Source organism: Pleurodeles waltl, chromosome 4_2, assembly GCF_031143425.1.
Source record: "Pleurodeles waltl isolate 20211129_DDA chromosome 4_2, aPleWal1.hap1.20221129, whole genome shotgun sequence".
In the NCBI taxonomy this organism is placed as follows: Eukaryota; Metazoa; Chordata; class Amphibia; order Caudata; family Salamandridae; genus Pleurodeles; species Pleurodeles waltl.
Window position 1 is genome coordinate 136,753,599 of NC_090443.1, and position 72,089 is coordinate 136,825,687.

Here is a 72,089-nt window from a genome sequence, read left to right on the forward strand (position 1 = left end):
AATTCATATAAAATCAAACACATCATCCTATGTATTCAGTATGGACACTGCAGTGCTTAAGAAACAAGCCACATTAGCGATCACAAATTCACCTGTCAGCATTTGCAAATATAAAAAGGCTGGTCAGGCTTGTTCAAAAAGTAAATAAGGGAACTTTAAAACGAAGCCTTGGAGCCCAACATAATTTACAAAACATCATAAAATGCCGAGGAGAATTATTATCAAAAACACCCAGGCCCAAAGATTGGAAATCATTGCATTTTCATGGTGAGGCTATGATCAGAACTTCTTACTGATGAATTTTATAAAAGATATCCAATTGTGAAGCACTTTTCGAAATCACATCACAGAAACAAACTCCTACAGTTGTTACACCTTGTTCGTTTTAAACCCTCACAACACACGCATGTATATTGGGATGTCTGTCATTGGCAATGTTGGGTGGTTTTGGAAAAGCATTTAGTAGTTTTTCACAGGTGGACAATGAGAGAAATTATTTTGCATTATGTTTCAGGTTAGAAGCTGATGGGTAATGGTCTACTACGTACAATGTACTTCTGATTTGCTGCCTGTGATGTAAAGACTTCTGATATAAAGCTGCCTATGTGAAATACTCCAATATGGTGCCTGTGGTGTGAAAAAATCCCGATGTGGAGCTTGGAACTTAAAGGTAGCACATCCATAGTAGGCTGATTCACAAAGCTTTAAAATGTTGGAAATCATCTGCAATAGTTGTCCTTCTGTTTTTGGGCATGATTTCTCAGCTACCCAAAGGAGTACACCTGGTAATTTTCAATTTTTTTTATTTTTCGGGAGTATTAGCTAATAAGAACTCCAGCTGATTCTCCAGGAAAATTTGGATGAATAAATCAGGTCAAAATGTGCATTTTCAAATGTAACAGTTTTTTCTCAAAATATTATTCCCTTTGAAGATACTTCTTTCATTAAAATTCCATGGAATTTTGGGGGGTTCTCTAATCACCACCATGGAAACATAATTATTCAAACTTTTTTTACAAGTAACTTTTCAAACGCTTTCAGGGGGGAATGCCCATTAAGAAGATCTTATGACTATCCACAAACGTCAAGGTGTGGGTACTTTCGAAGAATTATTTCTGGACTCTGGCTGTGGAATTAAAGGACCTATAATGCAATGAACACAAGACAACCTCCTCCTCGTTTTGACATTTTGGCAGACCCAGTATATCTTCATGTCCAGGAAGCCTGTATAACAATTCTCCATACGTTTTCATTTTGACATGTTTGCTATGTTGGTGCTCCTGTTGCATGGTGGCTTGGTAGAGAACTGTCCTCCTACGGGTGGTGGCATCTAATTCTAATAGTGACGTCGAGGACTTTTACCGAGACCTCAGTGGGGAGGCTGCCTACTAGCTTTCTATGATAAGTCATAATGGGAGCTCTTTCTCCAAGCCCCTCTCCCTGCCCCTCTGAGTACATGCTGTGTGTGCATGTGAGTGATTGTGATAGCTCATGTGTATGGAACCCTCAAAAGTTTTAGTAAGCTCCTTAGGGTTAGTGCTAATCAGAGGTAGGTGTCTACCTTTCAAGCATGCTAGGCTGTGCTGCCCCATTGGGTTCTCCTGTCCCTAATTAATTAATCGCAAGACCAGGTGTGCTATTTGACTTCCAGTACCGATTTAATGCAAAGACCTTTTGTGCTCTGATTGAAACGACAAACCAGTTCCAGGAGGTAAATGTGTGACCTGATGGTAACCAACACTTGGACAAAGTCTTTGGTCTGGTCATCTGACCATTGGGAAATCTCTTCATAGAAAAGACTGGGCTGCTTGCCCTACCTGATATCATGTGCTTTGTGGGAAGGATGGTCCACATGGGATACAGATTGGCTGAATTACAGTTGCCCCCTTAACTTGTTGCCGTGAAGCTCCAGACACTGTAAGGAAAATGGACTCTGTTGTAATTCATTCTCCACAAAAAATCAGGAGAAACTTTGAATTTAATTGAAGACTTGGGAATGGCAGCTGTTCCCGAGACAGGATATATGCTGGCCACACTAGCCTATGTGGAGTTTACGTTTCACACCCGCAGATCTGCACAGTCGTGCAAAGAAGACCCAACTTGAGAAAGGGGTGTGGTTCCCTTCCTTTTTGTGCACTGCTGGCACCTTGAGGCTCGTTAGCCTGCACTCTGTATCAGAGCACCCCTACTCCCAAGTGACACTGATAACGTAAAGAGGTACAATGCATTAGTGCTACCACTTTTCTTCCTGTGAAATGAGAACTCAATCAGATGTGTCTACGATTTGAACCATGACTCCATGACCATGTTTTTTGTTTCTAAGCAATCTGATGAGTTGAGCGTGATCACGTGACTGTGACTTGCAGCACTTCTGCAACGTTTTCTTCAACCAAAGTAGCAGTCTCTCACAGAGGAGTACAGACCCCAATCCTAGCTTTATTGAAGGGGTGTGGCAGTAATTCATGGTCTGAAATCAGGTACGGAACTGTGTGATCAGAATCTCTCCACAGAGGAAATTGTGTTTTGGGCATCAGAAGGGGACTTATCACGAAATGTACCCAGTGTGATTGGACATAAAGCAAATATGGTGTAGTACACGGTTGTCAAGATGGCATTTCAGAAAAATGGTAAATGGCATTACAAGTTGTTAAAATTACTGTGCCTATTTTCATAACAATAATTAAATGTCATATCTTTTTCAATAATAATATGTCTGCTTGCACGTTACATTAACTGTGATTGATAAATGTTCTGCATTACAAATGCTTCCCATACCAATCTTAAAAAGTAAGCGTTGAGTGTTCCACTTCAATACCTATGAACGAAAACATCTAATGAGCATTGGTAAATCCAATAGCTCTCAGTTATGTGAGAGCTAATGGCTTTGCCAATGTCTTTTAGACATGTTGTACATCAGTGTGGTTCTGTTCACCATAACTAAACGTTAGTAGCATGGCTTAGAGTAGAGTTGTGTAGAGGAGAGTGGAGTGGCATAGTGGCATAGAGTGGATTGACATACAGTAGAGTGACGTACAGTACAGTGGCACACAGTACAGTAGTATAGAGTGGCACAGAGTAGAGTGGCATACAGTATAGTTGCAAAGAACAGAGTAGAGTGGCGTATAGTAGAGCGGCATACAATACAATGGCGTAGAGGGTCATACAGTAGACTAATGTAAAGTAAAATGGCAAAGTGCAGAGTAGATTGATGTTGAGTACCATAGACTGGGGTAGCGTACAGTAGAGTGGCATAGAGTGGAGCCATGTGGAGTGATGTAGAGTAGTGCGGCACAGAGAGGCATAAAGAAGAGTGGCATAGTTTAGAGTGGCATAGAGTGATATAGAGTGGAATGAAGTGTTGTAGAGTAACATGGTGTACAATGGAGAGGGATAGAGTGGAAATGGGTACATTGCCATAGAGCAGAGTGGCATAGAGAAGAGTAGAGCAGAGTGACATAGAGTGGAAGGGGGTAGAATGGCATAGACTGGCATGCTGCAGAGTGGAGTTGAATAGAATGGGGTAGCATAGAGTGACATAGCCTGGAGTTACTGAAGTAGATTGGCATGGAGTAGAGTGGCATAGAGTGGAGTAGCGCAAAGTGGTGTAGAATAGATTGGCATAGATTAGACTGGTATAGTGTGGAGTGGCGAGTAGTGGAGTAGAGTGGCATGGACTAGAGTGGCATGGGGTGGAGTGAAGTGTCATGGATTAGAGTGCCATTGAGTAGAGTGGAGTGGTGTAGAGTGGCACAGAGTAGAGTGGAGTAGAATGGCGTAATATAGAGTGACATAGCTTAGAGTGCCGTAGAGTGAAATTGTGTGGACTGGAACAGAGTAGAGTGGTATAGAGTAGAGTGGAATAGAGTGGCATATATTGGAGTGAAGTGGCATAAAAGGTTATGGAGTAGTATAGAGTAGAGCAGTGTGGAGTTCACTGGCATAGAGTACAGTGGCTTGGGTGGAGTGGTGTAGAGTGGTATTGTGTGGAGTGGCATAGAGTAGAGGGGAGTAGAGTACAGCTTTGAGGCATAGAGTGGTGTGGCATAGAGTGGAATGGCATAGAGTGGAGTGATGAAGAGTGGCATTGCGTGGGGTAGAGTGGTGTTCAGCAGAGTGGTGTAGAGTGGAGTAGAGTAGCGTAAAGTAGAGTGGCATGGAGTAGAATGGCATGGAGTGGAGTGTAGAGTGGTGTTGAATAGAGTGATGTAGAGTAGAGTGGTGTGAAGTGTCATAAAGTAGAGTGGAGTGGCGTAGAGCAGAGTAGTGTAGAGTGGAGTGGCGTAGAATGGAGTGGCATAAAGTAGCATGAACAAGAGGGGTGTGGAGTAGAGTGGCGTGGCGCAGATAAGAGTAGCATAAAGTAGGGTGGTGCACAGTGGCCTTCTTTGGAGTGGCATAGAATAGGGTGGACTGGTGTAGAGTAGCAAATAGTGAAGTGGTGTGGTGTAGAGTGGAGCGGCATACAGTAGAGCGGTTTGGCGGAGAGTAGAGTCTCTTAGAGTGGAGTAGCTTAGAGTTGAATAGAGAGGGTGGTGTAGAGAGGAGTGATATAGAGTAAAGTGGAGTAGAGTGGTGTAGAGTGGCTTAGAGTGGCGTAGAGGATAATGGTATAGGATGGAGAGGCCTAGAGTGGCGTTGAGTAGCGTAAAGTGGAGTAGCATAGTGCCGTGTAGAGTAGTACAGTTGTGTGTGTAAGTAATTAAAGGGTCAAAAGAGAAAGCAGATAGGATGAAAGCAACATAAATAAGAAGCCATATCATATGCCTGTGTTAAAAGTAGGAAATCACAATGCACGTACACGAATAATAGTGAAAGGCTTATAACATTTTTAAAAACCAATGAGTTGCAAGAAGAAACACAAGGAAGACAATGCATACTTGGTCCGTGCTCCAGGGTGGAGCTAACACAAGAAATTAAGGGAAGCCTCCAGCAGGAGCTAAGCAATTGAAGGATTGCAAATGAGAGTGACAATGAATGGTATGCTGTTTGCAGTTGTAAGCTGACTGAATTGTAAATAATACATCTCACAACACAGCGCATGTGCTGAGTAGGCGAGGCCTAAAAAGGAGGTCCTTGACATTTCAGAGAGCCCTCAGCAGTTACACGGCCAGTAGATTGCTGTCCTTCACAATGGCACTACCAGGATATTAAAAAGAACTACTGTACCGATATACTGATCATGTTGGGGCATGTCTAGCTTAAGCAGAAAATGTGGTCGGAACATGCCATATAGGTACAGCTTATATGATCTTTGTCATTTGTTTGTATTGTTCTTTATTTTCGCAATATAATAAAAAAGAGAGCGCTCGTTGTGCTTTGTGTCTGTGTTTCCAGGGACAGCAGCATTATGTTCCTCTCCCAGATAATAGTAATGGTATTGTACTTCTCCTTCCTGCCCCTAACTCTAAACATACATCAGTGGAAAATTCAGCATGAAACTGGATTTTCCACCTTTGAAACAGCACCTTCTGATTAAAAAAATCCACTTTTCCTATCTCAGTGAACAAGGACGTGGTATTTTCGAATTGAAAATGCTTGTGATTGAGCAACTGAGTTAGAAATCCTGAAAAACTATTGTAAATACGGCTCTTTGCGATTATTTATGTATTCACTAACAATAGCTGTAGTTGAAAATATGTTTATGAGATCAAAAGTAATTCTTGTTCTATCGAAGGATTCACAATACAACATTTTTATTATAAGTTGACCCCACCAATGGAAATTAAAATATGTCTTGTGGTTTGACTGTGTCGACAACATTGTTCTCGACCTATTCATGTGCTCTTGGGTTGACAACACTATGGGCCAGATGTAGGAAAAATAAAAATTGTGAGTCGCATTTTGCGAGTCAATGCGACTCGCAAAATGCGACTCGCAATTTGGTATGCCAGGAAATAAACCGGTCCGATTTAGCGACTCGCAGCCGGACTCGCAACGCAGTGTGCGAGTCCGCAGATTGCGAGGTCGCTGTTTGCAAGTGTGCAAAAAACGAACTCGCAATTAGCGAGTGGGTGTCGCAAATTGCGAGTACCCTCAAAATTGCTTGCAGGTGCAGCAGAACACCCCAGAAAGCACACCAAAACACTCTGGAAACACTTCCTGGCACATGATGACATCACAGCCAGGAAGTTAACAAATACACCTGGGAGGAGGCTGGACCACACCCTTTTACAACTGCCAGTCTTCACACTGAGCAAGCTGCAGCAGCCATGGAGGGAACCCCCCGAAAAAGGAAAATGAAATTCTCTGAGAGGGAGCTTGAGGTGCTGACCGAAAAATGTTGTCAGCACCATGATGAGTTCTATGGGAGAGCAGCCCTCACTGTTCCTGAGGCCACAAAAAAGAAAATCTGGCAGGAAATGCAAGAGAAAATTAATTCACTGGGGGTGAGCCACAGGACAATTGAGGACATAAGGAAGAGGTGGTATGACCTCCGCTCCCGGACCAAGGAGAGGGTGGCAGAAAGGCTCCGGGAGATGAGAGGCACTAGAGGGGGACCATCATCTGTGCCACCACCCACACCCCTTGAAGACATGATTGAGGAAACCTTTGAGCCGGAGGCAGTGTGTGGATTTGGGGACCTGGACACCTCAGAGCCCAGCACATCAACCGGTGAGTACCATGTGATAAGCCTGTACCCCTATCAATGTCATACCCCACCCACCATGTACACAGGTGCATGCACAACCAAATTAGCTCCATTTCAGGGTAGAAAAAGCCAGAATGATGCATTATGGGAAATGTAGTCCAATAGGCAGTGCATAGGCAAATGTTTATTAGGAATTGTGCAATAGATACTAGACACTGACAGTGTGTTCCCCATGTCCCACAGGTCTCCAGCAAGACATCCCCTACACCCCAAGCACCCAGGCCCAGGAGGACACCCCAGGACCCTCCAGCACCCCCACATGCACAGTCAGCAGCATTCCTGCAGTGGTAACGCCTGCTGCAACAACAACGGCAGGAGCTGCCCCAGCAACAGCCAGGGAGGATACAGGTGCGAGGACAGGGCAGCCACCACTGCGCAGGCGTCGCAGGGCAAGAGCGTCTGGATCCCGGATTCATCCTCCAACCAGCAGTGAGGCACATCTGCTGCGGGGTCAGCGCCTGCAGAACACAATATTGGGCAGGATTAGTGGGGTGCTGCACCACATTGAAAGACACAACCATGCAAGCATGCGGCACCTCAACAGGCGGATGGACCTGATGTGCCAGAATACTGGGGACATTGCCTCTGCCATCAGGGAACTGGCGGCCGGACTGCTGGGCCAGGCAGAGGCTGGGCGGCGCAGCGATCGCCAGATTATGTTAAGACTGGACAGGATGGCCACATCAATCGGCAGGCTAGCCATCAACACAACAGGCCTGTCGAGGAGGACAGTTGGCCTGCAAATTGAGATGGGCCATTTTGCTGGGGATGTTGCCAGGGGCCTGGGACATCTCACACATATTATAGAACTAATGGAGACACGTGAGATGTCGAGGGCCACTGGGGAAACACCCCAAGATAGTGAAGAGGGCTCCACAGTGAGCAGTGTATCTGCCACTGACAGTAGGGTGCTAAGGAGTGGGAGGCAGAGCACCATAGACGTGGCAGGGACCAGCCAGGCTGGTAGGAGGGGCAGGAGAAGTTAGTCAACAGCCCGGAAAAACAAATGTGGCACATGGCGTTAATGTGCCACATGAGTGGTTGGCAATTCCCTGCCCATGGACAATTTCATCTTGTATATAGTTCATTCATTACATTATTAAAACAGTTTTTTTTCTTCCACTTAACAAAATGAGTGTTTGGTTAATGGGTGAGTATGGTGGGAGTTTACACGTACCGTCCAAAATATTGCGTTGCAATGTGTTCCCGTCTCAGTCTGCCTTGATTAGCTAGACTCCTATCCCCATGATGGCGGTGTGGTTGTTCATGCTCTTCTTCATCAGGATCTGGGTCTGCAGGGGTGAGAGGTAGCCCACGTCGGGTGGCTATGTTGTGGAGGATGGCGCATGCGACCACAATTTTGAAGGCGGTAATGGGGGTGTATTGGAGGGCGCCTCCGCTGCGGTGGAGGCATCGGAATCTTGCCTTCAGGAGTCCAAAGGTGCGCTCTATGAGGTTCCTGGTCCTCTTATGCGCACTGTTGTATTGCCTCTCTGATTCATTACTTGGGGTTAAAAACGGAGTCATGATCCAAGGCCTTAGAGCATATGCACTGTCACCTGTTGGGCACAAAAGTACACTGTTAGTAAGTCCAGATAGTCGTGCACAGTGACCTGTGTGTATGTCTGTAAGTGTCTGTGGCTCTACCTAGGAGGTATCCGTCTCCAAATTCCCCACGTTCCAGGCGTTGATGTATCCCACTATGTCTAAAAATGTATGAGTCATGGGTACTGCCTGGAAACTTAGCTACGATGTCCGTGATGACGTAATGGGCATCACAAACAACCTGTATGTTGAGTGAGTGGGTACACTTTCTGTTGCGGAAAATATGTTCCAGATTAGCGGGGGGCATATTTGAATGTGTGTCCCATCTACACATCCAATGACATGGGGGAAGTGGGCAATCCGGTAAAAGTCCAGCTTGGTGCTGTTAATTTCTGCCTCATTCCTTGGTAAGTATATGAACTGATACCTGTGCGCTACTAAGGCATCTAGGAATGCCCTGAGGAACCTTGACACTGCACTTTGGGATACCCCACCTGCCACGGCAATGACCCCCTGATAGCTACCTGAGGCCAAGAGGTGCAGTGCGCATAGTACTTGCACATGCGTAGGGATGGCGCAGCCACGCAGAGTCTTGTGTTCTAGATGTGGTTTTAGTAATTCTATCAATTCTAGAATGGCAGCGCTGCTAAGGCGGTATTTATCATAGATCTCCTCTTCAGTCTGCCTTGTTCTATATATCTTCTCCTGTCTGTGGCCCCTCCTCCTCCTCTGCTGGGCTGCGTAGACTCTCCTCCTCACTGCTATCAGGTATATGTCCGCCATCTTGAGTAACCCAGATGCCTTCTGGGTCTCCTTTTATACTTTGGTAATGGTTACCACCTGCTCTGAGTTAGTGGTAAATGCGACTTGCAAACTGTTTTTTTTGCGACTAGTCGCAATTTGCGAGTTGCAATTGCATATGGGTTGCGACTCGCAAATTGCGACTTGCAAATTGCGGGTCGCAAAAGGGGGTCGCAACGGATGCGACTCGCAAACGGGTCCCATCGCTTTTTGCGAGTCGGAAATAGGCTTTTTGCATCCCATTTCCGATTTTGCACTGTCGCAAATTGCGAATTGGCCCGTTTGCGAGTCGCAAACGTTTGCTACATCTGGCCCTATGTGAAGTATATAAAGTATTGTAGCAGTATACCACCCCAGCCCGCACCAATGGCTACCCCGAGAACCCAGACCCGGCTCAAATGCTCCCTACTTACCTTACAAAGCAGTTCTTGCTAGAAAGGGCTGAATCTGCTGCAACTTACACTTAGTATACATAGAATGCACCCTCCACCTACAAACTGTCAAATTCAGGCAAGAACAAACCCTTTAAGAGTCACTCACTCTGTGTGGAAATTAATTATTCAATGACCCACCTGCAACTTTCTACCTTTCAGACTAGCATTAGCAAAGCCAATAGGTCTTGCCTATGTGATTCTGCTTTAGCCATGTTGTACACCAGTGTGGCTGCTGTACAGCATGGCTAAAAGTTAGTGGGGTGGGTGGGGTAGATTGGAGTGGGATAGACGTATAGAGGTGAATTGGGTAGATTGGGGGAAGAATGGAGTGGGGTAGATTGGTGTAGAATGGAGTGGGGGCAGAGGGGGGTAGGATGGAGTCAGGTGGATTGGGGTAATTTGGAGTTGAGGAGCTGAGTAGATTAGCATTGTTGATTGGAGTATGGCAGATTGAATTGGGGTAGATTGGGTGGGTGTGGTAGTCTGGGGTGGAGTGAAGTAGATTGGAGTGGAATAGGGTGGATTGCATTGAGATTGGAGTGGAGGGGGTAGACTGGAGTGCAGTGGATTGGGATATATTGAAGTGGGGTAAATTAGAGTGGGATAGATTAGAGTGGAGTGAGGTAGATTAGAGCGAAGTGGGGTAGATTGGAGTGGAGTGCAGTAGACTGGAGTGGACTGGGGTAGATACAGTGGAGTGGGGTAGACTGGAGTGACATAGATAGGAGTCGGGTGGATTGCAATTTATATGCAGTGGAGATTTATGTGCAGTGGAGTGGATGAGTGGAGTAAGTTGGAGTGGAGTTGGATAGAGTGCTGTGGGGTAGATTGGGATGGGGTTGGGTAGATTGGAGTTGGGTAGAATGGAATGGGATAGAATGGGTTAGGGGTGGGGAAATTGGAGTGGAGTGAAGTAGACTGGAGTGGAGTAGATTGGGGTAGAGTTGATTTGATGGGGTAGATTGGAGTAGGGTAGTTTGGGGTGTAGTCTGGTAAAGTAGATTAGAGTGGAGTGGGATGGATTTCGGTGAAGTGGGTTAGATTGGACGAGATTGGGATAGATTTGAGTCGCATGTGATAGTATGGAGTGAAGTCAGTGGGGTAGATTGAGTAGAGTAGAATGGAGTGTGGTAGATTGGGGTAGGGTAGAGATGGTAGAATGGAGTGGGGTGAAGTGGAGTTAGATTGGAGAGGAGTCGAGATTTGGATGGAGTGAGATAGATTGGGGAACAGTGTAGTGTAGTGGGGAAGCTCAGGCAGGCGTAGGGTAGATTGGGTGGATTAGAATAGTTTACATTCGAATGGAGTGGGGTAAATTGGAGCTGGAAGTTTGAAGAGGGATGGTTGGTGTGAGGTAGTTTGAAAGAGGGGTAGATTGGGATAGGGTAGATTGTAGTAGGGTGGATTGGATGGGTTACATTGGAGTTGGGTAGTTTGGGGTGCAGTGGTTTAGGGTAGATTGGTGTGGGGTGGAGTGGATTAGATTGGAGTGGAGTGGGGTAGATTTGAGTAGCATGTGGTAGATTAGAGTGACATGGAGTGGTGTAGATTTGGTAGCGTGGAAAGAAGTGTGATAGATTGGGGTAGAGTGGAGTGGGGCAGATTGGGTGGACTTGAATGGGTAGATTGGGGTGGAGTGAAGCCGGACAGATTGGAGCTAAGTGGGGTCGAGTGAGATAGTTTGGGGAAGAGTGGAGTAGACTGGAGTGGAGTGTATTGGGGTAGATTAGGTTGTGTACAGTGGGGTAGTTTAGGTGGATTAGAATAGGATAAATTGGCTTGGAGTAGGGTAGATTGGAGTGGGATAGATTGAAGGGGGATGATTGGAGTTAGGTAGTTTTGAGTGGGGTTGATTGGGGTGAAGTAGATAGGAGTAGATTGGGGTGGGGTTGATTGGGGAGGGGTATACTGGAGTAGGGTAGAATGAGGTAGAGTGAGTAGGGTTATCGGAGTGGGGTAGATTGGGATGAAGTGGGTTACATTGGAGTGGAGTGCGGTTTACTGAAGTAAATTGGAGTGGGGTAGATTTGGGTAGAGTGAAGTGTGGTAGAATAGAGTAAATTATAGTAGATTTCTGTGTGGTAAATTAAAGTAGAGTGAGGTAGCATAGAGTAGGGAAGAGTTGGATAGATTGCAGCAGAGTATAGAGTGGAGTGGGGTAAATTGAAATGGAGTGAGGTAAATTGGAGTGGGGCAGATTGGAATGGTTTAGATTGAAGTGGATTCGGGCAGATTGGAGTTGAGTGGGTTGGATTGAGGTACATTGCAGTGGGGTGGATTGGAGTAGATTGAAGTGAAGTACATTGGGGTGGGTTCGATTCTGGAGGGGTAACTGGGGTAGATAGGAGCAGAGTAGGGTAGATTTGAGTGCAGTGCAGTAGATTGAGGTGGAGCGTGTTAGACTGTAGTGTAGTGGGGTTGACTGGGTTAGATTGAGTGGACTAGCGTAGTGTAGATTAACCATGGTGTGGTAGCGCACTGCCATTACGGAAACATATTTCAATTGAAAAGACCACTTCATTTTCACCGAAATACAATTTTATTGCACATATACAATAATGTTCGTAAATGTCTTCACCTAGAGCATTGATGTGTTTTGTTCGTATTCAAATATTTGTTTCCACCACAAAGAAATGTGCTTTGTTTGTACTAATTCTGATATATTTTGAAACATCAGCACAGTTAGTTTTTTAGAAAAAAATAATTGTCCTTCTTGTCATAAATTCTCTCACTTTGAAGTCAGAGAAAGAAAAATAAACACCAAGCTCCCTGGAAGAGAGAGCCTGACATTTGACCTCTGTCTTTGCGTGCACAGCAAATGTGACAAGATAAGAACAAGATTTAAAAGTCTGTTTACAGAAAGTGAGTTCATGGAAGAATACAGTAAACATGGTTTAGGCAATGGGAGGGAAGAACTGAACCTAGAGAGCCAAAGGCAAATAAAGCCAGCAAATAAAGTGTGAGTTACAAACCACAAAGCCAATGGTAATCAATAAGCAGAATGCATTCCCAGGTCAACTTTCTGAAAGTCCCTGAGATGTCTTAAGCAAACCAGACAGCTGTGCTGTCTGGTAGGCTGCGACCTAAAAAGTGATGAGCATGGTGTCCCTCAAAAAGGCAACCCCTCCTTTCATTTAATTGCATACTGCGCCTCTCCCCTAAATTCTCCCACTGCCCACACGCTACCCTCCCTAAAGCACCCTAACGTCGTCCAAAAGCCAGTGTTGTATGACCTTTCTCCATCCCAATATATGTAGAACCTTTGACCCCACATGAAATGTCACTACTCATCATACCATGTTTCAGTTGTATTTTTTTATTCCTACTGTAATTGGGTAAGGAGACTTTTACTGAGAAAAAAACATAATTCAGAGCAACAGAAAAAATAATTGCTTTCAATAAACTATTATTTTTGAAGCAAATAATGCCATAATGGCCTATCCCAAAATTGCCTGCATCCAGTGTGTACCCATGTGTGCTTTGCCTCTTGCTACTGGTTGATCATACAGAGCATTGCAGCTGTCTGTAATGACTTAAGTTACTCCTCTCGCTATTTTGTTGCTCCTGAGTGGACTGTATAAAGTGCTTATACTAGCTCCTGGTAAACACTACATATCATTGGACTACTGATAACTGCATGGTACACCTTTGGGCTGCCCCTCTGCCACTTCAAGTTGGACCTCTAGATGTGTCTACTTATAACCAGTGTAGGCATTTGGATAGATCTAGTATGTGCCCTTAAACAGGCCCTATGAAGACAACTTAAGCAGGAAGCCAGTAACCAGCGGTCACTCTAGGGCGGTCTTCTGTCACCCCTGCATGGACACTAATGGACAGGTGTCCCAGCTGCCTTTTACAAGGGCTCATTCTCACTGCCAATTGGATGCCAGCGAACAAATTCTACACGGTTGCTGCAAATGGACTCTAGCAAGCAACATCTATAAACTGCTTGCCACTACAAAATGTTCATTAGGAATGGACGAATATCACACAAGCCTGGCACCAGGCTGGTACTCAGATTTGAGCCCAGCTCCATTTGTCTGTCAGGGGGCTTTAATTGTGACCTTCAGTGTCAGATTATGACCTTGAGATCCTGGATGCATGTTAGGAGTATATGCCTGTGGATTCCCCATTCAGTCCTGGGTATTCGTCATAGGATATCAACTGTGGCTACTTTCTTTTGGAGACGTTTTGTTTGCACCATGATCTGACTGACTCTTTAGATCTCCAATGGCTGGCTGCACCCATTGTATGCTGTGGACCTGCCTTCTTCCACCTCTGGGTGGACCATATAGGGCTTGTATGCAGCTTGTCTCCAGGAAGAAGCCCTGAGTACCTCTTTATTCAAACTCCTATGGATCACTCTATCCATCCTGGGGAGTCCCTACAGATATCTTACAATGATTGCATCTTCTCTACCTGATGGGCTTAGTCCCCACATCTTCTGGAAGGACTTGTGAGATTATCTGTCATGGTTGGCACTACACAGTCCACCCCATAGGTTCAGTACACGCAATGGATGTTCTCCTGCTACTGGCTGAAATCAGTGCATGCAGCAGATGTCCTCACTTGACTGGCTGCATCCAGGGCATGCAGCAGATATTCTCCTGTGACTGACGCCATTCAGTGCGTGCAGTGGAAGTTCACCCATTGCTGGCTGCATTCAGTGCATGCAGAGGTTATCCTCCTTTGACTGGCTGCATCCAGTGTATGCAGCAGATGTTCTTCCTAGACTGGCTGCATTCAGTGCATGCATCGGATGTTCTTCCTAGACTGGCTGCGTTCAGTGCATGCAGCAGATGTTCTCCTGTGACTGACCGCATTCAGTGCATGAAGCAGATGTTCTCCTGTGACTGACCACATTCAGTGCATGAACCGGATGTTCTATCGTGATTGGCCGCATTCAGTGCCTGCAGCAGATATCCTCACTTGACTAGCTGCATCCAGTGCATGCAGCGGGTGTTCTCCTGTGACTGACCGCATTCAGTGCATGCAGCGGATGTTCTACCGTGATTGGCCGCATTCAGTGCACGCAGTGGATTACACCTTTGTTGCTTATGTGTGAGTGGTACAGAGAATCAAGCAGAGCAACGCGATCTGCCTCTCACAACTTTATCTGATATTACAAGCCTAGGAACACATACCTAAGACAAGATAACAGCAGCACTTTGATTAGTAATGCACAACACCAAAACTCTTTCCACACACGGGGCCCACTGCAGTTCAAAACTATCACAACTAAGCACCCACCCTTGGTATACCTTGCTAACCCCCCCGCTAATGGCCTTTAGTGCCTCGTAGTAATACGAAGCACTAATTAATTTTAATGCAACAACAATATAGTAATGCAAAAAAGAAAAATGCTAAATAGTATTTTCACTGCTGAAGTACCAAAGCAGAGGAGGTGAGGAAATGTTGCTAAACTCACAAAAACACCTACAAATTTGTCGAAGAGAAAAATAATTAAAGTATTTTTTGGGGAAAGAAAACACTAAATATATGGAAGATAAAATCAAAGAAAGAATGGAGAGGTGGGGTCTCTTCAATTTTACAAAAGGCAGCACAACTTCCTGACCTTCATACCCTCAATCTGGTGAGGAATTTTCATGGCACACGGTGTCTGGTCTGCCCAGCACGTCGTCTGCAGGACTGGCCTGATTTGAGATAAAACAATGATAATATAATAGTGATGCCTTCCATCAAATACAAATCTTCCACCTGTATCTTTTTACATCTTAGAACTATGTTCACTCCTCTGTATAAAACAAACTGTGCAACGGCAGGCGAATCCATTATTCCCGGTTTTTACGTAGCCATTGACATTTTGGGGGGGATGTAGATAAGAAAGTTTGCCGCCAGAACCCTCAACATGGGTACACTATTGGTAAAAGCCATCAATGTATTGCCATCAATGTATTGATTCAAAAAAATACACTTGTTCAATGTGAAGGTCCTTACTCTTTATTAAACAAATAGAAATAAATAAAAAAAAATCCAAAAAACATAATGCACCAATTACAGAAAGGATAATTGAAATGGCTGTGATTTTGGTTTCTTTTAAACATATTTTGAACAATCCATTTTTTACATCCAAGCTCAGTGACCACTGAGGGTCCTATCCCTCTGTTACGCGCTAGACATAATAGACTAGTATATTTAAAAAATAACACAGTGCTTTATGGTTAAAGCCAGAAAAAGATAAACTTGATTTTTAGAGAATGTACCTTGTCTGCTTGGGACTCCAGCATTCTGGACCAACAACGCACTGGGTTAAATATGTAGCTAACAGCCTCCGCTAGAGTGGAGAGCCTGCGATACATTGTCAAAAAATACCTACGAACTTAGGGCCCAATTTAAATATGGGTGCGCAGGCTGTTTTTCCCGCAGGGGGACGGAGTAGCTTACTCTGTCCCCCTGATGGTGGAGCACCTGCCACATTTATAAATGACTGCCAATCTGATGGACATTTATGATGCACTGACAAAACCACTGTCACTGCTTTTCTTGCCAACGCAAGACACTGTCAGCGGGACAGAGACCTTCACCAAACCGTCTTATCTTTTTATTTTCTAAAAGAAAAACCTGAAATAATATTTTCTTTTTGAAAATAAAAAGAAGATGCCTCCCTCTCAATATGGGGGCATTGTTTCTATTTTACTGTTCCTTACCACAAGGGTTTGCCTCACGGTGACAGACAGTAAAAAAATGGCTATATGTTCCTTCGTTATAATTTGTTGGGCAGACATATGGACATCATTCCGACGGCCTTTACTCTGCCAGATTGTCAGAGAAATTTGACCATGGTGGTGACTGTTAGTCACCGCTGTAGCCAAACCTATGGTCCATTCGCCTCAAAATCTGGTAAATGGACCATTATCTCGGTGGAATAGATAGATACTCGGAGCTGTAGCAATAAAGTACTTATATCACCAAGCTATAAATAGGGCCTTTAATCCCTTCCCATCCTGGTTGATTGTTCAATGTTTATTCAACCTTGTCAGGGGGAAGCATAGCACAATTGCTTTTTACCTGGTCACCACAAGGGAAACACGGAAAAGGATGGACTTTGAAAGGATCGCTGGGCCTATGGCCTTCATTGCAAGTTGCCTTTTATATAGGACGTGGCTGCTGTATGGAGTATGTACTGTGCCGCTTTCTTAATCAAATGAAGATGGCTAGAGCTGTAGAGAAGGTAACGGAAAGGAGGTCAAGGCCAGTTATCGATATAGCCCAGAATGCCAGAGCTATTAGTGCTACCAAGAACAGGCACAAGCAGAAGAAATGTAATCAAACATGATTATATGCTCCCTGAATCTGGCTCTCATCCACTGGGTAAGTACCTATCTAGTAATGACATAGGAGAAAATTGGCCTCATGTGCCGTTTTGATAACTGTTGCCAACTGAACCAAAAGCAGTAATTGGCTTAAACGACTTAAAGAGGTTGTGTTGTTTATCGTACTTTTAAAGTTCTGCCAATTTCCATTTTTTAATTCTGCGAATTCTTGTTTGTAACCTGTTTGTAATCTTCTACCTACTTCATCTGTCCTTGGTTTCAACTTCAACTGATGAACCAGGGCATGACTCTAAGGAGGATAGGCTGTAATGTGCTTTGATCTCTTAGAGCAGCAGATATGAACAGCGAAAGTGGTAAATGCATCTTCTAATTAGAAAATGCTACTTTCTTACTTTGCACCATGGTTTCTGTACTGGATCTACAACCAAAACTTCATATCCTTCACTCAATGACCATTACTGTCTGATAGGCTGAAGCAAAGCAATGTCTATGTTCTAGATTTACCTAAAACAACTTTTCATTTATTCTTTTTTTTATTATCCATTTCTGATTGCATGGTGATAGACACCAAGAGTAGTTGTTGGCAATAGATGCCCTTAGGTGGGAAATAATCAGTGAGAAAATGTAAGGACCACCAGTGTCCCAGTTCTGAATTTCCTTACTTTGTAGTAAGGTTGGATGTCTCACCTTCTATAGATTTACAAGCTGTTTTTTTTATTGCTGAGTTCCAAATATTTCTTTGGATTGAAAAAAGAGTGAGTTTTAAAGGCTTCCTGAGCTCTGCATCAATTGCATGTTCACCAATCATGAAAGGTGTTTGGCTTGACAACTTCTAAAACAGTCCATCAAAAGACACTCTCAAAAAAGTGCAAATGAATAAGTCATTTCTAACTTTTAACATTAATATCATCAAAACAGTCAGGAAAATGAAAAAGCATATGTTTTGCACAATCTATTGATTGAAAAGATGACTTTGCATAGAAAATGGATACATTAGAACAAGACCAATGCAGATTCACGGTTAAGTTTGAATTTATGTTCCTAGAAAGATAGATGGACCCTCCAGGGTTCTTCATTATCCATTTTTGGTAAAATAATATTCCGATCATGATATATGAATGTAATGAAATTCCAACAAAGTCTTTTTATCATAAGTTTTCTAGACAGTACAGATCTTTCTATGAGGCGGAGGAGGTCCACTTAACTTATCATCATAACTTAAACACATAAATAGATTACAGACATCTTGTAATAGATTAAATAAAATTCTAAAATGGGACAACATCCTTTCTTTTAGATACAGGACACCGTGCTTGGAGTCCCTCTTCAGATATTTAATATTCTTCCCAAAATGGGTATCTCTTGGGGCACATGCTGAAATTTTTTCGTAAATTTGACCTGTGACCATTTTGCTAAATTGTTTCTGATGCCTTGCATTCAGCATTGATAATGCAAGGGCCATTGTGGACGCAAGAGCAAATCAAACCAGTGACATCTGCGCAGATCATCACACTAATGACATTCTGAATTCATCAGTAACAATTTGCCTTTACACTCTTCTCCTTCTGTCCCAAGTGATTTGGAGGGTAGAGATCCTAGCACAGACACAAAGGACAAGTTGCTTCGATGCAGGGAACACAGAACCAAGAAAATGTGAATGTATTTTCCCTTCTTTGTCCAATTTTTGCTACAGAAAGCGGATTAATAAAAGGTTCCTCAATAGGAAGAGCCACCTTTTTCGGATCAGTCCGTTCATCCAGTCTTTGGATTGGAAGGAGAAGCAGACTATTGTCTTAAATTTCCAACAAGTTTCCTTGCTCTGGGCTCCTGGAGGCCTTGTCTTCACTTAGGGACAAACTGTCCTGAAGGCCATTAGGGGGTGAGGCATTAGTGGGTGCCCCATCAACCCCCTCTACACCCTTGCCTGCCATGTCTGCCTCAGTGTGTGTCTTCTGGTGTTTACTGAGGTGGTCGCTGCGAGTAAACCGCTTGCTGCATAACAGGCAGGTGAACTTCTTCTCCCGGGTGTGCGTCCGGACATGTCTCTCCAGTTCGTCGGACCGGGTAAACCTCTTGCCACAAAACAGCCAGTTGCAGACAAAGGGCCTCTCACCGGTATGCCACCGCAGGTGAGCCTTTAAGTGGGAGGCTTTGCCGTATACCTTACCACAACCGGGGATGTGACAGCTATGAATGGGCTTCTTCCTGAGGCTGGCTGCTGAGGCACCTAATCGTTCCAACTCCTGGCAGTTTGGACAATCACACGTTGACCTACCATTTGCTGCACCGTAGGAGCCCCCCCGAGGAGGTTTTATCCCAATGGATCCCTCCATCAGAGAGTTGTTGGACACAGGCTTGGGTTTATACATGTCCTGAGACAGCATGTGCTGACTAGAAGTAATGCCAACTCCTGGATAGGAAGCAGGGCTCAAGGTTGTGAACTCTGGACTGTAGCTGGAAAGTTGTGAGTTGATGGGCATCTGTGATGGTACTGAAGATTGCAGGCTGTCTGACTGGGACTGGGCATTCAACCAGTTGGAGTTGGAATGCATGTCCCACCATGATGCAGTTGCATTACTTGAGCTGGTAGATATGCCTGGGTGAATGCCTGTTTTGTACCACGATCCATAGGAGTGTGCCAAGTCCAAAGATGTGTAGACGCTGGGAAGGCAATCTGTGGCTGTGTGGCTCTTGGAGGCCAGGATGGAGGATTCTTGGTTTACAGATGATGAGGCGAAGGAGTGTGAAAAAGGACTATAGTCTGTACTGTAGGCGGTAGAAGCCTGGGGGCTGGAGGAGGGTGACAAAAGGCCATTGCCATTGGGATATACAGCAGCATAAGATTCTCCCATCCCGTCAGAGACTCGGTTCCTTAGGGTACAAAAGTCAGAGCTGAAGTTGTAAGGCTTTTTGGATGTATCAGACACTGTTTTACTGAAAGTGGTTGTATCCTGAATTGGACTAGAACCTCCAAACTTGTTGCAAGCAGCAGTCAGCATAGCAAGCGGGCTGGAACCATACCTAACTTCTTCCTGGAAGAGGTAAAGAAAGCAGTATTAGCAAACAAAATCTTGGGGCATAGCATTTTCACATAAGCATCATTTAAATTATACCTCTCTTCTATACAGTAACAAAAGCAATCTTTAGAGAGGGGGCTGATAACAGTTGGCTTAGGAACCACAAAACAAAAAACAACAAATTAAATTAAACATGTTGTGTTCCAAGATGGACGTTTCTGTTTAGTTTTATGTTCTTTTAATATCCACAGCTTCCCAAGAGGTGTTGCTGAAAATGTAAAAAAAAAAAAAAACACCTTTCTGATTACCCACGGCCTTAGTTCAATACTGCTACGTTATTCTCTTATAGAGCCAATTGCTTGAAAGAGAAGCTTATAAGATTGCAGACTAGTTCTAAGCTCTGCTTCACTATCCCTTGAAACTTGTATCTGCAAATATGTATAGTAGGAAACAAATTTGTTACCATAAACTGCTTCTCCTCTATATAGATGGGTAAATATCTGGTCAACTGAGAACTTCCTTGAACTAGCGAGAATACAAAAACAAAGGCTGTGGAGTGAGAACTGGGCAATTAAAATTATATGGGGTATATGTATCAGCCATTTTTGTGGTCGCAAACGGCCCGATCGGTATGTATGGTATGTATGAATTCCAATTTGCGACTCAGTAGTTTGTTACCGAATTGCAATTTGGGATTGCCCATTCATACCAATTCGGCATTGAGAAGGGGAGTGATCAGGGCGTCCTTACCCAATCCCAAATCGCAGCAGTATGTAGGAATATTTTGCGACTGAACTGCAGTTGCAAAACATTTGTATTTTACCACCTAGTTTAGGGAAAACGTTTGGACCACTGTCTACTCCTAAAAAATGAAAAAAAAACTTTTAATTTTTCCTTTTTAAACGCATCCCGTTTCCCTTTTAGGAAGACAGGCTGCACTTACAAAAATAGATTGCTTTATTTAAAAGCAGTCACAGACATGGTGGTATGCTGAGCACAACAGGCCACCATCCCTGTGATTTTAGCGTTTCCTAATGGGTCGCAAATTGCAACCTGCCTCTTAAATATTAATGAGGTAGGTCAATTTGGGACCCATTAGGAAACGCTAAATGAAACTCATGGAGTTTCATATATTCAAATAGCGATTACCTAAATGCAATTCTAAGAGAATCGCAATCAGGTAATCACTATTTCAAATAATGATACATCTGGCCCTAAGTCGTTTGGACGTGGATAAGAAAACTATATTGTCAAAAAAATGTACTACCAGGAAAATAATACTCAATTTCAAGATGTAGAGTTAACAATCGTATAGGTATCAGGCCAGGGGCACAAGTGGCTCCTGCTCTTGTCAGTACCATCAGGGACTCAAAACAAAAGAGTTGAGGAGGGTTCTTAGACGTGCTTAAGTATGGGGCACGCTAGCAGTGAAAAGTGTATCCTTGGACTGAGACAGGTACTGTACTAAATTCACAATACTTGTTCTTGCAGAGTATCGACATGCGACACAACTTGTAGCCAATTTGGGATCTGAAAACCCAAGCTTTGCAAAAATTTAATCTTTAACATACCAACGTACAGAGCTGAGCTTCTTTTTAACGGACAACTCATAAGAAAAGGGCATTGCCCCTAAAAACTGATACTACGTTGAAGGCTTAAAATATTATTAGCCGCAGGCTTTGGCGCAGAAGGCGATGCAGAAGGACTCGCATTTAGTCAGGCACTTCCTGCAAAACCAGTTAGATTTTCTAGATTTTGTCCCTACCTTGCATCCCATTGATTATGTTTTTTGGCAGATAACGCATCATTAAAAAAAGGTAACAATCCAATGTGGTTTAACGAAGGATAAAGGCCCTAATTCTAACCTTGGCGGACGGCGGAGGCCGTCCGCCAAGGTACCGCCGTCAGAACACCGCACCGCGGTCGAAAGACCGCTGCGGTGATTCTGACATTTGCCCTGGGCTGGCGGGCGGCCGCCAAAAGGCCGCCCGCCAGCCCAGGGCAAATCAACCTTCCCACTAGGATGCCGGCTCAGAATTGAGCCGGCGGAGTGGGAAGGTGCGACGGGTGCAGTTGCACCCGTCGCGTATTTCAGTGTCTGCTAGGCAGACACTGAAATACTTTGTGGGGCCCTCTTACGGGGGCCCCTGCCGTGCCCATGCCATTGGCATGGGCACGGCAGGGGCCCCCAGGGGCCCCGCGGCACCCCCTACCGCCATCCTGTTCCTGGCGGGCGAACCGCCAGGAACAGGATGGCGGTAGGGGGTGTCAGAATCCCCCATGGCGGCGCAGCAAGCTGCGCCGCCATGGGGGATTCTAAGGGCAGCGGTAAACCGGCGGGAGACCGCCGGTTTACCCTTTCTGGCCGCGGCTGAACCGCCGCGGTCAGAATGCCCTGCGGGGCACCGCCGGCCTGTCGGCGGTGCTCCCGCCGACCCTGGCCCCGGCGGTCTTGTACCGCCGGGGTCAGAATCACCCCCAAAGTGTTTTAAAATGAAATAACTCACTTTCTAGCTGCTGTGTACATTGTAATGATTTTAAGTAATCCTCACTACATTCTTCAGTTGTTTAGTTAGTCTATGCTGTCCTATGTGTGGCCCAGCTATACCGGATATTGTCAAATGATGGCTGGTAGGGGTGTCCAAAGGAAGCTAAACAAGGTACAAAGTTGAGTATGTATAGAAAGATGGCTGTGCATGTGGCATTCATGCCATCGGGCAATATAAGGCCTCTAACAGAAAAGCTTGTTCTTTGAAAGCAACAAAATTGGCGTATTCTGAGCAAGATGGGCCAAGAGATTGACTTTCCCATTTGAAGCCTGCCTGGCGCCCTTATTTTTAACAATGCTCCACTTGTTCTTCCTCATCTGAACAAGAAAAGAGAGGGAACTCTGAGCTAACCTTTTCCATTGGTCTTTTTTCTGAGAGACATGAGCTTCAACACCATAAGAAAAAAAGCACACCTGCTGTGTTGCGAATTCCTGGTAAAAGAGGGTGAATTTAAAACTCAAGATAATTTTTCTGACAAAGGAAGCCTTCCCTAGTTCAGTACTGGCTCGAGTATTCTCTCTGGGAAGAGTGACAGTCAAGAAAACAAAATGAAAACCTTGAATTGGAAAAACATCTGTGAAAACTTCAAGCTTGAAAAATAAGTAAACAAATAAAAATTATATAAAGTAGGGAATATTCAAAAATATGAATAAAAAATGGTGAACGGTGGAAGAAAAACTAAATTGCATACACAGCTGTGACACAGTGAGCAATGCATATTTAAGGTGGATTGTTCACGCACAGGGAACCTGGGGAACATAACTGAAAAGATGTTCCTATTACAGCTCCCAGGCAATAAGCAATATACACCAACCCCCCTTCTTCCTCAATTAGGCCTTCGTCTCGATGAACCATGGTTTATAACCTCAGGAGAGAGAGTGCTGCGTGAAGAGCTGTCCATGGCACAATATATGCAGCGCGGACCACACAAGAGGGGCTCACCCAATGCTAGAACCACATACCCAATGTGGAACACTATGATACCACATTAGGAATGATTGCAAAGATAGATCATTAATATATCTACCTTAGGAATTGTTATGCTCATGGAACATGTCCATCTGTGCATTACCAGAAATTGAGGTATCCACAAAGTGATAGAGGGGCTTAGATACTGCTGTTGTAGAGGGTGGTAACCACATAGGGGATATTCTTTTTTCATTAGAAGAGTGTAGAACAGAAGCATATTGACAACGAGCGCCCTTCCTATAAACTGTAGTCCTACATGGGATCAATCCTGCTGTGAAACCACCTCTGTAGCCTGCAGCCTAGCAGGGAAATTCCAGTGTGTGGGAATGGCCAATCCAGCTCTGCTTCACAGTTAGTGTCTAACAGAACGCCTCTTCTCTTTTCAGGGAGGATGTTGAGATTGCCTTGTCTTAGGAAAGTTTACCTAGAGAATTTAGAGGAAAATGCAAGAATGGATGGAAGAGGAGTGGAGATCTCCTGAGAATATTCCCAATTTCGCAATTATTTCTCCTCAGACTCCCCCTAAATGTACCATTCTTCCCCGTATGGGAAGGCATAAAGTTTGAAAAAGCTTGCCACCCAACCCTTTACTCTAAGGATTCTTTGGTGGCTGAGGCCTGTCAGATTAATGCTGGAAGATCCAAGGCTAATAACCATGGACACAGGTTATCAGGCAGAAATGTTTCATGGGGATGACTCAGAGGGACGTTTGAGCTGCAGTGCCCTCATTCCAAGGCTAGAAGAGATACATAAACACAACTGACCACCAGTGCAAGAGTGCTTTAAAAATGCCACGCATTTGTTACGGAGCTTTCCCTGAAATTATGACGCTCTAATAAAAATTGATTCACTGGTGACAAAGAGGTATCAGTCTTGGTCTGAGATCCAAGACTGCTGCAGATTCTGTTTGTGCCTGAGAGTTTGAGAAAAAAATCTTGTAAACATGGGTCAAGGAGCAAATGTACTGTAAGCAGGGTAAGATGGAATTAGATCCTCAAAAGAGACAGAAAGTATGAGATTTGAGCTCTCAGTCGCTCATGTGACCCTTTGCGGCATCTGTGCTCTGGATAAAAAGCATGGTCTAGATCAAAAGAATTGTTTTTACAACGTACTGGTTGCTCTTTTATTGATAAGGTTGGCCTTTGATTGCCAAGAAAAGGAATTATCTGATCACAGCGTAGGACAACAGTTTATCTTAGAGACGCCAAAACATAGATCTGGTCTAAACTTAATTTTGATCTACTTTGGGATGAACGTATTTTACTTTTGGCAGTGCCTGCACAAAGGCCCTTTTCTTTGGAAGATGCTTGATGCATTTCTGAGAAGTTCTTTACCACAACAAATTCTTCTGACTATTCGCTTGAATGGCAGCATATGCTCCTTAAAGCCTTTTAAGAACCAAAATGTCCTGTACAATTTATTCCCTACTTTTCCTTCAGGGACCTCAAATGCCATTTCAATGAGCGATTTAGATACTCGAAGCAGAGACATGTTGTTCCACTGCGATTTGTTTGAGGAGCTTGGTGTGGTAACTGCAAACACCAATCCATGTGCTGATTTTTACTTAGTGTGCAGCTTTCTAAATGTAGCAATGGTAGGCGGACGGATGAAAAAGGTGGTACTCCAGAGAACGTCCAAGTATATCCCTCATTTCACAATTATTTTTAATACGTGATCTGCTCTTGTGAGGACTGCCCTCTCCCGTCACAGCCTCAGTCCAGATTCTAAAGTTTCAATGTTCCAATCCAACTAAAGTTTTCATTTATTTTTGCCTAATTGCTTACAGTGGTTAAAGTATATGTTGCACTCTCCGAAAATCTAGGGAACGTGGGAAAGTAGTGCGATTATGTTTTTTATTGTTGTGCGAAATTGCATACTTTTTTCCTAGTGAAATTTGAAGAAAATGTTGTGAAACTGCACTTTCGTAACAACAATTTGCTTGATAGTATCTTGTGTGATGTTTGTTAAGTGAAGGAGCTCGTGTGAAAATGTTTCAAGGAATACAAGGCTATGGGGGTCATTCCGACCCTGGCGGTCGTGGACCGCCAGGGCCGGGGCCGGAGGAAGCACCGCCAACAGGCTGGCGGTGCTTCAGGGGCAATTCCACGGTCAGAAAAGGGAAACCGGCGGTTTCCCGCCGGTTTTCCCCTGCCCCAGGGAATCCTCCATGGCGGCGCTGCAAGCAGCGCCGCCATGTGGATTCCGACCGTCTTCCCGCCATCCCGTTTCTGGCGGTTTTCACCGCCAAAAACAGGATGGCGGGAACGGGTGTCGTGGGGCCCCTGGGGGCCCCTGCAGTGCCCATGCCACTGGCATGGGCACTGCAGGGGCCCCCTAACAGGGCCCCATTAAGATTTTCAGTGTCTGCAAAGCAGACACTGAAAATCGCGACGGGTGCAACTGCACCCGTCGCACACCAGCAACTCCGCCGGCTCCATTCGGAGCCGGCTTCATCGTTGCTGGTGCTTTCCCGCTGGGCAGGCGGGCGGCCTTTTGGCGGTCGCCCGCCAGCCCAGCGGGAAAGTCAAAATGACCGCTGCGGTCATTTGACCGCGGTACGGTCTTCTGGCGGTTCCCGCCAGGCGGGCGGCTTCTGCCGCCCCCGCTGGGGTCAGAATGACCCCCTATGTCTGGTTTGAGCGGAAATGTCTCTAGGACACAGATTTTCTATACAAAATAGTCTCCAGCTTGTATTTTATGAGACTTTTCCATGTGAGTTGCTCTCTCACGTAAAAAAATACATGCAATCAAGTAATGGGAATTTCGCTAATGTCACTGGCATGAATAAAATTTCACCCTGGCCTAACTTTATAGGGGCTGAAGTATGGTGGAGTGGGCGGGGCACGGGGTGGAGAACAGCAGCACCACCCTGATGGGGAGTTTGACTGCTGTGAAGGTGCGAGTCTCATGTTGTCCGGAACATCATCTGGATCCTAGCTGAAGAGAGCTTCCCCTTCTTAGTTGGCCCGGCCATGTATCTGAGACACGGTCTTAGCAGCTGTCCTACAGCTTCCCAGAAGATTTTTGGCCACTTTTGTCCGAGATTGAGTAAAGAACTGACCCCCAGCCAGAGCACAAGGCCAGCGGTGTCAGGCACGGGCAGGTGACGTGCTGTCATGATTCAGTTTCGAAGCGCCAGGATGCGCTGATTTGACAAACCGGGCCCTAGTAGCGTCGCTTCGGCGTGTAAGCCGCCTGCTGCATGCTCACTGCAGACAGGGAAGCACAGGGCCCGGGTCTCAGACTGTCCACCTTCTACATCTTTATCTGGGCGGCGCAGGCCTCGCCGAAGACCGAGCCAGAGCTCAGGGGCCGATGGCCGGAGCAGATAGACCTGGGACTGGAGCCGGAGAGGAGACGCGCCCCCGGGCGCCCCAGGGAGCTGTGGCAACACGTTCAGGTGAGCGAGACATGGAAGAACAGGTTATGGCACAGAGACCGAGGAACAAGGAAGGCAAAAAGTTCAATGACATCGGAGAGAAGGTGGAACGAAAAAACAGAATGCGGGGAAGTTCAGGAGAAAATACAAGAACGCGGAGGCAGAAAGAATGGGCAAACAAGAAGGATCAATCAGCAAAAATGAAAAAGAAATTTAAGAGGAAATAATATATGATAAATAAATACATTGGAGATAAATGCACAATCGAGGGATGAAAAGAGAGCGCACATGGAATCTGGATAGGAAATAGAAGTCAATGGCAGTAAAAATGAATGAGACAAAAGACAAAGGGTAAGAAAGGAAACAAAGAGAGAAAGAAAATGTATAAAAATGGAGAGAAAAGGCAAGGTGAAAAACAGGAAAGATGGGCAAATAAGAAAAATGAGTGAGAAGAATGATGTGAAGCAAGACTACAGATCGAGGCCTATATGGGAAGAGAGAAAAAATGAGACAACGAAAAAGGAAAATTAAAAGGAACTAAAGATAAATAGCATAGGGATGAAGGTAGGCAAATGACAACAATTAAACGTAAAAACAGGTGGTAACTAGAGAGAAAACTATCTGTCTACAAAAAGAGTCCAATACAAAAACCTACACGCGCTGAATGACACTTATAAAGGGAAGAAGACGAGAGTGGGAGAAAGAAGCAAACCAGGACGAGAATATGATGAAATGTTCGCTTGAGAGTGGGAAAAGGATAGAAAGAAAAGGAAATTAAATAATAGAAAGGAAAAAGAATAATAATAAAAGACAGGAAGAATGGCAAAGGGGGGAAAGACAGTTTAGGTGATTAGTTCTACATCACAGCTAGATGGGATCAGGAATATTAGAAGGCAGGATGCATTAAATGCTTCATTATTAACAGCACATTGTACTGATTATACAGCCTTGCCGTGTTGCTGACAGCAGAGATCACCCACAAACAGCTACTACCCCTCAATATTTTTAAACGCCAGGGTAGCTTGGCAGCCCAGCGTTTCCTCGTCAGCGCTTTTTGTTGAGGATCACTCCAAATTAAACTCCCTCAAGTTTTAAGGTCATTTGTTAACTTAGGAGTCGACAGCCTAGGTGGGCTGGGGAAAACCAAAAATAAAATGTACACGTGTATAAAAAAAGGAGGCAGCATATTTTGGGAAAGCTGCATGTGTGGCCGTTCACCACAGGTCGGTGAGCGTGGCAGGCTGCAGCTGCACTCCACGGAGCCCTGTGGGCAGTGTGCCCTGCCCTTCTGAGGGACACGTATGTCCACAGGTAACAAAACAGGGCAAACTCGTCCCAGCTGACACAGCAGATCACTAAAACCACGGCTCAAGAGTGAATAACAACCCTTTCTTCCCTGGGGACTTTTTTCCACAAAGTAGCCTTTTTCAGTCTTGCATAATGTTGCCTGGTACGCCTGTTTCATAGCCCAAAGGTCCCAACACATTTTCAGATACGAAGTCTTTGCATCAGTGGTTGGCTTTGCGACTTGCTCCATTTTTCAGTCGAACTGAATTTGGGTTTCAGCAACAAAATAAGACCCCATCCACTGACGCAGATAGGCGAGCTGGATGTCGCGGGGCACACCCACAGTTCTTTGCACCATTGTTCCAGGAGGTGTTGTCATGTATATTGATTTTTCAATACAAGGGCATCACTCACTTATGAGCAAGACTAAAAACAGGCAGGTGGCACAGGGATCCGATGCTGTAAATTATTTTGTAACGTATGCTAAAATTACTAGTATTGCACACAAAGTCCTTAATGCCCAATGGTGTAGTTTTGATGAAGCATTAGAAAATAATTGGTTAGTCTTTCACCACTGCTGACTCAAGGGGAGAGAAGTTGGTAGGAGTTTCCTCAAGTGAGATACCTTGAAGTCTAAGGGTTGCCAGGAGTTCCTTCAAGTGAAGATGACATGAAGTCTAAGGGCTGGGATGAGTTCCCTCAAGTGAAGATACCTTGAAGTCTATGGGCTGCCAGGAGTTCCTTCAAGTGAAGATGACATGAAGTCTAAGGGCTGGGATGAGTTCCCTCAAGTGAAGATACCTTGAAGTCTATGGGCTGCCAGGAGTTCCTTCAAGTGAAGATGACATGAAGTCTAAGGGCTGGGATGAGTTCCCTCAAGTGAAGATACCTTGAAGTCTATGGGCTGCCAGGAGTTCCTTCAAGTGAAGATGACATGAAGTCTAAGGGCTGGGATGAGTTCCCTCAAGTGAAGATACCTTGAAGTCTATGGGTTGCCAGGAGTTCCTTCAAGTGAAGATGACATGAAGTCTAAGGGCTGGGATGAGTTCCCTCAAGTGAAGATACCTTGAAGTCTATGGGTTGCCAGGAGTTCCTTCAAGTGAAGATGACATGAAGTCTAAGGGCTGGGATGAGTTCCCTCAAGTGAAGATACCTTGAAGTCTATGGGCTGCCAGGAGTTCCTTCAAGTGAAGATGACATGAAGTCTAAGGGCTGGGATGAGTTCCCTCAAGTGAAGATACCTTGAAGTCTATGGGCTGCCAGGAGTTCCTTCAAGTGAAGATGACATGAAGTCTAAGGGCTGGGATGAGTTCCCTCAAGAGAAGATACCTTGAAGTCTAAGGTTAGCTGATGGTACCTTCAAGATCCGTGATTCTAAGGCACAGTAGTAAACCAGGAAGAACACCTCTTTTAATGCCTCATTTTTATGGATCTTCTGAAAGATTTCACCTAACTGGTGATGATTTTCTGCTTTCACCCTTAAACCAGTTGGGCTTCTGATTTGTGCCTAATTCGGTGGCTGAGGGGTCCCTGGATTCTTCTCTGGACTGTAGAAAACATTGCAATATTCAGCTCCTCTTAATCCTACCATTGAATAATGGCGTGTTCTATAACCATTTCCAGTCATTGTTTTCGCGCCTATAATCACTGGACATATAAATTAGGATTTAAGGATGTTTTCCCTGCAATGAAAACTTCTTGTTAAAACAATTACAGTTTTACAGCTATCGCTGTCCCTTATATTAGCGAGGCGTGCATCAGGAGATTAATGCAGATTTTCTCACATTACGCATGCACAGTGCTGGATTTCTCATGATAAAAATGCTCAGAGCTTCAGCTTGTGACACATGCATTGTTCATGAGAGGCCCAAAATGGAAAACCTATGCTATCAAGTTGCTCAATTTTGAATGAGTAAATGCATAGAATTCAGACAAGGAGCTGGAAAGCGAGCTGTTTCCCGATGGGTGCAAGAGGACCCATCAGCCTGAGATAGCTAATCCTCACAGTCGCCCAATACCCCATGATCCCCTCTTCTGGAGAACTGAAGTGCTGTGGAGCGCGCAGGGGATAAATACACATTAGTAGCACAGCCGATGTTCGGTGTACCAAATTTTCAACTTCAGTCCTTGCACTTCTGGGGTTTTGGTAGGGCTGGCTTGCAGGGACATTGAGTGGGTAATCCCTCCATGCGCTGGCGGCTCAGGGCCTCCTTTTGGGGCTTGAGGGACGTAGCCCCCATCTTGCAGAAAATGCCTACTAGCAAAGAGTCCCAGACTCAACCAGGAGATCATTTTTATGGCACTGATGCCTTAAATATCGGCCAGAGTGGAGACCAGCATGGCAACAGTACGTTACATATTGGGGAGGTGATGAAGAGACTGGCAGTGCGTTAAACATGGGGGACATGTGGAAACTGGCATGACAATCGTGCATTTCATAGGCGACAGACATGTTTCACTGTTCAGAACAATCTACAACACCAATAGGTGTTAGGCACCGTTTGAAATAATTGTACAGTCAATCTTAAATCCATAGTTCGGTGCCATTTTTGTCCAAACCTCCCTTCAGGTAGGAGCGGGGTTGGGCGCCATCACTATGCTTGCTCAGTCCAACATGGGGCCGATATTTGTTGTTATTTATTTTTTGTCAGTGTTGCTTTTATTTGCTGATGATAATAACTCAGCACACGCTTTCGTGCCTATTACCCCTGGCCATGTTTTGCGTCCGTCCACTCGCTACCCACTGAATCTGTCACTCCCCTCGGCCTTTATTTCCAGTCCTTAGCCCCTGAAGCTCTCATCTTACCCAGCCGGCGTCTCTGAGTTCACTGTCTTCTTCGTCCTCTCCCTCCCTTCTTTCCTGCACTTCTTCCTCCCGCATTGTTTGCTGCTACGTCGCTCCATCTCTATTTACGTCTCCTCCCACGTCTCCCTGCTTAATTTCTGTTTATGTCAATTAATTTTTTGTTGCACAACACGTGGCGCTTGGAGGATATCAAAACCATGAATGAACACAGCCGTTAATCGATGATTACACTTAACACAGCAGAATATGGTGAAATAATGCAATGGCGTCCCTCTCGCCCCCTCTCTGCTTGCCCCCCCACCCGTTTCCCTGTGCTGTCTGGGTCTTTTCTTTTTATCGATTTTTTTACATTCCAGTCTTTTCTTTCGCGCCCCCATTTCCAACTCCCTTCTCTCTTTTTCCTACTTTTCTCTACAACGGAGGTATTTTAAGGCATGGGCAAATTGGGCATTTGCCCAGGGCTCCCACCTCCCAAGGGGACCCCTGGAAAAATAACATTTCCCTCTGACTAATTTCTGTATTTTTAACCTTTAACCGATCATTTACTATTGTTAGGAAACACAGGGATTGAAGCAGCAAAAAATAAAAATAAAATGTAAGTTGTTTCAAGCAGGGCCCCCCGGAATTTTCTTGCACGGGCCCCCTAAATCTTTAAGATATCACTGCTCTTACACTTCGACGATTATTACCCCACCCCCCTTAAATAAAACAAGGTAAAATCAACAGACGAATCCCCTGTTGAACAAACCAAGAAGACAGGAGTGAATTAAAACCGAGGCCGCCGATGCGCAGCCTTGAAGAATAAACAGGGCAGAACAATCCGGTCATTCTACCCACACCACCCCGAGAGGGCGAGAATATACAGGGCGAGGAAGGAATGTTCAGAGGGGAGGCAGCTCTGTCCTTGTGCCGGTTCTCGCGCGTGCTGTGATGTCAGCTGGAAAGAGAAAGCGTGGAGCCCCACGCGCGCTCAAGGTCAGCTGCAGCGGTAAACCACAGCGCCTAGGTGGGCTGGCGTTCTGTGCAACAATAAATATACATTAATGCCTCAGCAGAGACCAGGCGCTCCTGACGCAGCGGAGACCAAAGGCCCACAACTGGATATGGGGCTGTGCTTAGAAAGTAGTGTTCTGGTAATTCCTGCACCTAGTTCTCTGCTCTTTGAGTAAGCGTGCCATGCACAGGCCAAGCAGTTGGTGACCGCTGCTCTTTATAAATACTCAGGGCCACATGCGACTAGAAAAATGCTCTTTGGGCTGCTCAAAGCCCAAATTGCGAATCACATTTGGGTTTTGCCATTTGGTATTATGAAGAAGAGTGTTGATGGTGTCCCTTCCTAATACAGAATGGGAAAGGTATGTACGAATGTTTTGCGACTGGAATGCGGTCTCAAACATTTGCAGTTTACCACCAATACAAAGTTAGTGGCAACCCATTCGCAAATGAGAAGGGGTCCCTGGGGGATCCCTTCCTTTTTGAGAAAGGTGGAAAACATATTTTTTACGAGCAGCCAGTGGTCCCATGGTCCACTGCCTACTCTTAAAAAATGAAAGTCTAACATTTCATTTTTTTCTGTTTAAACGCAGCACGATTTCCTTTAAGGAAAACGGGCTGCGTTTAAAAAGAAAAAAGATTGCCTTATTTAAAAGTAGTCACAGATATGGTGGTCTGCTGACCCCAGTAGGCCAACACCCGTGTGATTGAAGCCATTCACAGCGGGTCGCAAATTGCAAACTGCATCGTGAATATTGACGAGGCAGATCTATTTGCGATCTATTGCGAATCACTAGCAGTGTTAAACTCACTGTTGTACATCACATTTTGTGATTTCCTAATAGTGAATCGTTAAAATTTGCTGTCAGGAAAACGTAAACCTGCGATTTTATACATCTGGCCCATAGTAGCACAACGTCCAGTCCATGGGCAAAAACAGTTCACAACTTGTACCTTGCCATTTCCCCCTGATCCGCAGCTCAAACCTGCCACAATTTATCAAGGCGGGAGATGCTTGTTAAAAATGGCAAAACATGAGGAATTTAGGCCCTCATTACAACCCTGGCGCTGGGTGTTAAAGCGGCGGTAATACTGCCAAAAAGCCGGCAGTAAAAAAAAATGGGATTTGGACCCTGGCGGTTACTGCCAACCAAGACCGCCACTTTAACACACCGACCGCCAGGGTGGTAACGGCCGCTGGGCTGGAGAATTCAGTCTCCAGCCCAGCGGCCATCACAATCCCACCCTCGGGATTACCACCTGGCATACCGCCATGGTTTTCGTCCCAAATTTACCGCCACTACAGTGTTGTAATGAGGCTCTTAGTGTGTTAAAAACAGATTCAGCAATTTGTGCCTCATTTTCAGTTTAGGAACACAAAGTATGAGGCATTTACCACAACAGTAAATACCTCACCCCGTAGTAATGGTAGTTCCCAGATGTGGGAAATACTTCACCCTTTCCTGAATAATTTGTAATGAGGGCCTACATGTTTTAAGAGGAAGACTCTGCATCCTGTCCTTTCTACCGTAATACAGTTGGTCTAATCTCTCACAATTCTCTTCCTTGCTCTGAAAGTAAGCACATTGCATAGTGTATGTTTGCCCACATGTATATATATTTATATAGTGGAAATCGTTCCGAAAGGCAGCGGGCTCTGTACTGAGTTAAAGGCAGTGACGGCGACAGCGACTCTGCTATGGCAGAGGAGCGCCGCCTCTCCACCAGCAGTGTCAGGATTGGCCGCAGGGCAGGCTGGGAGCCTGTGATGCCTGCTGAGGATACAGAGGATTGGTGCGAAGGTAACTTTTTTTTCTTTATATTTTTATTATTAATACTCCAACACACCCCTCTCCCCACGCACCACCCCATCCCTTGTAACCCCCACAAGCAGTGACTGGACAGAGATAACCTCAACAAACAATTGGAGTGGCAGCTGGGTTCTGAGAGTGGAAGCTGACTGTCTCTTTTGCTCGATGTAGGGTTCTTTAAAGAGGTGTGTCTCAAGCTCTTTCCTAAATTGAAACAAGATATGTCTTTCTCTCTCTCCCTGCATTACGGCTACTGATTGAGGTGGGCTTGAGAGAAGGAAAGCTTCAAAATCTCCAAGCTTCTTTACCTGCCATTTTCTCCTATGATGTCCTCAAAAGGTCCAGTGTTTCTTTTTTAATACCTTTTGGAGTAGATGGAAATGTGGTAGATGTACAGTTAACTACCTTTTGGACCCCAGGTCCCACTCTGAGATCTGCCTTACTTACAAATGCTAAGAAACTGGCTGCAGTGAACGTGATCTTGTAACCAGTCCTTCTTTGGCCTAGTTTACAGCGTGTGCTTTACAATATATCTTCCTCCGTCTTCCCTCCCACTGTGCTCCAAACATTTTACAAGCTATCTATATTCCCAAAGAAATTCACAGTTGATATTTTTAGCTTCCCACATCCTACCTACTACACGATCCTTGCTTGGCACTGCCTGGCACTTCTTGGAGTTGAATCTAATATAAGCAAGGTTGGTGAACATTGTTTGCCACCCTCCTCGAAGGAAAACTTCAACGCCACCACAAAGGGCACATGGCCAACAATCTGGCGCCATTTGAAGGTGGCCCAATAGGCAGGCAAGTTTCTAGTGCTGCATTGCTGTTTGAAGGGGGCTGAATCTTTCTGAAACAAAAAGGGTGTTGCAATGAAGATCTTTCTCTCGTGGTCACTAAGGTTCTACAGATTCACAAATACCTCCTAATTCCAAATGCTGTCCGGATCTCGGAGTCCAAGCGCCCTCTGTCATGAAGACTATTCTAGAAGAAGCGCAAGTGACTTCAGAACAGGGGAAGTGGGCAGACACTAGTGATGGGCCAGGCCTGGTGGTGTATGTATATGGTTGGGAAACGTGAATGGCCCAACGTACACCATCCTGTGAGGCGGAAGAAAGAAAGGCTGTCAGGGAAATGAAGAGTGAAGGAATGAGAGAATGACTAAAGAAGACAGGGAGACAGAGGGTAGAAAGTTTAGAAAGCCAACCAGTCTGGGCTTCTTTAAAGTTTGTAGAGAACTGATAATGGTACATTTCTGGTGGAAATTCGAAATACCGAGTAAAACACTTAGGCCCTCATTATGAACATTGGCGGCTGAGACCGCCATGCCGGTGGCGGCGGTAATGACTGCCACCTGCATGGCGGTCTCAGCCGCAAAATAATGAAGGATGCTGGGACCGCCACAGGCGGCCTTCCACCACCGCCAGGCTACCGCCAACAGGTTTGCCCGACAATGGTGGAAATCATTATATGACAGGGCAGCGCCCTCCGGATAATGATCCCTTTCCCTCCAGCCTTTCCCTGCCCGTAAATAGTGCTGCTGCACACGCCGCACAGCGGCATTGATGGCAGCTCCATGTGGTGCCGCCGGCAATGTCCCGGCCCAGCAGAATGTTGTTTATTAGGCCAGCGGGGTCTCGAGGGGGCTGGCGTTCAGTGAAATGACCGCCAGCATGAACACGGCGGTAAACACTGCCATGTTCATAATGACCCCCTTAGTTGTACTTTCTCCACCTTAGGGATAGTATTGGGAAGGATATTCGAGGGATGACTTGCATTGTATTTTTAGATTTTCCTCTATAATTTGGACGATTTTAAATTCCTGCAAATTGTAAAATAGGACCTGTGTGCTGCTGGTACATTGTCCTGTTCCTATATGTATACATTGATCAGAAAAGGTTTACTCCTTTATAAATACTATACCATGAACAGTCCTCTGACCCTCATTTCTGGGCCTGGTTTGTGATATAAAAACGCATTACCTAATTATTTAATAAATGAACTAATTAAAATACAGCTCTGATGTCTGTGCAATTGGGAGAAATTGGGAGACAGTGAAGGGAGAGTCCCATGCCCATATGAAAAGGGAAGCGACTAGAAATACAGAAAACAGATATTTGTGGACATGAAGGAGAAAGCCCAGTGTCTGTTTGAATAGAAGGAGACAATAAGAGAGATTACGAGAGACAGGAAGGCTAAGTATTCAGTGCTTAATTGGAGCAGGTGGTTGCCAGTGGGGCCCACTGGCACGGATTCTTGGGCACCAACACCTATTTTTTATCATCAAATTTTGACCCAGAGCATGAGAGAGAAAAACACACAAAGAAGAAAGAAAAGAAAAACAAGGGGAAAAGCAGGGATGCTAAGGAACCTGTAAGAGTGAGATAAAGAGATAGGAAGTGTATGGAGCTGGAGGAACAAGGCATATGGTGGACTCGAAACTAGACAGTATTGGTATTCAGCTCCTCTGACATTCAATAGCAATTGCTGAGGTATTTTGAGCAACACGTCAGGGCCCAGCACTTATTCTTTTACAAACTAAGCACTGCAGGGATCTAAACTAGAGAAAATGTTATATGGTGCAGACAGTGTCTGTAACATGAAAGAGAGGAACAAGGGACAGAGTTTGTACATGGCAGACATTTCAGTCCTAGAGCCAGAACCGAAGGCAGTGCTTCACACCTCAGCCTGCCTGACCTTCAGAGATAAAGGGAGTAGCTCTACCACTAGGTAACCATTCCTAGCACCAGAACCTTAGGCAGCCCTGCAAACCTCACAAACTGCGACTGTAAGTCAGTGACAAACTATTCCAAAACCCTGAGTGTGTAATGCAGTGCGTCCAAGTATCGTACAGGCAGGGAGTAACTCTACCACTAACCAATCATTCCTACCACCAGAACCTTAGGGAGGACTGCAAACCTTACAGACTGGGACACACAATGCAGGACGTCTGATTCCTGCAGAGGCAGGGAGCGACTCTACCACTAAACAACCATTCCTAGCACCAGAACCTTAAAGACGGAGACTTTAATTCAGTAGATTTGATTTTAGTTGGTACAGTTTTGTGTCAAAAAACATGGGTGGTAGCTGTGCTTGAAATGGAAAAATTAAAGTGCAGGTACTCTGTACTAGAGTACCTGCTTATTTCCGAAAAGTGCCGGTACTCTCCAATTAAAAGCATTACGTTTTTCTTGAGATGTGCCGGTACTCGCCCTCTCAAAATAAAAAAGTGCCGATACTCAGTACCAGACAGTACCAGCCCATTCAAAGCACTGGGTGGTAGCACATGAATGCCCATGCAAAGGTCGCCCCTTTGCACAAAATGTAGCAGAAAGCAAAGCAGAGCGCTATTTACGTAACTTTAATGGCGACTATCCAGTGCAAAGAAGTTTAGTACCGGAACGAAAATACTTTATTTGCTCAACATCCTCTACTGTAATAATTTCAAAAACATGCACCAACTTTTAGCTAAAGCTTAAAATGAGATTAATATCTTGAGACAGACTGTTTTTAATGTGATTTTGTCAGCCCAGAGCAAAAAGTTATTTGTACATTTATCAGGTTTGCAAAATGCTCCGAACACTTTCAGACCATTGTTATAGTTAATTTCTGATTAGAATCATGCTTGCATATTAATACAGATCTTTTTGTAATTGAAAAACAAAAATGCTGTGATTGGCAGAACTGTTTTCATGGCATATGCCAAACTAGATCTCAACTAGGCCCTGACTCCATCCTTTTTCTTGCAGCATTCCTAATATTATTTGTGTGTTTTTTTCTTATTGACACATCATGCAGCAAAATGTGCACTGATGCTTTATGATGACATGCTGTTCTGGCCTTAACACCTTCCATGGCTCTTCCTGCTAGCTCACAATAGGCAATAACTTCATGAGACTTTCATTGTTTATGTAACCAGATTTGTTCTGACACTTCCAAGGACTTTAGTTGAGAGGGAACTTGTTATTTTTCATTTAGGGGACCAGTGCTAGGTCGGTGGATTTACATGACAATTTATAATACTGTACCGTGATTTGAAAATGGGCTGTTAAATTTGTTCACCCCCATGCTGACTGTGTCATTTCCAATTCTCTCAGTTGTAAAATGTATTAAGAAAAGCCTGCTGCACACTCTGGAGTTAGTCTATGTTCCAGATTTTGCTCACTGCTGCATCTGTTTAAATATTAAGAGCTGTTATGGTAATTGATTTGTGAGCCCTGTGGCTGATTAATTGAGACTATATTTTGCCCTCTGTATTGCACTTTATAATTTTTAATAAACCTTTACAGTGTTTTAATTTACTGCTTTCAGATCCTTTTGAGTCAATCTTATTTATTGACTGTTTTGAATTTCTGTTTTGAATCTTATCGTTAGGGACACATTTCCTCATCTATTCTTGAGGACAACACCATCCCTGACTCCACATTAGTGCTATGTACTACCACGCAGCTTATCTAAGAGATAGCACCAAAACCAGTTCTAAGCACATGTAAGGGCGAGCGAGTTGGGATATTTGGGGAAAATAAATATTAAAAAGGACTCCCAGTTTTAGTTTTTTTTTAATGCATTTTCTTCTGCATTTATCCAAATTTATTTTCTGTTCAGTTTGTCTGCATTTGTCCGTTTTTTGTGCTTAGTGTATACATGAAGTTGCAGTGGGTATATTTCCAAATGTATTTAACTGATGAATATATATGCACATTCGAATGCAAGCAGGTTTTAGCTGTATACTGTGCCACAAAGTCATCTGAAAACATTTGAGGTAAATTAGTGTAAACAGTTGTATATCTGCATTTAATTAACCTTCATTAGCAAATCATTTTTTTTCTGTTTTTTAAACTCCCCTCCCTATCAATCTGCACACCAAGTGGCCTGGCACTGCTGATTGACATTAGTGAGAATCATCCAAATAAGAACTATTTTCGATATTTTTCTGTATTTAAAAATAAATACAGACAAGAAAGTAGATAGTTTTCTGTCTGTCATGATCTGTAAAAATGGAAAATCGGAAGCCCTAATAATAAAGGACCAGCATTTCCTTCAAACTTTAGGCTTTTGGGGTTGTGGATGATGGGATCAGGGCTTCTTTCACCCCTGCTCTCAGGAACCAATCAGATGTAGAGGCGAAGAGGTCGGACCTTACTGCTTTCCTGACCTTCACAAAGCCTTGTTCCATAAACTGATGAATCAAGAGGGAGTCCTTGCAAACACTTTAATGCTTTTGGCAGTGAGATTAATCATATGTTCATTCATTCAATCGTCCATTTCAGTGCAGTCATGTCTGGGGCAATCTGGTCAAATAGTTGCAGACTAGGTATAGATGAGCAGAGTTATTGCGACGGACATGTCCTCCTGGAGTGGTAGGAGGCTGTGGTGATTCCTCGCACGAGGCGCAGGTGGTATGGGGCGGGGCCATCGTTCGGGTGTGGAGGAGGCATTACCATCGCCACTCAGCGACACCCCCTAATTTAAAGGTATACGACTGATGGTGACTTTCTCACCGAAAGCCTCTCCTATATACATGGCGGAATAAACACTGAGCAGCGGGTCTGCCATGTCATGCTGGAAGTGGCGGGTGAAGTTGTTCTCACTTATATTATTTTTGAACCTAACTCCCTCAAATTTGAGGCCCATCTTCAAAATTAACTAATGTCCCACTCACCCAGGGAGTTTCCTCTCCGAGCTTGGGGGACGTTTGGGAACTTTGTCTGCGACATACATGGCAAACAGGAACAGAAAGGACGTCGGCATCCCTGCCATCTACTTCCCAGGGCCAGACTTTTTCCTTTGAATTCTGGGACTTGTAGTCCTGATTTATAATGACATAAACAATATTGCAACTCCCAGAATTCAAAGAAAAAAATATGCACTGGTGCAGAACATCATGCATGGACCTGGGAGCCTTGACAAGGCTGCCTCGGCTGTCGAAAACTGAAGGGCCCCTCTGACGCTGTTTTCTTCAGAGTGTAGGGTCTTCCAACGGAAGATCCTGGATTAAGTCCCGGAAGCGAGAACTTCACAGCCTCTGCATTCTAGATGAGACAGATGCAGCAAGAGGAATGGCATGTAGGCGGGACATTCACCTTGTCCCAGTACTGGCTACCGCCATGACGGCTTTCTTCCACGCAAGCTCCACGAAAGGAGGACCACTGCGCTCCTTGACTGCGCGACTTCAAGCGCCAAGAGAGAGGTCACTTTGCGGCGGTTACTATACAGATCTCAAACATTGCTGGTTTAATGTGCACTGTACAGTCGGGTCAACTCTTTGCGCGCGTCTCAGGATCACATAGTGCGTGCCGCTGATTGCACGTAAAGCGCCTCCGGGCGGGGTCTGCGCGCTTGGAATGTGAGATGACGTTAAGGCAGGGCGCGTTTCCGGAATGCCAGTGATCGCTTGCACAAGGTGCCTCTTTGGACGTCCAGGTAACCGGCTGAGTCTGGACGCCGGTGATCCTGTGATTATGGGGTGAGACGGGCAGAGCGCCGCCCGGGGCCTATGGCAAGTGCCTCGTCCCACCACATATATCCTGCCCATCAGGCGGCAACCTTAGCGGCCTTCCTCCACAGAAATGTTAAGGCGCAGTGCGCGAAGAAATTAGAGAAACAGTCTGACCTCAGCTGACTCCTGTATGCAATAAACATAAACTCGCGTCAATCCTCGGTGGAAAAACGCATACCCAGCTTTAACTCTTTCTGAGATTAACTCTTTGACTGACGCGGTCATGTTTTTGACGCGATGTGACTTTTGGAACACATAATTTCCGAAGTTTTGCTTGAAAGCCTTACCCTAAAGGAATAAACTAGGGTTTGCTCTGAACAGTTGCGGCTTTTGCCCGTTGCCGCTGGCTGAAGTCTGCAGCAAAGGTGGCGGTATACAGCTCACGTGAAATAGTTACTTTCAACTGATCTATCAAGATTAAATGAGTGGGTTACCACCTAGTGCCATCTCTTCTCCTCCCGGTCTCAGCCGAAGGTGTTGGTGACTACGACTCCATTTTAGGACGGGCTCTGTGTCTCACCCGGGGTCTTGTGCTCACCAGGGAGTGCAAGGAAGTTAGAGCGAGGCTGGGAACACAAGGTAGGACGAGACTTGGAAAGCGAGAGGGGGGTGGCTTTAATTATTTTATGGATGAGGCTAAAAGTCAGTGTGCACATGGCACAAGGGGAAATTTCCTAACATGGAAAAAGAGGACAATTCCTTAGTTTCTTTGGGCGCGCTGTAGGTGAAAGGGGCAGCCCCACGTACACAGCCGCTGTCATCCTAGTGAGAGGTGAAGAGGGCGCCGAGGACGGTGTCTAAAACTACTGGGGATGAAAGGAGATTGCGCACCTGAAACGAGTGCAACTGAAACAAGCATTGACAAAGCCGATAGCTATTGCGCTCGAATAGTGCAAGGACACAGAAGTGCACAGCACAGAGGCACGTGTTCACACACAGACATATACGCAGGCATCCAAGCACAGAAACCGTCAGACTTACGGCCCCTCATGCGCAGGGACACTTTATGCCATTTTGCTGCGTGGTGTTATTCTCATAATCATGCCGCATTTGCTACATAATCCGTCATGTGCTGCATAATCTGCATATTCTAACCAAAAAATGTTCATAACTCAAACAGTTCAAAGGTTACCAAAATGCAGCAACATGCGTGCGGCACAGTGGAAGGCCCCCTGGAAAGGTTGATTGATCACCTTTGTGTCGCTAACTGCTGTTTGGGCGTTAAACTGGTACTGATGAGATACAATATATGCAGAGACAGTGTTAACAAGTGCAAAAATTACAAGCTAGTGGAGTAATACCATCAGAAAATGCGCAGCGAATGCCACATGATTTAGTTATCCCTGCAGCATATTTTTTTCTTTTCCTGCCGCATAATTCCAGTGGCCCTTGCTATGCTCAAAGACCAAATCACACAAGTGTACACTGGCACTTAACACATAGACACTTCAAAACAGAGGTCACCGGTTTTACACTCTCCTCTCACAGATCACAAACAAGTCTATGCTTACACCTAACACACAGACACCCAAGCACATGTGTCACCAGATTTACTCTCGCCTACGCTCCCAGATCAACAGACGTCCACGTTTACGCTTACATGCTAACACACAGGCACCCAAGCACATAGACATGTAGGCAACCAGCCACACATATAAATAGACATTCAGATATCCTTGCATATTGCACGATGGGCATTTGGGCACCATAGAAATAGGTCAGATTGAATGAACATAAGCCAAAAACACACATGGAGACTTCTTAATAATAGGAGACGTCCAAGTACCGCTCAACACAGGCAAACAGATTTACTGTTATGCATGTACACTGAGAGCTGAGAAGCACTTATTTATATAAAGTGGTACATATACACATACAAAAAAGACAAACTAGGTCTCGGGTGATAACCAGAGAGAAAAACCTACACTCACAGGCAACACTCAAGCAGGTAAACATAGACAGTGGGAAGAATAAAATGCTAAAGATGACAGTCTTACATACGATGTACAATGGGTGATGAGAAGTTGCACGTTTTCTTTCAGTCTTTTTGAAAGGATGTACTTTACACGCAGACAACACATAGAGTCACAATCATCGCAAACAGGGAGGCATGGCAGACAGAGGACTAAAAGACCCATGAGAGTACAAGCCGCCAAACACCCTCTCAGGAGCACAGATCAACTGACTTTTAAGCATCACAGCAAACACAGGCACCCATACACAGTGAGATACACACACACGTGAAACCACTGACCACATACAGACAACACATTTGCAGTGGCACTAACACACAGGATCAAACAGATGGGGAGACAGACCAAGAGCTGGATAGATGCTAAACAAATGGATGCTGGCTTCCTGCCCGATGAATTTTTAGCCCAGCCTGCAGAGGAAATGGGGTCCGTATAGGAGTGGAGCGTCTACTGCCGTTTCCGTCTTGTCCTGTCCTTGAAGAAATTACATTTACTAGGCAATGATATACACGAGCATCTATGCCAGGCAAACCCTCTCAGTCTAACACTGACCCCGGCAGCTGACAGTGTGGCCTGCAAACTCAGTCCATCCCTAGCCTCTTTGGTGTACTTGCACCGACATTAAAATGTACTTTAGTTCCACCACTTCTCCGGTAAGACAGTTCATATTTGCGAGCCCTCTGTGTACACAGAACATCTATGCAGCCATGTTATTCCCTTGCATACATCAAAATCAGGTGTTTTAAAACAATTTGTTCACTGTAAACAAAGACTATGGTGCCACTCCACCTCAGGCAGCCCCCCTCGCTGAATCAGTTCAAGAAGTACCTCAAAACCTAGCTCTTCAATGATCAGCGCCCCACCAGCGCCTTAAAACCCCATGGGTGAGAAGTTGTGCTATACAAATAATTGATTGACTGGTGCCCAGATAACACTGATTTGTTAAGTGAAATACATTCAAATGCAATGTATTGGTGTGTATGAGGTTATCTCACCGCAATGCATTGACTTGACCTGGTTTATATTTTGGAAACTTAGAAGTTCCTTAAGTTCCTGCTTTCCAGATTTCAAACAGTTATATATATTCCAGTAGGCATGACTACAGATTTTGTTTTTATCTGTGTGGCTGTCAACTGTTTTCATTAGCCAGAGTTTACATTTGAACAATGGGTCGTTCCCATGCAATAAATTGTTTTAATGGGACATAGATATAAACTGAGCCCTTCCAGACTGATGCCTTATTTAGGCCAGGTACTATAAAATCACATGCACACAAGCTATCACAGGAAATGTGGGGTCCCAAAATGCTTTCGCGAATGACTTTTTAAAAAAATAAAAATATATATTTATGGCAATTCCCTTCTGTCTGTAATGCTCAAGCTTTCAATAGAGAAGGTTTGAGGTTCCTTCTGGCGGTGTTTGGCTGTTCTCTGCCACTGGCAGTGAAGCTTCTTGGTGCTCGTTGGTGATCTCCTCTCGAGAGCGAGTGGCCCTCCTTCTCTCACGAATGCTTGTCCTCCAACAAGAAGGTCTTAGAGTTGACTCTGGAAGTCATGGGTGCTCCTCGGTCCTTGGATGATGCTGGGCTTCTTGCTATGACAGAGGTTCTGAATTTCTCCTTGTGGTCTTTGATCGTCGTCTGCCTCAGGGTGATGTTGGTCTCTTAAACTAGATTTTTGAGGTTTTTCTTATGTTCAGAGGATCATTGTTCCATGTCCACTTCCGAAGGTGTGGGAATGGGTGATGTCGTTTAGCTGTTCTGCACATTTCCAGTGATGTTGTGGTCCCATTGGTCATTGAATGTGGGTGGGACAATTGTCTGCAGAAGGTTATCAATCTTTCCAGGTGGGTTTGGGTCTGTGTGGACAGTCAGGGGCTGTTACATAACTGTTAACAGAGTGAGATCCAGGGTGATATGGAATGCAAGCGAAGCATTAAAAGCTCCCTCAAGAACCACTGATCATCTGACTGAAAGACACACAGCAGCAGTCGAACTTAAAAGGTCCATCGGTTCAACGATGGAATATTTCTCCTTTTACATGAACACTGACCCAAGCTCAGGGAAGAGACCTCACTCACCCTGACAGTGTCTGATACCAGACCTGGTCCCTCTGTATGCACTTAGTTTAGGATACTATACGTAAAACTGGTGTTGGTGGTGGGGGGGAGGGGTAGCTCATGTATAATATTGCCTCGCCCACTTCAGAACCTATAGATAGATATCGAAGCGCTCCCTCTGGTATCTCACCCGTCCTCAGTGCAAGACTCCTAAAACCAGCCGCGGGGCAATCCCACTCCAGCCCCCGGCCTAACGCACTCCAGTCGAGGGCGCACAGACCTGCTTGTGCTCTGCCCTCCAACAGAAGCAAAGAGGCAGGTGCCTCGCCGACCACCCTGACGCCTGGCCCCCCTTCAGAGACCTCGCCTGGCAGCCGCAGTGTTCCTCCAGTATGTCGCTCACGCTCGGGATAGACAGATGTCACGATTCTACTGTCCCGGGCCGTACAAACGCTGTGTGTGCCCGGAAGCAGCTGGAGTACTCCCTGCCTAACGCCGGTGTCATCCAATCAGCCACACACAGATCCCACCCCGACACGGACAAGAACACATGTCCTCTCCCCCTTCCGCATCTCACCCTCTCTTAGCGTAAACACACTTCTCACACACGTTGCACCATTCCAGCTAACACAGCAGATGGAATAACCCTGAGATTGCCACCCGTGGTCACACTGAAGTGTTCCCTGGACAAAACGCATTAGCAATTTATTGCACAACCACTGAGCACTCTCTGATTCCGCACCTTTGATATCTCACCCAGCAGAAATACCCCCGCTGACACTAGCCACAGACAGTCCTCATCCCTCTACCACAACCAGGGCGGACTTCACCCTGATACCACGAAGCGCTCCCATCACCATCTCAGCCTCCATCGGAGCAGACATGCCCCCTCCAGGCGCTTTAATATCTCACTCGCTAAGAGAGCACACAGAGTTCACACTTTGCCCTGACATACGCGTAAATGCCAAATTACAATCAGTTACCTGGCGCAGTAATACACAAGTTGTAGGCGCTGCAGTGGATGAATACATTGCACTCCCTGGGAGGCAGGCCCAGTCGCTACTTACTACAAGTTAGTGGAACACGCGAAGTATACACATCGAGGCACACACCAATGAGTGAGACACACACTCCCATCCTTAAGAAAGAAATGTAGAGAAAGTATCATTAAGAATGGTCACACAGTAGGTGTACAGCACCCGCGCCGAAGCCTGTGCTGTAGCGCAGTGGGCTGCTGAGATCTGTGCCACAGATTTCAAAACAGGCCAACTCAACCCTCCGTGCAAAAGCAGCACCACGACGAGGGAGGTAGTAAAAGCACAGTTATATCGCGTAATTTTACAATATATACAGCGCTTACAAGCTGCCGAATGCAACTAGGAAGCGCTAGATAAAACAGTGACGATATACAGCAGGGGGCACCGATGTAGGGGTGCTGTACTGATTTTACACAAAGAACACATCCCCTCCTACCTAAGAATGAGCCAATGAAAGGCCACCGCATCTGCCTCGCATACGCCTCCCCCCCGGAGTGCTGTTGTGCAACACTTCCTGTACCCGGTGCACGCAGGGACATTTCACCCTGGACTCGAGCGGGACAAGGCCTCATTAGCTCACCTACCGTCGTCTGCACATCCCGCATTCACAGTAATGAAAAGAGCTCCTGCCGCCGTTCAGCAGCTGGCTACAGGGCCCCTGAGGCCTGTCCAGGTCCAGTCCCTCCTGCCCAGCCTTCCTTCGGCCTGTCCTCCCAATCACCCCACCCTCCTGCCCTGACTGTAACAGAAACTGGAAAATTATCTCTGGTCCCCCTGGACAACAGCTCCCGGAGGCTAAGTCTGGAATAAACTGGAGCAGAGGCCTGGGTGTTTGCAGAGACTGAGAGGTGTTTGCAGAGACTGAGGCCGAGGTGTTTGCAGAGACTGAGAGGTGTTTGCAGTGACTAAGGGGGTGTTTGCAGAGACTGAGAGGTGTTTGCAGTGACTAAGGGGGTGTTTGCAGAGACTGAGGCCTGGGTGTTTACAAAGACTAAGTAGGTGTTTGCAGAGACTGAGATTGGGGTGTTTGCAGAGACTGAGGCAGAGCTGTTTGGGTGTTTGCAGACACTAAGGGGGTGTTCACAGACATTGAGGCGGGGTGTTTGCATAGAATGAGGATGGGGTGTTTGCAGAGACTGAGGCAGAGGTGTTTGCAGAGATTGAGGAGGTGTTTGCAGAAACTGAGGACGGGGTGTTTGCATAGACCGAGGTGTTTACCAAGAGGAAGGGGGTGTTTGCAGAGGCCGGGGTGTTTGCAGAGGTGTATTTCTGGTGGGGGGAGTGTGGGCCGTCTGGAGGCCTCCGGATCCTAGGGAAAAGCGCCCTCCCCAAAGTGGGGGGGCGCGGCCCGTTAGGGGTCGGGGCCTCCGAGGCCCAGGGCTCACTCCCCCTTTCTTTGCACCGGAGGTGCACAGTGCTGGCCGGACTTCCGCCCCCGTGTCTCGCGAGGCCTTGGGGCGGAAGTACAGCAGGGGGCCAGACGTGGGGCCATCGTTGGTTTCTGGCCGGATCCGGCCACCGCAATCCGGTGGGGGGCTATTTAAGAGCCCCCCCAAGAACGCTAGTCCTTCTTTACCTTTTTGCGGCGGCCGGATTCACGCGGGAGCCCGCGATTGACCCACCCACCCTCTCCTTTTGTTAAGTTGTGAAGTGTGGTTTAGCGGAAATTGAGATATAAATGTGACTAGAAACAACAGGGGGTCCCCAAGGTTGGGCCTCCGGGAGGACACCTGGGATAGGATCCTAAAGTTCTGAGCCAACCAGCCAGCGGATGTACACACCAGATCAGTGGGTAAGAGAGCTCACATCGCTGGGGAGAACATGGAGCTCCAAGCTCTTGGCCGCCCCGTTACACCCCGAGTCTGATTGTTGTTTGGAGGGGGGCGGAACCTGAAACATGAGGACAAGGTACGGTGTAGTCAGGGTAACCGCCCCTCCTATGGATACAGGTGAGACATGGGTCACCTGTGTGGTCCAATGGTGGTTCAGGACAGGAAGGGATCCTGTCAGATTTGATTTATGGTCACTAAACTCTCATGACATATAAATATAAAATGTTTGTGGAATGAATAACCTTTTACACTTGTTATAACTAATTTTGTTTTAAGAGTTCTAAGATGTTTTGAAATGTTTTTAATAATAAAAACCACTTCCAACGAGTTAAGTTGGTCGGTCTGTGTATTTCTGGTGGGGGGAGTGTGGGCCGTCTGGAGGCCTCCGGTTCCTAGGTCGGCATGTTTGAAGAAACTAAGTAGGTGTTTACAGAGATTGAGGCTAGGGTGTTTGCAGAGGCTGAGGTGTTTGCAGAGAATAAGGAGGTGCTTGCAAAGAGTGGGACGCTGTGCTTGCAGTGATTACGGAGGTGTTTGCAGAGACTGAGGCCGGGTTGTTTGCAGGGACTGAGGAGGTTTTTGCAGAGAGCGGGGCACCGTGTTTGCAGTGACTAAGGGGGTGTTTGCAGAGACTGAGGAAGTGTTTGCAGAGACTGAGGCTGGGGTGTTTGCAGAGACTGAAGCCGGGGTGTTTGCAGAGACTGAGAGGTGTTTGCAGAAAATGAGGAGGTGTTTGCAGAAACTGAGGATGGGGTGTTTGCATAGACTGAGGTGTTTACCGAGATGAAGGAGGTGTTTGCAGAGGCCGGGGTGTTTGCAGAGACTGAGGTGTTTGCAGAGACTAAGGCCCACGTGTTTGAAGAAACTAAGGAGGTGTTTACAGAGACTGAGGCTGGGGTGTTTGCAGAGACTGAGGTGTTTGCAGAGAATAAGGAGGTGCTTGCAGAGAGTGGGACCCCGTGTTTGCAGTGACTAAGGAGGCATTTGCAGAGACTGAGGCTGGGTGTGTACAGGGACTGAGGAGGTGTTTTCAGAGAGTGGGACACCGTGCTTGCAGTGACCATGGAGGTGTCTGCAGAGACTGAGGAAGTGTTTGCAGAGACTGAGGCTGGGGTGTTTGCAGAGAGTAAGGCTGAGGTGTTTGCAAAGACTAAGAAGGTGTTTTCAGAGACTGAGGCCAGGGAGTTTTCAGAGACTGAGGCCAGGGAGTTTGCAGAGATGAGGCCGAGGGGTTTGCAGAGACTGATGCCAGGGAGTTTGCAGAGATAAGGCCAAGGGGTTTGCAGAGACTGAGGCTGGGGTGTTTGCAGAGGCCGGGGTGTTTGCAAAGACTGAGGTGTTTGCAGAGACTAAGGTCGGCATGTTTGAAGAAACTAAGGAGGTGTTTGCAGAGAGTGGGGCACTATGTTTGCAGTGACTAAGGAGGTGTCTGCAGAGACTGAGGAAGCGTTTGCAGAGACTGAGGCTGGGGTGTTTGCAAAGACTTAGAAGGTGTTTTCAGAGACTGAGGCCAGGGAGTTTGCAGAGATGATGCTGAGGTGTTTGCAGAGACTGAGGCTGTGGTGTTTGCAGAGAGTGAGGCCGGGGTGTTTGCAGAGACTGAAAGGTGTTTTCAGATACTGAGGTTGGGGTGTTTGCAGAGACCGAGGCAGAGGTGTTTGCAGAGACAAAGGAGGTGTTTGCATAGAGAGGGGTGCTGTGTTTGCAGTGACTAAGGAGGTGTTCGTAGAGACTGAGGTGTTTGCAGAGACTAAGGGTGTGTTTGCAGAGACTCAGGCAAGGCAGTTTGCAGAGATGAGGTTGAAGTGTTTGCAGGAAGTAAGGAGGTGTTTGTAGAGACTGAGAGGTGTTTCCAGATACTGAGGTTGGGGTGTTTGTAGAGACAAAAGAAGTGTTTGCAGAGACTGAGGCCGGGGTGTTTGCAGAGACTGAGGTTGAGGTGTTTACTGAGACTAAGGAGGTGTTTGCAGAGAGTGGGGCACCATGTTTGCAGTGACTAAGGAGGTGTTTGCAGAGACTGAGGCTGAGGTGTTTGCAGAGACTAAGGAGGTGTTTGCAGAGACTGAGGCTGAGGTGTTTGCAGAGACTAAGGAGGTGTTTTCAGAGACTGAGGCTGAGGTGTTTGCAGAGCCTAAGGAGGTGTTTGCAGAGACTGAGGCTGGTGTGCTTTCAGAGACTGAGGTTGGGGTGTTTGCAGAGACTAAGGAGGTGTTTTCAGAGAGTTGGGCGCCATCTTTGCAATCACTAAGGGGGTGTTTGCAGAGACTGTGTAGGTGTTCGCGGAGAATGAGTCCGGGGTGTTTGCAGAGACTGAGGCCGGGGTGTTTGCAGAGACTGAAGAGTTGTTTGCAGAGACTGGGAAGGTGTTTGCAGTGATTGAGGAGGTGTTCGCAGAGACTGAGGCCGGGGTGTTTGCCGAGACTGAAGAGTTGTTTGCAGAGACTGAGGCCGGGATGTTTGCAGAGACTGAAGAGGTGTTTGCAGAGACTGAGGAGGTGGTTGCAGTGATTGAAGAGGTGTTTGCAGAGACTGAGGAGGTGGTTGCAGTGATTGAGGAGGTGTTCGCAGAGACTGAGGCCGGGGTGTTTGCAGAGACTGAAGAGGTGTTTGCAGAGACTGAGTCCGGGGTGTTTGCAGAGACTGACAGCGGCAGTTGTCCAGACGCCTGGTTCCCTTACCGGAAGCGGCTCGGTTAAGCTCTGGGCTCCTTGAGATGCTTTCATTAGGTCTTCAAGGGCGAGTTAATGAGCTGAAAGCCCCTTCCTGGTGCAGTAATGAGCAGATGTCTTTGGCGGGCGGAGAGAGGAGGCCCGCGGCCCGGACCCACCAGTGCCCTGACACACGGTATCGGCTGCCCTGAGAGCCGTGGTTAAGGAACAAGAGACCGGCCTTAGGAAGAAGGGGTGACCCCTACTGCGGTCCTGTAAATGGAGCCCCACCGCCGGTGGAGGTCAGTAGCATCGTTAATCCCCTGGAGGTGGAGGACGCGAGGGTACAGTACCGGAGCACTCAGGGTGTGAGCACCCCCTGGTCTGGTCCCCTTCGCCAGGCCTCAGTACTCGCCCAGGAAGCACGGACGGTTCTCTGGTGGGACAGAGCCCATCTCTTTAGGGACGGGCTGTGGGTACGCACGTGCCACTGTGCCCACCTTATGAGCGACGCGTCCTTTTAAGAGAGGTTCCCCTACAAGCAATGCTTTAAATGGGCAGGTACTGTCCGGTACTGAGTACCTGCAGTTCTTTCATTTGGAGGTGAGCGTACCTGCACTTCTCAGCACTACTGCAATACATTGAATGACAGAATACTAGCGCTTCTCACGAGCAAGCAGGCACTCAAAAGTGCGAGTATCTGCACTTCGACATTCCCACTTAAAGCACTTCCTACAAGCCCCTGCTGTCCTCCCTCCACAACCTACAACCCACTGAGATAGTACAAAGTGTTAACTAATCAGGAAATTATCCTACTGTCTGTCCCGAGAAGCAATATCAAGAAAGTTGTCATGACTAGTCCTGTCCATCTGTCCGAAGCCCGCCGTGTGTCCGGCGCTGATGAATGCAATATGCACTTTCTGCCCTAGGCTCTCGGCCTCAATGCGCTGTAAGCATAATGTGTAATGAGACGCCTTTTCCATTCGGATATGCAGTCCTGGCTCTGATGCCTCAAGTACAGCCTCCAGCTGAGGCCCGGTTGTCAGTCAGGCGTCAGACTGGCCTCCAATGGCGGACATCTACTGGTGGAAGTCAAGGTTTGAACCGGGGGTCCTCGCTTGTCGCACCTCAGTTCCCAGGGCGCACGAACACCTGCACACAGATGCAGCACTGACAGACTAGCAAACCCTGCTCTAATAGTGCCGAGACTGGGAATGTGCGAAACGCAGCAAGACAAAACAGAATTAAAATAAACAATTACATGTAGGGGTAGTATTCTGCCGATTACGGGGCACAGAAAGGGTATTTCTTTCAGAAATGTAAGTTCTCTTTTCAGAGAGGTACCTCGTCCAAAAAAACAGCACCACGTTGTAGCCTGCTACCAGTGTGGTTAAGCGCTTCAGCGCCCACCCAGGGGCGATAAGCGCTATGTAAACAATACAATACAATACAATAGTAATAGTGGAATCTCGGACCGTTCATGTCGCCTCTGCCTTCCGCCATGAAAACAATGCCAGGCGCATCCCAGGACGACAATCCCTGCTGAGAATGACTCTTATAAAGTGGCTTTAGCGTCTGCCATCTTTGGACGCTTTACCTGCACGCAGCGAGGCTTGACGGCTTATGCTTTAGATATACACGCGATGCACCTGCCTGCAGGTAAATCAGGTAAATGAAGATTACCGGCCGTGCATTGCCGTGGATTGAACGTGTCCTCTAATTCCCCTCCTCCCTCAGGTCGCTCTTCCACAGCACGGTGCGGTTCACCTGTTCACACTGCAAGGCACCGCACACCCTCGGGATGTGATCCTGGTTAAATCACTTTATTCAACTACATCAGGCGCACCTTATCTGCCCAAACTGTGAGTTTTAGAAACAGTTTAGCACACAGTATTAGGAGTTACATTAAAAAACTGGACATTGACGTTCACAATTCTCTCTAAAGTCCCGAGAAGTCTGCTCTCTATTACAATACCATCTCTGCCTAGAACATTTCCTCGTGCTGTTCTCAACCCATACCATCCACTTTATAGGAATGACAAATCTTAGGGGTAGCCTTGCCCCAAGGGCTCGAGACAAGCGCAGGGTCGCCCTGTGAGTTTTGTCTGTATTTCACATAGGGCCAGGGAAGAAACGAGGCCCGTTGTGCGCTGCGGTGTCAGGGGAGCTCACCTCTAATCCCGGCTTCCCAATATGAGCAGCGCTGCACACTGTGATCCCGGGCAATCTCTTTCGCTCCGTGCGCCCTGGTGCCCAGACGAGGAGCCCCAGCAGGCACTGCCCGGCGGTAAACTTTACGCGCACGTACCTCGAAGATACGGAGAGGCTGCGCTCCCTGCCCCAAGAGCCCTCACCGCCGCACTGATGCGCATCACAGGCAGAAGCAAGAAGTGCGGAGAAAGTGCTGCGTGAAGTTCGGGTACCGCAGATCCCCCAGTCCGTCTCGCCTTGGTACACAGTATACCTGTCAGTTACCGAGGGCAGCCGCGCTTCCTGCCCCACATTAGTACCCACCCTCCTGACAGGCGGAAGCAAGACGTGTAAATAAAGTGCTGCAAACCACCGGGGCAGCTGCGGGTACCCCTGGGATGCCAGTAACAGCAGTTGTTGGTACTTAAAATGTACTTGTACCACTTAAGTACTGAGAACAGCCGCACATCCTACTCAACCTAAGCACTGATCCCGTGACAGGAAGATGCATGAAGTGTACATAAAGTGCCGCACACACTCAGGGCAACTGCTAGTACAGCTGGGCTCTCCGTAACATTACATATTGGGACTCAGAGAGTATTTCTACCTCTCAAGTACTGGGGCACACTGCACCCCCCATCCCCGCTTTAGCACTGATGAAAATTACTGCATAAAACAAGAAGTACACACAAAGTGCTACAAACAACTGGGGCAGCTACGAGTACCCGTGGGCTTTCAGTAACAACATTTGCAGGTACTCAAGAAGTACTTCTACCAGTCAAGTGCTGTGGAAAACAGAACTTCCTACTCAGTACTTCTACCTCTTAAGCAGTTCTTGAAATGGAAAAATACAAGTGCCGGTATTCTGTACCAGAGTACGTACTTGCTTCTGAGAAGTGCTGGTACTGTCCAATTAAATGTATTACGTTTTTCTTGAGAAGTACAGGTACTCACTCTCCAAATAAAAAAGTGCCGGTACTCAGTACTGGAGAGTACCGACCCATTTAAAGCACTACCCTTGAGTACTGAGAGAAGCCGCACTTTGTACTCCACTGCAGCGCAGATCACCGTGATAGGCAGAAACAAGAGGGTACATAAAGTGCTACGAACAGCCGAGTCAGCTCCGGGTACCCTAGAGCTCTCAGTAGCATCATTTGGTGGTACTCAAGAGAATACCTCTACCACTCTAGCACTGAGCGCAGCCGCACTTCCTACTCCACTTGAGCGCAGATCACAATGACAGGCAGAACAAGGCGCGTGCAGGCGCTGAGTTTTGGCGCTAGAGATGCAGCGCTTGTCCCTGAAGCTGCTGTCCCCCACCCCCGCACCGAGACCCCGCACAGGGCAGGCAGACGCAGCCAGAGACGCCGGGAGTTACCTGCCTCGAGCATCGATGAGGCCATGCCGTCCCGGGCTCCGCTCCGCTCACCTCAAGCTGCAGTGGGCGAGTGGGCCGGGCCGGTGGCTGAGGCCTCTCCTCGCAGCCATCCCTCCCCTCCCCACCCCTCCCCTCCGGGCCCGCCCCCTAAGGACTGCCCCGGGCCGGCCAGCCTTCAGCCTCGCCGCACTTCCTCGAAGCCCATAGAGGGGGCGGGGAGGGCCCTCGAGGGCTGCCAACGGAGCGCTGACTGGAGTGAGGCTGAGAGGGCCAGGCTGGTGACAGGGACGGGAGAGGTGACGGGACAGTTACAGGGGGCAGCAAGCAGAGGAGGGGAGGGGGAGAAGAGGAGAGGGCGTGAGAGAAAGAGCAGAGCCCACGGGGCTCCGAAGAGAGAAAGAGGTACTGATGAAGAAGAGGGGCAGCTCTCGAAGCACTGGAGCGGGGGCAGAGAGCTAGACGTACACGGGAGAGAGGGGCACGTGCTGGGCACGAGACATTAGAGATGAGAGGCAGGTGTGTGAACAGAACTGTGAGAGAGGAAACGAGAGCAAGATAGGTCAGATATGGGGGAGATACTAAGAGAATTTAGAGTGGCGAGACATAACAAGCCATGTTACAGGGGATTGAGTAGGAAATATCAGAGGGAATGAAGGCTCTCCAGGGGAGAGCACGGATAAACAGAACTAAAATATTAGCAGATAGAGAAGGTTTGACATATTGGAAAGTAAAAACACCAATACAGAAGAGGAATAGTACCAAGCCATTAGGGAAGAGAAACTAACAAATTACAGAGGAGAGTGATGGCGAGAAAGATTAGAACAAAGAGGAATTATTAGAGAGGAGAGGAAAGGGTGTACATGAAAGAATAAAACAAGGATGCACCAGGCAGCAATCACAGCCCAACCAGCCATGCACACCCCGTGCCGCATTAACGAAGACAAGTCCTCGGGGTAACAAAGGTGCATATTAGTGGGTCCCCCAAAAGAGTCGAGCTCGGTCCTGGAGCGGGACTTTTCCAACCTCGGCACGGGAGAGGTATATCATATTGTCATTGAGTACTCAAGCAAGAAACCCAAGGTTAGAGCCCAGAAGACAAGAACAAGGGGAGAGATAGCAGCGCTGCCTTAGCCCATTTCATTCCACATGTGCACCTTAGTCACCAGGGCCTCATCATTACCAGAAAACACCAGTTTCAGACAATCTGCTCCCCTGCACACATGCCAACGGCCCGATTCAGACGGGTGACTCCCGATTTACTTGGGTAATCCCCCACCTGAAATTGCCTCTGTTTCATTGAAATGCTAAGGGGGAAATACAGGCCCCGATTTGGTCCCAAATTTCCCTCTTTCGTGTTTCAAAATGTTGGCGTTTGTGCTCCCAACCAAAACAGAAGGAGGCCTCCAAGGATCTTTCACAATCTTCTAAACCTAAGAGATCACTGGAAGGAGAAATTAAACCACAGTTCAGAGTTTTTGAGTACATTTCGTAGTTAGAAAGAAATACCAGTTTAACATAAACAGACAGCTTGCTGAACGCGCAAAGCAATATATCTGTTGGAGAATATAGTCCTGCACCATGGAAACGTCATGAAACCCATGAAGTGCCTCTCTGACGTAGAATGCCCACCTCCTCCAGCTCATTACAGACACAGTTTTCAGTCCTGGACTTCAGAGGGAGGGCCCGAAGCATTCTGGGTGTTGCGATCTTTGCTTAGTTGTGCTTATTATTAAACACACCTGGAATCACTGAAATGTGTACGAAAAGTTCAGGTCTTGCGGTCATGTCAACAATGACCTGGGAAGATTTGGCCACTCTGCGCTGAAAAACATCACGATTTATGTGTTATAAAAACAAGCTCTTCGTATGAACTCCTCCCCCCGTATAGAGCCAGATTAAATCATTTGAGAGCGTCAAACATGTACAGAGACATCTGGAATCAGAATCCACCAAGGATCACACCGCAGGGAATTCCAGTCCAAACGGGAAACGGACGCAACGTTTCACAAGGCAAATACTCCAAGCAGAACCAGGACAATATCCACTGTTTGTAGCAGAAAAGCAAACAGCAGACTTCTAGACACTGCTGGGTGAAACGTGACAATTATTCTTTCCAGTTCAAATCCAAGAAAGCTCAATAAACTGGTTGAAAAAGTCCCAACAGCAGAAGATGAACACCTCAGAAAACGCCTCCACAAAACATAACAGAAAAAACGACACGAGTGGCCTTTAAAAACACACGAAGAAGGTGCAACAAAGTGTTAAAACTCAATAAAAAAAAAAAAAAAGCTCCCAGGCAGCTGAAGATGAATACTTTAAAATGAAATGCACATTTCTCCAGGAAAAATTAGAAAAACACACAAAAAAACGAATTATTTAGTCCACTAGCAAAAGAAACAAGAAGAAGATGGGCAGTAAATTGAAAACAAAAACGCAAAGACAGACCGAAATTAAACGCTACAAACAAATATACAAGAACCATAGAGAAGGACATCTGCTGATACCGAAAAATTCTAAACACAAGCCAGCATGGATCAAGCACGGGCTCAGTGACCAAAGGCTGGAGTCGGAAGAAAGGTAGCACTCTAAAGCATCTCAAGGCCTCAGCGACCAGAGGAGAGCACTCTAAAGCATCTCAAGGCTTCAGCGACCAGAGGATAGCACTCTACAGCATCTCAAGGCCTTAGCGACCAGAGGATAGCACTCTACAGCATCTCAAGGCCTCTGCGACCAGAGGATAGCACTCTAAAGCATCTCAAGACCTCAGCTACCAAGGATAGCAGTCTACAGCATCTCAAGACTTCAGCTACCAGAGGATAGCACTCTACAGCATCTCCCGACCTCAGTGACCAGAGGATAGCACTCTAAAGCATCTCAAGACCTCAGCTACCAAGGATAGCAGTCTACAGCATCTCAAGACCTCAGCTACCAAGGATAGCAGTCTACAGCATCTCAAGACTTCAGCTACCAGAGGATAGCAGTCTACAGCATCTCAAGACCTCAGTGACCTGAGAATAGCACTTGCCAGCATCTCAAGACCTCAGCGAAAAGCATCTCAAGACCTCAGAGACCAGAGGATAGCACTCTACAACTACTGGAGACCAAAGAAGGATAACACACTAAAGTAGTGCAACATCTTAGAGATCAAAGCCTGTGGATCGAAGAAGGATAGCACACTGTTGGAAGACCTCAGCAACCAGAGGCTAGAGACAAGAGCAGGAGAGCACGCTACAGCAGCACAAGACCTCATTAACAAGAAGCTGGAGTCCGAAGAAGGATAGCACACTAACGCATCTCAAGACCTCAGCCACCAGAGGATAGCACTCCAAAGCATCTCAAGACCCCAGCGACCAGAGGAAAGCACTCTTAAGCATCTCAAGACCTCAGTGACCAGAGGATAGCACTCTTAAGCATCTCAAGACCTCAGCGACCAGAGGATAGCACTCTACAGCATCTCAAGACCTCAGTGACCAGAGGATAGCACTTTACAGCATCTCCAGACCTCAGTGACCAGAGGATAGCACTCTACAGCTACTGGAGACCAAAGAAGGATAACACACTAAAGCAGTGCAACACCTTAGTGACCAAAGCCTGTGGACCGAAGAAAGATAGCACAATAGTGAAGACCTCAGCAACCAGAGGCTGGAGACCAGAGCAGGATAGCACGCTGCAGCAGCGCAACACCTCAGCAACAAGAGGCTGGAGACCGAAGAAGGATAGCACACTAAAGCCACACACAACCTCAGCGACAAGAGGCTGGAGACCAGAAAAGGATAGCACACTAAAGCAGTGCAACACCTCAATGACCAGGGCCTGGAGACTAGAGAAGGGTGACACACTGGTGCAAGACCTTAGCAACCAGAGACTGGAGACCAGAGAAGGATAGCACACTAAAGCAGCGCAGGACCTCAGCGACCAGAGGCTAGAGACCAAAGAAGGTTAGCACACTAAAGCAGTGCAAGACCTAAGTGACCAAAGCCTGGAGACCAGAGGATAGCACACTAAAGCAGTGCAACAACTCAGTGACCACAGCCTGGAAACCAGAGAAGAACAGTCCACTGGTGCAAGACCTCAGTGACCAGAAGCTGACAATCAGAGAAGGATGGCATGCTAAAGAGCGCAGGACCTCAGTGACCAGAGACTGAAGACCGAAGAAGGATAGCACACTAAAGCAGTGTAAGACCTAAGTGACCAGAGTCTGGAGACTAGAGGATAGCACACTACAGCTTCTCAGGACCTCAGAGACCAGAGGTTGGAGACCGAAGAAGGATAGCACACCAAAGCAATGCATCACCTTAGTGACCAAAGCCAGGAGACCAGAGGGTAGCACACTAAAGCAACGCAACACCTCAGTGATCAAAGCCAGGAGACCAGAGGGTAGCACACTAAAGCAGTGCAACACCTCAGTGACCACAGTCATGGAAACCAGAAAAGGACAGCACACTGGTGCAAGACCTCAGCGACCAGAGGTTGGAGACCAGAGAAGAATAGCACGCTAAAGCAGTGCAAGACCTAAGTGACCAGAGCATGTAGACCAGAGGATAACACACTACAGCATTTCAGTACCTCAGCGACCAGAGGCTGGAGACCAGAGAACGATAGCACACTGCTGCAAGTCCTCAGCGACCAGAAGCTGGAGACCAGAGAAGGATAGCACACTGGTGTAAGACCTCAGCGACCAGAGGCTGGAGACCAGATGAGGATAGCACACTGGTGCAAGACCTCAGCGACCAGCGGCAACCACAGGCTGGAGACCAGAGAAGCATAGCACACTGCTGCAAGACCTCAGCGACCAGAAGCTGGAGACCAGAGAAGGATAGCACACTGGTGCAAGACCTCAGCGACCAGAGGTTGGAGACCAGATGAGGATAGCACACTGGTGCAAGACCTCAGCGACCAGCGGCGACCACAGGCTGGAGACCAGAGAAGCATAGCACACTGGTGCAAGACCTCAGCGACCAGAGGCTGGAAACCTAAGAAGGATATTGCAAAAATATCCCCGTCAACCTTACTCCTTCATACGCAAACACATTTACTATTAATGGCTCAGACAGAATCGCATATTTTTTTTTATATATTCATATCTTTATTTGACATTAAACAATATAAATCGTATTTTCCTACGTTAGATATTGTCTTCGGAATCACTAATACATATTTTTCAATTATTGATTCACAAGTCAATGTCCAGATATGAACTACTGCTATGAGGAATTCCCCGCAGGAGCACAGTCTTCGAGGAGCTTGATGGTTATCTCAGTCCCTGTAGTCACCTAAAAAAAACTCTGGGCAGCAGACTATCTGTGAGACTTTGACAGACTCGTGGGACCAAGAACTCACAATTAAAGTTATTGCAGCACCGGTGACTTGGACAGCTTTAGAAATCCTCGAACTCGGCAATTCATGCGCAGCCCGCATTACTGGAGGACACTGAATCGAACTATGAAATCAATTGAAACAGTGGGAGGAGTAAGAAGCGAAGAGAATAAGAGATATTAAAAAAGAGACAAAGGGGACACAGAAAAAAATATTGCATAGACGAGGGAGGGAGAAAATCATTTGAGAGGTCTCGAAAACGAGTTTGTAGTGGGACAGCTGCAGCTAAAAGAGCAGCGAGAGAGGGAAAGAACATCATGGTGGTGAGAGTGTCAGAACAAGAATTAGTGAAGTGGTGAGGGAGAGAGAGAAAAACGGAGGCAGAGCAGACAGAGAGGGGTACCCGCACGATCCGTGTACAGTGTGTGCGTGTGTACCCCGCATGATCGGTGTAGTGTGTGTGTGCCCCGCATGACCAGTGTACAGTGTCTGCATGTGTGCCCCGCATGATCCGTGTACAGTGTGTGCGTGTGTACCTCGCATGATCCGTGTGAGCGAATATACCCCGCAAGACACGTGTACAGTGTGTGAGTGTATACCTCGCCTGATCCGTGTGTGCGTGTACACATTGTGTGCGTGGCAGACGCATCCCTGGTGAAGGAAGGACCTGCGAGCTCGAGGCACCTCTCCCAGATGGTGGTCACCCACAGCTAGATCGAGTTTCACTGGGTGGGGGTGGAAACTGCAGGTAATTGGGAGAAGCAGTGATTAGCATGGCCTCCTGTTAATAAAGCACATCAAAGAGATGGGCAGAGGGGGAGGGCCCGCCGAGGCTGGTGAGAGAGAGCGCTGCGGCTCTTGTGAGGATGCCTCAGCATGCAGCTCTCTCAGAAGACGCTTAGTCACATATATGCACGGTATTTACGTGGGTTGTCTCTGCTCCGGTTATTGAAGGCTGAAGGAACCTGGTGGGGCAGAATCAGTTCCTGTATTGGAACAAGCACTGTCAATGCCAATAGGTCTGGCTCAGGCGTGCTCTTTCGAAGGTTGCATGTGTTAAACTATAGCAAACATGCCACAAAATAAAAATAAGGAAAAAGGGACACCACCTAATCGTGGCTGCCTTGTGCATGCAATACAAATTAAAATCAGCATTGAATACACTTTTTATGAAACAACAGGTGCTACTTAGCAGGCATGTGTACTTAGAACATGTATAGAAACCCTTTCCAGCCTTTATTTGCATAATAGAGATGAAGAGGGCCGACTCAATGTCCCTCTTTGCACACACACATTATCTATCTATCTATCTATCTATCTATCTATCTATCTATCTATCTATCTATCTATCTATCTATCTATCTATCTATCTATCTATCTATCTATCTATCTATCTATATATATATTCCCACTCTCTTCCTTCTTGACGGAAGAAAGGCACTCCACAAGCGAATAAAAACAGGATACTGTTTTATTAACCAAATGCAACAGGAACACGTTTCGGCATTGCTGCCTTTGTCAACCTGTTCGGCGCCATGTTTGATTTCTTTTTATACCATCACATGATTTAGCAAAATGGTACACATCGAAGAAACTTCTAATTTCTCAAAAAACAAAATTACATTGCAAAACACAACCTAAATATATTTTAAATAAATATCTAATATTATTTTCAATTTTTACTTCATTTTTGAAAAATGCGTGTTGGTGAAAATGTCCAAAACATAATGATACTGATAGCTACACAATTGACACAGTTATAGATTCATGCATTCTCCAACTAATCTGTGAAATTTCATATTTTTGCTTCGTTACCCAAATGCAAAAGGCAATCACCAACAAATCAATGTATACTCAATAATAAATCCTATTATTTCCGATCTTTACTTCATTTCAGAACTTCTCAATCGTAAAGCATATGCGCGGACGTAATAAAATGAATTTTCATGTATTCTCCAGCGGCCCAAGTGGGCTTCGCTCGAGAAAATGTCCAAAAACATAACAATACTGATAGTTACACAATTGTCCCAGTTATAGATTCATGCATTCTCCAACTAATCTGTAAAATTTCGTTTGGGAACATGTAGCTTGGTACTTCCTATGTATATTTTTGGGCAACTACATTTTAAAATATATATTACATATTCACTTTTGCATGTGTATAGTCCCCCGATCTTGTGAACTGTTCTTCCTACTATCACCGCTGTTTGGGTAAGAAAGCGAAAAAATGAAATTTCACAGATAAGTTGGAGAATGCATGAATCTATAACCGGGTCAGTTGTGTAACTATCAGTATCATTATGTTTTTGGACATTTTCACATATGTGAATTTTTCAAAAATGAAGTAAAGATTGAAAATAATATTTGATATTTATTTAAAATATATGTATGATGTGTTTTACAATGTAATTTTGTTTTTTTGCATTAGAAAATAGAAGTTTCTTCGATGTGTGCCATTTTGCTAAAGAGATCATGTGATGGTATAAAAAGAAATCAAATATGGTGCGGAACAGGTTGACAAAGGCAGCAATGCCAAAACACGTTCCTGTTGCATTTGGTTAATAAAAAGCTATCCTATTTTTATTTGCTTGCAGAGTGCCTTTCTTCGGTCAAGGAGGAAGAGAGTGGGGATACTAAAACACGGTGGCGCGCATCAGCTGTTTGGCACCACCGGCGGTCAGGTGCGGAGAGGCCACGCTGAAACAAGTGTTTGCTTAAAAGTTTGATCATTGGAGGAAACAGAAACTTAGTAGCACTTATATGAAGGAATCGAATCCAACAATTTGTGGTACAAATATTGATGTTAGTGAAAGCTCTGATATAGATGTGGATGAATCGAGAAGAATAAAATCACACACCACCTTACAAGAGAAATTAGATTTTTTAAGAAGCGATCAGAAGACTAACCACAGACCATGACGAGGAAGTGGCAGGCCAAATGGAAGAGGCAGAGGAAGAAGAGATGAGGTGGCAAGAAAAACTCACAGAAAAGAACAAGAGAAAGTGATTCGGAGCAACAAGCGACATTGACAGATAACAAAACAGTACTCAATTTTCTCAAATTGCAATCTGGACGAAGAAGACATAAAGAATTTATCATTGGGTTTATCGTTCTGTGAAGTGAATGTGTTTGATTATGTGCAAAGTAGAATAGATCCTTTTCTTTTTGTGAGGAAATTAAAATTGATGAAAATCCATAAAATCAAAATAAGAAACCAGTTCAAGAGACTAAATATGACAAAAATTATGATCATGACAATCTATTAATTGAAGACTTTTTCCTGATGAAAGAACTATGGGAGTTAGAAGAAAATGCAGTGGAATCTATAGATGAGAAGAAAATAATTGAGAGATTAGAAATTGGAGGCGTAAAAATGGATGAGAAAGGAGGATCACATTTAAAACACAGACCCAAAACTATACCTGCATACTGTGGAGATTTAATAGATCAGTTTTCAGAAACAGTAACAAAAGACTTGAAAGATTTAAGATTGAAAGAAATTAAGAAAATGATAAAGACAAAGAAAAGTTATACAAAAACATTAGATAAATTGTCAAAAAACTCAGAAATAGTAATTTGAAGCTCTAATATAGGAGGGAATATTGTGATTTGGCCTTTATGTGATTATATGGGTGAGGCTTTTAAACAATTAAATGATGAAGTATGCTATAAAATAATATAGTTATTTCAAGGTAGATCATCTCAAATTACCTGTGTTCTACCTGATTCCTAAAATTCACAAAAATACTAGCAAACCTCCAGGAAGGAATATTATAGCAGCTCAAGGAAGCCTTTTCGAATACAAGTCAAAATATATAGATACATTTTTGCATCCAGTGGTGCACAATTTGCCTTCATACCTGAAAGACACTACAGATTTTCTACAATGGGTGTTTAATGTTAGTTGGGAGACAGATATGATACTTGTGACTCTTGATGTCACAGCACTATACACTAGCATCCCACATGAAGATGGAGTGAGATCTGTTGAACTCTTTTTGAGAGCAAGACCGATAAAATTTTACAAACATAGTAAAATGTTGACCAGTATGATAAATTGGTGCTTAAAGCACAATATTTTCTTTTTTAACAATTAAGTATTTGAACAACAGTGTGGAACTGCTTTGGGAACCTGTTTCACCCCTCGTTATGCAAATTTGTATATGGGCTGTGGGAGGAAAAGGTCCTCAACAGCCCTCCTTTAGATGCTTGGAATAACCATATTGTACTGTGGCTGAGACACTTAGATGATATAATGAAAGATGATATAATTTTGTAAGTGTGGAAAGTGCAAAAGAATTCATACATGATATCAGTGAAAATGATCTAAATTTGAGATTTACGGGCAACATTAACACACAAGACATTGAGTTCTTGGATATCAAAATCAAGTTAGAAAATGGTAGATGGGAGACAAATGTATATAGAAAGCCTACAGGAGGAAATAGCATATTACATGCAGCCAGCTTCCATCCCAAACCACTGAAAGAGAGTATCCCCTTAGGGGAGTTGCTACAAGCTAAGAGAATTTGCAGTACAGAAAGTGATTTTGAAGAAATTCAAAAAGATATGATGACAAGATTAAAAGCGCAAGGGTATTCTAGTACAACATTAGCTGCAGCAAGCAAAAGGATAAGCTCAAACTCTAGAGAAAAAAATGGCTTTTATAAATGTCTAAAATGCAAAGCATGTAAAAATGGGGAAAACATTAAAACAGTGGTGATAGGAGGAAGAACAGTTCACAAGATCAGAGGACTATACACATGCACAAGTGAATATGTAATATATATTTTAAAATGTGGTTGCCCAAAAATAGACATAGTAAGTACCAAGCTACAGGTTCACAATCGCATTTTACAACACTTGCGAGCCACTCAGAATAGAGATGACACTTATCTGGTCGCACTGCACGTTCATGAGATGCATGGTGGCAAGGTGGACAAACTAAAATATAGTGTGATTGATGGAATATCTAAAGATATTAGAGGAGGGGACGGAGAGAAGAAGTTGAGGATGCTAGAGTCGAGATACATAGTAGCCCTTGACACTAAAGAACCTAATGGACTTAACAGCAGTGAAGAACTCTATATACATCTAAAATGATGAAAACATATCTATAACATTTAAGACCATTATTAAGTATAAGATATATAGATAATGAGAGCCCACTTGGGCCAAGTATAGATTCGGCCAATGTCTGCTCTATGCTTTTCAGTAGCACAGTTATTGAATTTAACTGATTAGCTGGAGAATATGTGAAAATTCATGTCATTATGTCCGCAGATGTGCTTTACGATTGAGAATTTCTGAAATGAAGTAAAAATCGAAAATAAAAGGATATATTATTGAGTATACATTGACTTGATGGTGATTGCATTTGCATTTGTGTATCTATGTTTTTGGGCATTTTCACGAACGAAGCCCACTTAGGCCGTGGGAGAATACATGAAAAGTCATGTTATTACATCTGCGCATAATCTTTACGATTGAGAATTTCTGAAATGAAGTAAAAATATAAATAAATAATGGTAATTATTATTTAGTATACATTGATTTGATGGTGATTGCCTTTCGCATTTTGGTAACAAAGCGAAAATATGAAATTTCACAGATTAGTTGGAGAATGCATGAATCTATAACTGGGTCAATTGTGTAACTATCAGTATCATTATGTTTTTGGACATTTTCATGAACGAGAATTTTTTGAGTAATGAAGTAAAGAATGAAAATAATATTAGATATTTATTTAAAACATATTTAAGATGTGTTATACAATGCAACTTTGTTTTTTGCATTCAAAAATAGAAGTTTCTTCGATGTGTGCCATTTTGCTAAAGTGACCATGTGATGGTATAAAAAGAAATCAAACATGACGCTGAACAGGTTGACAAAGGCAGCAATGCTGAAACGTGTTCCTGTGGGATTTGGTTAATAAAACGCTATCCTTTTTTTATTCGCTTGTGGAGTGCCTTTTGCCGTCAAGAAGGAAGAGAGTGGGGATACTAAGATGTGGTGGCGTGCGTGCGGTCAGGTGCGGAGAGGCAACGCCGAAACAAGTGTGTGTATATATATATATATATATATATATATATATATATATATATATATATTTTTTTTTTTTTCAAAGGTTACCGGGACGTTATAGTTAGGTTGACATTTTACCCATACAAAACCATAGAAATTCAGCAGTTATAGTTATACTTGTGTTAAGAAACTATAACTCTCTGCCCAAAGTTACTTTCCAGCCCCAGTTATAGTTTCTGCAGATACGTATAACTATAACTGCTGAATTTCTATGGTTTTGTATGGGTAAAACGTCAACCTAACTATAATGTCCCTGTAATCTTTGTTTTTTTCAGTGAATTCCTCTCTCTCTCTTTTTTTTTTTAACGCACATGTTAATATTTGTGTCAGGTTGCGGCAAACCAATCAGGGCCTTGATTTTCCCCAGGATCCGAGGAGGATCCTTGAATCTGCAAACCGGTCAGAAATAAAGGGGCGATGTTTTGCCCTTGAGGGGTCCCTAGGGGACCCCTCTTTTGTCCTATGGGGTCAGGATACCTGTATCCTGGCCACTGATATGTTTTTGCAGTTTTTTTCCCTCCAATTAGAGAAACAAAATGGTGGCTGCAACTTTTCTGTCAGGTTGCGGCCAGCCAATCAGGGCCTTGCTTTTCCTCCATATCCTAGAGGATCTGAGGAGGATTGATGGAGGATCTACGTCCCTATATATACACATTTATTTTTCATTTAATAACTAGAAAACTACTGAATGGATTTACACCAAATCACAAAAAGGTTGCTTTCTGGACCAAGAGCTAGCTTTTTGCCAAATTTAGTGTAAATCCGTCCAGTGGTTCAGCCGCTATTCCTGTTCACAATCCCTATGGAAATGAACACAGAAAAAACATGTTTTGGGACACCCTCTTTTTCTCACTCCCTGCTTGATGGATCACCTCGAAACTTTTCAGACAGCAGCTGATGTAAGTGTCGTATTTGTCAACCAGCGCCAAAGATATAGGCAAGTACAAAAATGCTTTTTCTATAGAAACTAAGTCCTAACTACAACTACCTAGTGGCAATCTGCACTTGCTGTTTGGATATGGTGGTTATGAAGGAAAGAGACAACTCTTGAGTAGTCTTCTAAAGTCAAGATAGTTATCCGCGGACCTTATATTTGGTGGTAATAAATTCCATAGTTAGGCGGCTTGAAGAGAGAAGGATGCACCACCTATAGTCTTTTTTGGTGTTTGAAAGTGGGGCGCCACTCTTGAGCGAACGTTTCTTTGTTGAATGTACTTTGTGATTTTAATCCTGATGAAAGGCGGTCCTGTTCCATGTAGTGCTTTGAGGGTGCCACAAAGCAGCTTGAAGATGGGTCTTCTGGCATCCGGTAATCAATGTAGAGCCTTCAAGGCAGGGGAGATGTGAGCTTGTGGCTTTACAGGTAGTAGTAGTCTGGCAGCCGAGTTCTGAATGCGTTGTAGTTTCTCATAGTAGAGAGAGTTGATCCATGGTAAAAGCCATTGGCGTAATCTAGTTTAGAAAGAACAAGAAAGATATTAGCCTGGACCTTGTGTGGAAATCTGAGGTGGGGGAAGATGCGCTGCAGAGTTTTCACGGTGATGAAGCTTGATCGTGCTAATTTGTTCACTTGTGATTTCATTGTTAACTTTCTTAGATTCTTGAGGAGGCGGGCCCAGATCGTCAGGCCAGGTGCACAGTGGGTCATCATTTTTCCAGTTGCCACATGTGAGTATTTCTGTTTTGGAAGCATTCAGTTTGAGATAGCTCCAAGTCATCCACTGATCAACGACTCTGAGGCAACTGCAGACCAGTGTCTTTGGGGCTTTCCAATTTGAGGAGTATCTGTGTGTAATCTGCATAGTTGTAGCATGTGAGTTAAAATAATTGATCAGTTCTGGTAATGACATCATGTAGATGTTGAAAAGCATAGGTGACACGATTGATCCTTGAGGGACCCCTGCTTTTGTGAAGTAGGGTTTGGACAAGAAAGTGGGAGAAAATATTACATTTGTTCTGCTTTGAAGGTAGGATGTGACCCAGTCGAGAGTAGTTCCTTCTATCCCAGTTTTGTGGAGCCTTTGAATTAGAGTGTCAGGGTCAACAGTGTCAAAGGCTGCTGAGAGGTCCAAGAGAAGTAGTCCAGCAACTCCATTGCAGTCAACTGTGTTTTTAAGAACATCCCAGACTGTGTTGAGTGCAGATTCAGTGCCTCTTCCTAGATGGAATCTAGTTTGATAGTCTGAAAGCATGGAGTTACCGTCAATGAATTGTGACATCTGGCGAATGTTGCTCTTTCTATCAGTTTGCCCAGGAAAGGTCCATTTGTAATCAATTTGTGGTTGCTGGGTTCTGTGGGTCGAGGTTTGTTTTCTTTAATAACAGTTGTACACATGCGTTTTTAAGGTCTTCAGGAAAGGTTCCTGTAGTTAAAAATTATTGATGATTCCTGTTACTGGCGTGGCAGCAGAAGTAGATAAAAGGATGTTCTTGAAGATGTGTGCTGGACAAGGGTCAGATGGGCTGCTGGAAGGCCTGCTAGCTTTGACCAAATACATAAATTCACTTTGTGATATTTGTTTGAAGGAGTGCAGATGCTGGGTTGGCTCACTCTTGGAGGGGATTTTTATAAATGGGAGTTGACTGGAAATATAATGTGCCTTAATTCTTGCTGTTTCTCAAGCTTTTAGAATATGTAGCTGCATCGGTGATTATTGAGCTGCTGGCTATGCTATGGCATCTGATGTAATACAAAACTACTGCTGCATATGTTACATAGCTGATGTCTGTGTTATGTAGCTGCTCTTCATAAATGTTATGTAATGGGTGTAACTGCTGTCTTTGATGGTATGTGTGACTGTGGTTTATGTTTTGTATCCCTGCTGACTATGTTGTGTAATTTGCAGCTGCTCTCTTATGTATCAAGTTTTTGCTATGTTATACAACATTTCCGATTTCCATGTTGTGATGTAGCTTGCTCATTGTGTATGAGGTAATGTTAGGTTAGCGCCGATTGCGAGAAAATCGGAGTCTTGAGTTATGACATGTACTAGGAGAAAGTCGGGTGTTTGTGCTAGTGCGTGAAAGTTTGTTGCACATCAGGGTACTGTAAGTCCTCCAGACCGATGATTACCATGAATTTTAAGGTACTGTGTTATACTTGTGTTTAGGTACATGGGTGCATATCCTGTTCGGTGGACTCCACTGGACATGTGTCTATTTATCTTTTTTCACACATTACCCCTCTTGATAATGTGATCAGGAGCCTCAGCAAGGTGTATTAGAGTCTGTGTAGGAATGGAGTTAATGACAGAGGTCGTGATTGGATCTATGCTAGGAACAGAGTATTGGGATTGTCATAACAGTGATCATGGCTAACACATGAGCAACATTGGATTCACAGATGGGATACAACTAGTGACATTGTTTGATGCTTGTGGCAGCACATTGAGGTGGTGTGGTTAGGATAAGACCACTAATATAAAACCCTACTCTAGGCCTTGGGAATAAGCTAGTGCTTTGTGGGCCATAAGTCATGATTATGAAAATTCCCTCTTCTTATGTGATCAGACCCAATTTGGTTCTGACTGTGTAGGAGGCTGGCCTGGCTTGTAGTGGGTACCAAAGAGTACTTACACTCTGTACCAGGTCCAGTTATACCTTATTAGTGTAGAAGAGGTGTTTCTAGCAGCTTAGGCTGATAGAAGGTAGCTATAGCAGAGCAGCTTAGGCTGAACTAGGAGACATGCAACGCTCCTACTATACCACTGGTGTCATATGCACAATATCATAAGAAAACACAATACACAGATATACTAAAAATAAAGGTACTTTATTTTTATGACAATATGCCAAAAGTATCGCAGTGAGTACCCTCAGTATGAGGATGCCAAATATACACAAGATATATGTACACAATACAAAAAATATGCAGTAATAGCAAAAGGAAGTAATGCAAGCAATGTAAAGTTACAGTAGATTGCAATAGGAGCACATAGGTATAGGGGCAACACAAACCATATATTCCAAAAGTGGAATGCGAACCACGAATGGACCCCAAACCTATGTGAGCTTGTAGAGGGTTGCTGGGACTGTAAGAAAACAGTGAGGGTTAGAAAAATAGCCCACCCCAAGACCCTGAAAAGTAGGTGCAAAGTGCACCTAAATTCCCCAAGGAGCACAGAAGTCGTGATAGGGGAATTCTGCAAGGAAGACCAACACCAGCAATGCAACCAAAGTGGATTTCCGGACGAGAGTACCTGTGGAACAAGGGGACCAAGTCCAAGATTCGCGACAAAGTCGAGATTGGGCAGATGCCCAGGAAATGCCAGCTGAGGGTGCAAAGAAGCTGCCACCGGATTTTAGAAGCTGTGGATTCTGCAAGAACGAAGAGGGCTAGAAACTTCCCCTTTGCAGGATGGATGTCCCACGTCGTGAAGAAGCTTGCAAAGGTGTTCCCACTCAGAAAGACTGCAAACAAGCCTTGCTAGCTGCAAGGGTCGTGGTTAGGGTTTTTGGATGCTGCTGTGGCCCAGGAGGGACCAGGATGTCGCCACTTACGTGAGGAGACAGAGGGGGCACCCAGCAAGACAGGGACCCTCACAGGAGCAGGCAGCACCTGCAGAAGTGATGGAACAGGCACTACAAAGAGGAGTGAACCAGAGCTCACCCGAAGACACAAAAGGGAGTCCCACGACGCCGGAGGACAACTCAGGAGGTTGTGAACTGCAGGTTAGAGTGTCGGGGACCCAGACTTGGCTGTGCACAAAGGAAATCCTGGAAGAGTGCACAGGAGCCGGAGCAGCTGCAAATCACGCAGTACCCAGCAATGCAGTCTAGCGTGGGGAGGCAAGGACTTACCTCCACCAAACTTGGACTGAAGAGTCACTGGACTGTGGGAGTCACTTGGACAGAGTTGCTGAGTTCCAGGGACCACGCTCGTCGTGCTGAGAGGGGACCCAGAGGACCGGTGATGCAGTCTTTTGTTGCCTGCGGTTGCAGGGGGAAGATTCCGTCGACCCACAGGAGATTTCTTCAGAGCTGCTAGTGCAGAGAGGAGGCAGACTACCCCCACAGCATGCACCACCAGGAAAACAGTCGAGAAGGCGGCAGGATCAGCGATACAAGGTTGCAGTAGTCGTCTTTGCTACTTTGTTGCGGTTTTACAGGCTTCCTGAGCAGTCAGCGGTCGATCCTTTGGCAGAAGGTGAAGAGAGAGATGCAGAGGAACTCTGATGAGCTCTTGCATTCGTTATCTAAAGAATTCCCCACAGCAGAGACCCTAAATGGCCAGAAAAGGAGGTTTGGCTACCTAGGAAGGAGGATAGGCTAGCAACACAGGTAAGAGCCTATCAGAAGGAGTCTCTGACGTCACCTGCTGGCACTGGGCACTCCGAGCAGTCCGGTGTGCCAGCAGCACCTCTGTTTCCAAGATGGCAGAGGTCTGGAGCACACTGGAGGAGCTCTGGGCACCTCGCCTGGGAGGTGCAAGTCAGGGGAGTGGTCACTCTCCTTTCCTTTGTCCAGTTTCGCGCCAGAGCAGGGCTGGGGGATCCCTGAACCGGTGTAGACTGGCTTATACAGAGATGGGCACCATCTGTGCCCATCAAAGCATTTCCAGAGGCTGGGGAGGCTACTCCTCCCCAGTCCTGACACCTTTTTCCAAAGGGAGAGGGTGTAACACCCTCTCTCTGGGGAAGTCCTTTGTTCTGCCTTCCTGGGCCAAGCCTGGCTGGACCCCAGGAGGGCAGAAACCTGTCTGAGGGGTTGGCAGCAGCAGCAGCTGCAGTGAAACCCCGGGAAAGGTAGTTTGGCAGTACCCGGGTCTGTGCTAGAGACTCGGGGGATCATGGAATTGTCTCCCCAATGCCAGGATGCCATTGGGGTGGCAATTCCATGATCTTAGACATGTTACATGGCCATGTTCGGAGTTACCATTGTGACGCTATACATAGGTAGTGACCTATGTATAGTGCACGCGTGTAATGGTGTCCCCGCACTCACAAAGTCCGGGGAATTTGCCCTGAACGATGTGGGGGCACCTTGGCTAGTGCCAGGGTGCCCACACACTAAGTAACTTAGCACCCAACCTTTACCAGGTAATGGTTAGACATATAGGTGACTTTTAAGTTACTTAAGTGCAGTGGTAAATGGCTGTGAAATAACGTGGACGTTATTTCACTCAGGCTGCAGTGGCAGGCCTGTGTAAGAATTGTCAGAGCTCCCTATGGGTGGCAAAAGAAATGCTGCAGCCCATAGGGATCTCCTGGAACCCCAATACCCTGGGTACCTCAGTACCATATACTAGGGAATTATAAGGGTGTTCCAGTATGCCAATGTGAATTGGTGAAATTGGTCACTAGCCTGTTAGTGACAATTTGTAAAGAGAGAGCATAACCACTGACGTTCTGGTTAGCAAAGCCTCAGTGAGACAGTTAGGCATCACACAGGGAACACATACATATAGGCCACAAACGTATGAGCACTGGGGTCCTGGCTAGCAGGGTCCCAGTGACACATGACAAACATACTGAAAACATAGGGTTTTCACTATGAGCACTGGGCCCTGGCTAGCAGGATCCCAGTGAGACAGTGAAAACACCCTGACATATACTCACAAACAGGCCAAAAGTGGGGGTAACAAGGTTAGAAAGAGGCTACTTTCTCACACACTCGTATTTCTGTTTTTTGGACTAGACACACTGGGACTCTGTGGCCCTCATTACAAACCTGGCGGTCGGTGTTAAAGAGTGGTAATACCGCCAAAAGGCCGGCGGTAACAAAAATGGAATCATGACCACGGCGGAAACCGCCAACACAGACAGCCACTTTAACACTCCGACCGCCACACCGGTAGCAACAAACACCGCTGCGGTAACAGCCAACAGCCAGGCGGAAGACAATGTACTGCCCACTGCATGGTCCAGGGTAGTGCAATGCCACAGTCTCTCAAGTGGGTGGTTTGCCCACTGCTTGGTCCTGGGCAGTGCACAGCCACAGTCTCTCAAGTGGGTGGTTTGCCCACTGCTTGGCCCTGGGGAGTGCAAAGCTACAGTCTCTCAAGTGGGTGGTTTGCCCACTGCTTGGTCCTGGGGAGTGCAAATCCACAGTCTCTCTAGTGGGTGGTTTGCCCACTGCTTGGTCCTGGGGAGTGCAAAGCCACAGTCTCTCAAGTGGATGCCTTCTTCCACTGGTTCTGGAGGGGGTCTTGTGCCCAGTGTGCTTCATCCTGCCAAGGATAGGGTTAGTGGATGCCTTCTTCTGTCAGGGACACCGGATCCTCTGGGTTTGCGCCTGTTCCCAATATGTCCACCTCCTGGCAGCTCCAAACTCTATTAGATATTATAGCACAGAGTTAAAGAATGGCCAAGTGGGGGATGGGGTTTTAGGTTGGGAACAGCGGGGAAGGAGACCTGTGGGAGCAAGAGTTAAGAACACAATAGCAATATTATGCACATTGACTTTCATAAACTTTGTTCGTAATATTTATATACTGATAACATGAATGATCAAAAGCTTCTCTATAACATGACCTATTAGCTCTGGCTACCTGGAAAATAAAGAAGGATTATGCAAACTTTCATATGAGCGTTTTTTTTT

General features: G+C 45.7%; 1 protein-coding gene across 2 annotated transcripts; it reads right to left on the reverse strand.

Annotated features, from left to right (window-relative positions):
- Positions 1-15,364: 15,364 nt before the first annotated feature.
- SP7 (Sp7 transcription factor) lies at positions 15,365-53,253 on the reverse strand. Of its 2 annotated transcripts, none has more exons than XM_069230961.1 (2): positions 53,150-53,253; positions 15,365-19,752 (listed from the first exon to the last, which is right to left on the reverse strand). In XM_069230961.1, exons 1-2 carry the CDS (start codon positions 53,172-53,174, stop codon positions 18,518-18,520), a joined length of 1,260 nt encoding a protein of 419 aa, XP_069087062.1. In that variant the 5' UTR covers positions 53,175-53,253; the 3' UTR covers positions 15,365-18,517. The 2 variants fall into 2 exon arrangements, with proteins under 2 accessions (XP_069087062.1, XP_069087063.1); XM_069230962.1 differs by having other exon boundaries at positions 15,365-19,756; positions 53,150-53,252.
- Between the last annotated feature and the right edge of the window lie 18,836 nt (positions 53,254-72,089).

Bases quoted from the DNA above. Each gene is read 5' to 3' on its own strand.
- SP7 (XM_069230961.1), bottom strand. From the start codon at position 53,174: ATGGCCTCATCGATGCTCGAGGCAG. The intron at 19,753-53,149 runs GTAACTCCCGGC...TCTTCCAGGAAG, and splicing joins CTCATCGATGCTCGAGGCAG to AAGTTAGGTATGGTTCCAGC.